General features: G+C 38.6%; 4 protein-coding genes across 12 annotated transcripts in view; 2 read left to right on the forward strand and 2 right to left on the reverse strand.

Annotated features, from left to right (window-relative positions):
• Positions 1-4,417: 4,417 nt before the first annotated feature.
• On the forward strand, positions 4,418-13,879 carry trim35-28 (tripartite motif containing 35-28). The gene is made up of 6 exons (XM_017703989.2): positions 4,418-5,389; positions 6,159-6,254; positions 6,421-6,651; positions 6,761-6,783; positions 9,129-9,247; positions 11,857-13,879. The coding sequence occupies exons 1-6, from the start codon at positions 4,964-4,966 to the stop codon at positions 12,390-12,392; spliced, it is 1,431 nt and encodes a 476-aa protein (XP_017559478.1). The 5' UTR covers positions 4,418-4,963; the 3' UTR covers positions 12,393-13,879.
• Positions 13,880-15,619: 1,740 nt separating this feature from the next.
• Positions 15,620-40,053, forward strand: epb41b (erythrocyte membrane protein band 4.1b). Of its 4 annotated transcripts, none has more exons than XM_017703990.2 (26): positions 15,620-15,687; positions 17,957-18,101; positions 18,189-18,293; positions 18,796-18,838; positions 18,942-19,017; positions 19,961-20,179; positions 22,593-22,680; positions 24,485-24,637; positions 24,901-24,995; positions 28,003-28,151; positions 28,244-28,348; positions 28,713-28,904; positions 29,153-29,272; positions 29,420-29,959; positions 30,547-30,705; positions 31,292-31,492; positions 32,023-32,235; positions 32,860-33,021; positions 33,901-34,116; positions 34,239-34,406; positions 35,521-35,777; positions 36,001-36,030; positions 36,150-36,212; positions 36,335-36,517; positions 37,538-37,567; positions 37,934-40,053. In XM_017703990.2, the coding sequence occupies exons 2-26, from the start codon at positions 18,045-18,047 to the stop codon at positions 37,961-37,963; spliced, it is 3,654 nt and encodes a 1,217-aa protein (XP_017559479.2). In that variant the 5' UTR covers positions 15,620-15,687; positions 17,957-18,044; the 3' UTR covers positions 37,964-40,053. The 4 variants fall into 4 exon arrangements, with proteins under 4 accessions (XP_017559479.2, XP_017559482.2, XP_017559481.2 ...); XM_017703993.2 differs by having other exon boundaries at positions 32,878-33,021; XM_017703992.2 differs by having other exon boundaries at positions 32,023-32,217.
• Positions 40,054-45,505: 5,452 nt separating this feature from the next.
• On the reverse strand, positions 45,506-51,444 carry LOC108431016 (transmembrane protein 200A). Of its 2 annotated transcripts, none has more exons than XM_017703879.2 (2): positions 51,294-51,444; positions 45,506-46,921 (listed from the first exon to the last, which is right to left on the reverse strand). In XM_017703879.2, the coding sequence occupies exon 2, from the start codon at positions 46,918-46,920 to the stop codon at positions 46,111-46,113; it is 810 nt and encodes a 269-aa protein (XP_017559368.2). In that variant the 5' UTR covers position 46,921; positions 51,294-51,444; the 3' UTR covers positions 45,506-46,110. The 2 variants fall into 2 exon arrangements, with proteins under 2 accessions (XP_017559368.2, XP_017559367.2); XM_017703878.2 differs by having other exon boundaries at positions 51,248-51,444.
• A 5,120-nt stretch (positions 51,445-56,564) lies between these two features.
• The window catches only part of l3mbtl1b (L3MBTL histone methyl-lysine binding protein 1b), a 15,420-nt gene continuing 286 nt past the window's right edge, over positions 56,565-71,698 (reverse strand). Inside the window, exons 1-21 of one of the 5 annotated variants that reach the window (XM_017703997.2) lie at positions 71,674-71,698; positions 69,693-69,809; positions 67,865-68,054; positions 66,262-66,427; positions 65,932-66,046; positions 65,802-65,853; positions 65,510-65,604; positions 65,299-65,403; positions 64,898-65,033; positions 64,551-64,642; positions 64,189-64,340; positions 63,359-63,435; positions 62,655-62,740; positions 61,979-62,089; positions 61,513-61,627; positions 61,285-61,384; positions 60,138-60,338; positions 59,988-60,049; positions 59,740-59,885; positions 58,532-58,594; positions 56,565-57,760 (exon numbers count right to left, since the gene is read on the reverse strand). The exon at positions 71,674-71,698 is cut by the window's right edge and continues 45 nt beyond it. In XM_017703997.2, the coding sequence (XP_017559486.2) occupies positions 57,632-57,760; positions 58,532-58,594; positions 59,740-59,885; positions 59,988-60,049; positions 60,138-60,338; positions 61,285-61,384; positions 61,513-61,627; positions 61,979-62,089; positions 62,655-62,740; positions 63,359-63,435; positions 64,189-64,340; positions 64,551-64,642; positions 64,898-65,033; positions 65,299-65,403; positions 65,510-65,604; positions 65,802-65,853; positions 65,932-66,046; positions 66,262-66,427; positions 67,865-68,054; positions 69,693-69,803 (2,304 nt within the window). In that variant the 5' untranslated portion in view covers positions 69,804-69,809; positions 71,674-71,698 and the 3' untranslated portion in view covers positions 56,565-57,631. Of the gene's footprint in view, positions 57,761-58,531; positions 58,595-59,739; positions 59,886-59,987; positions 60,050-60,137; positions 60,339-61,284; positions 61,385-61,512; positions 61,628-61,978; positions 62,090-62,654; positions 62,741-63,358; positions 63,436-64,188; positions 64,341-64,550; positions 64,643-64,897; positions 65,034-65,298; positions 65,404-65,509; positions 65,605-65,801; positions 65,854-65,931; positions 66,047-66,261; positions 66,428-67,864; positions 68,055-69,692; positions 69,810-70,236; positions 70,507-70,967; positions 71,088-71,191; positions 71,347-71,673 lie in introns of those variants that run through there. The other 4 variants (XM_017703998.2, XM_017703999.2, XM_017703996.2 and 1 more) reach the window with 4 other exon arrangements.

The raw sequence follows: 71,698 nt of genomic DNA on the forward strand, positions 1-71,698 counted from the left end.
TCCGCAAGGCCGGTGATGTTGTGGGTGTGGAGCTGGACTCGCTGACAGCAGTGTCGGAGAGGAGGATGCTGTCTAAGCTGCGGGCCATTATGAACAATGGCTCCCACCCACTCTACGATACGGTGATGAGACACAAGAGCTCATTCAGCTCAAGACTCATCGTACCAAAATGCACCACAGAGCGCCACAGGAAGTCATTCTTACCTGTGGCCATCAAAGTCCATAACTCCTCCCTCAGTGTGTGATTCAAAAAACTGTTCATATGTGCAATAACAACAATTGTGTGTGTAGAGTACTTAAATCTGGTGTACATACTGTAAATTCTATATATTGTCTTAAATTATTAGTAAAGTGTTTATTTTTACATAAATGGCTGCAACTGTAACAACTGCAATTTCCCCCTGGGATCAATAAAGGAATCTGAATCTGAATCTGAATTTCAGAACACCTGTAAAAACATAAGAGTCCTTTGTACTATGATACCAACCCATCAGGGAACCACAATGAACTATTGTTATGAACTATTATTGTTATTATTATTGTTAATGAACTATTATTATATTGTGATGAACATGGCTATTGGAAACCACCAGAAAGAAAATACAAACCTTTAATGGTTTTGAGACCATTAATGGGAATTTCTTAATTTGCTGAGATTAATGCTCTCTGACACCCTAAAACAATGTTTACTGAATTAACAGAAAATATTACATAAAATTAACTATAACATTCATCAAATAATGATGATATTCAGGATTGAGGAGAAATTCTTAAGCTTATTTTACATAATACATACATGCATACATACATACATGTGTTTCTGAATATATGAATGAATGAATAATGAGCACCTGTTACAGTTATAGTTATTTTGGCATCCAGCTCCAAGTCGTCTTCCTTGGTCCTCATGTCTCTTTGGGAAACTCCACACAGTTCAGTGGACTTTAGATCAGGGGACTGAGATATGATATTTTTGGATGGGTATGAAGTGTTGAATAGTCTTAAGTGGAGATCCAGTCACAGCACCCAGCAGAAGCAAACAGGTAATACTCTAAAACATATAAATATATTACAGGCTTTCAGAAGCAAAACGACTGCAGAATATTGAATATTCACCTGCATTTAACAGGACAGGTTTTTCTAGGTTTGTTTGAATCCAAACATTACATTACATTCAAAAAGTGTTCAAGATGCACAGGTAAACATCAAAACAGACACAGTAAAAGCAGATATCAAACTCAGTCTAATGCTGTGCTTTACAAAGAGTGGGTCACAACCCACTAATGACTCAGTGCGGAGATATACTGTACAAAGTCATGCAAACTTATTGCTTTAAAAATGTAAGTAAAGTTACTTAACTTATTCAAGATAAACAGCTTTATTTTTGGGTTATAGTTACATTTTCAGTGATCAACACTTCTGCTGCAAGTAGGGTTAACTCACAGCTATTTCAAAATGGTTTCAGCTGAGCTGGCAGTACTCTACTTTTTCAAGTTTTGCTTTCTCTTGAATTAGTTAGGGTGATTTGAATCAAATACTCATCCTTGTGAAATGCATTAGTAGCAACTGAAACAATACCAGTGGCATGCAAAACATTGGGCATTCCTGATCAAAAGTTCTGTTACAGTGAATGGTTAAGTGAGTAGAAGATGAACTGATCTCCAAGAGCAAATAGTATAAGATGATATTAGTGTATTATTCTTGTTTTGTACAGTTTTAGAGTGAAAAAAGGAAAGGAGCACCATGCAAAAGCTTGGCCACTCCCAGAGATTTTAGCTCTCAGATAACTTTAACCAAGACCTTTAATTAGCTTGTTAGGGCTATGGTTTGTTCACGGTCATCAATATAGGAAAGGCCAAGTGATGCAAATTTCAAAGCTTTAGAAACACTCTTACTCCTCAAACCCTGTCCCAGCAATCAGCAGCCATGGGCTCCACTAAGTGGCTGTTTAGCACTGATGCCCACAAAGCAGAAGTAAGCTATAAGAATATAGTAGTGTTCTCAAGTAGCTGTTTCTTCAGTTTGTAATGTGATTAAGAAATGGCAGTTGACAGGAAGAGGAGAGGTCCAGTTGAGGTCAGAAGACCAAGAAAAAGAGAACTGCTCATAGGATTGTTAGAAAGGCAAATTAAAACTCTCGTTTGACTCTGGAGTGGTGGTGCGCTGTTGTACTGTGCAGCAACACCTGAACAAATATGACCTTCATGGAGATGTCATCAGACGAAAACTTTTCCTATGATTTGGCATCAGGTGTTTGCAAAAGAACATTTAAACAAGCCTGATGTTGGAAAGAACATGAGGACAAAGTGGGCAAAAAGTTCTCTTTTAACTTTATCAAGTCCTCAGGACTTGATCAAAGGCATGTTTGGAGAAAAAAGAGTGAAGAATTTCATGAAAAGGACACCTCTTCAACTGTTAAGAACAGCGGATGGATTGATCATGATTTAGATGTGGCACACATGATATTTCACTGGTAGAGGGAAGAATGGATTCAATTAAACACCAGCCAATTCTGCAAGAAACATTACAACGTCTGTAAAAAAAGCTTAAGATGAAAAGAGGATGGCTTCTACAACAGGGTAGTGACCCTAAATACCCACAGCGGATTAAATATTAGTAACAATCTAAAAATGCAGACAAGACACTTTTTTGCCTTTGTGTTCAGAAAGTATTTGAAAATATTTTTTCAAACAGGCCAAACCACTGAACCTGAACACAAAACATAAAGAACAAAACAAAACATATAAAATGCAACCGAATGTAACATTTAACACAAGTATGTGCTATGATTCAAAATATCATTTTGCAAATCGAACTAATGAAAATTCATGAAAAATAAGAGTTAATTAACATAAATCAGCAAAAAGAATGTTGGGATGTTTTTTGTCCAACAAACTATTTAGTCAGCAAGACTTGTCTAATGTTACCAGATTTGCATTAGTACAGTTAGTAAGATTGAGTAAGATTGCATGTTTTGTTTATTTTTAGTAATTTGCCGTGGGTTGGGCCAGCTGATGTGCTTAAAGATTAGAGTAGGTTTTTGAGTGCACAATACTCAAAATATCTTCAACTTTTCCACAAACTTGTTTTACCTTAATTAAACAGTGGTTATAAGAGTACGGTGTTGGGTAATATCCAATGACATGTTAATGATGTGTTTATAAATGTGAAGGTAAGAGCTGATTGGATTACATGTAAATACAGAACAAATAAGTGTCATTGCTTCATTTCTTTACTACTCCACCATCTCTTTAAGAATCTAATAATGCAGAATCATGCAGGTTTAATTGCTTTATCATGTTTATCATGTTGGCTATCGCTTTTGTTGACTGAAAGAACAGCATATTGACTCAAGACATTGAGATTTATGATGAGCTGTTATTTATAATTGTCCTTAAAAGAATGGTTGCTTTGTTAACTTCTCCCTTCTCTATCGATGGAGAAAGTAGTCCCCCGTAGTGACGGCCATACCCCCTCACAGTAACATTTAAATCAGCTCACTGTTGAAGCATCTGGGAGATTTGGATCATGGATCTGCAGCGAATGCTAAAATTAATGTCGAGGCAAAAATGGTTTACTTCTGCCTTTTAATCTATTCTTCTCATTTGTGTGGTTTTACAACGCTGCTATTCTGTTTATTCTGACATTTAAATGACATAAAGGTAATGAGAAGGCCGTGAGCCAGAAGGATGGACAGCACAGGTCTGTTATGACAACAGTTAAAAAGACACAAATAAAATAAAAGAGGCAATTTTGTCCTTTGTCTTATCTACATTTACTCCCAATTTGCTAAACAAATCTTGTTTTGGCTTACAGTAATGCAGCTACCAATGCAGTGCGTTTCACTGACTGATATTTGAGGGTGGTAGGAGGGGAGGTGAAACATTATATCATTGGATTATACTTGTTGTCTCTGCTTACTGGTGCACTGTGATATGACAAACACAGAGGGTGCTTTTGAGGCAGGGAAAAAACACTACACAAAAGATAACAGGAAAACAAGAACTTTGTCATTAGAAAGTTATGGTATGAGCAAGGCTTTATAAGTAATGTGGATATTGTTACAAAAAGTGGTTCGGGTACTAGTTTGCCTTACTTTGCTCTGTGTGCATGTACCTACTTGCTACAAATGATGGAAAAATAACATATTAATCCAAAATCCTCTCAAAACTGTTGTGAAACGTCATCTTCGGCATCAGGCAGTGTATTAATAAAGGATATAATAACTGTGATAGCTTTCAGAGGTGTTAAACACTTCAGACGTCTGGTTACCATCACCACCACTGTGAATGATGAAGACTGAGCACTCTCTAGAACAGAGCATTTCACATCAAGCATTTCTGAATGAATTTGCTCACATTAACAGCCATTAAACTCGGCAGAAAATCTTTTTTAAAACTGGTGGACTTTCTCTTTAAGATCGAGCTTTGATATCTACTCCTCCTTCCTTCTTTCTCCCAAACAACACATGTGAAGGGTCATACTGACAAAGTTGTTCTGCAGTTAGGCACACTGAGCAAGTTAAGAATGAATTAAATGGTTTATGGGCTTGACTGATCAAAATGTAATTTTTAATAACAGCTATCCTTAAAAAGTAATGAAGTATCCCGATTTGGTTAAAAGTAGGCCTACTATATTTTTGTAAGACTATGTAATCCAAGACTGTTCAAAACGGAATGGAACAAACGCCCCTCCCACTAGAGAGCAGCCTGGAGCAACTCAAGTGAACTTTGACAGCAAGGGAGGCTTTCAGGAAGAAGGCCGAACCAGAAAAACGGGTCCTTGGCGAAACTAGCGAGGAAGTCGGTTCCCAGTGAAACGTCGTACTCAAAACTCTTAGTTTTTTAACGTAAATGTCAGTCACACAAGAGCGAACCTGAATCAAAGAAAGCGACCACGCGAGCGGTTACAACCGCCAGGAAGAGAGGAAAGTGAAAGTAAAAAACGTCCCTCTGCTAGCAACATGGCTGGGAATATGTCGGACGAGGAAATTTCGGAAAGACCGTCTCTTCTGGAGTCAGACCTGACCTGTCCGGTCTGCAAGGAGCTTTTCCGAGACCCCGTGCTTCTGTCGTGTAGTCACAGTTTTTGCCGTGCCTGTTTGGAGGCTAGTTGGAAGCACAAATCGACGAAGGATTGTCCCGTGTGCAGGAAGTGCTGTGACGGAGAGCAGCCGATACCGAACCGGGCTCTGAAGAACACCTGCGAGTCGTTTCAGAAAGAGAAAGGCTGGAGAATCCCTGTAGCAGCCGAGGCGCTCTGCGGTCTACACCAGCGAGACCTACAGCTCTTCTGCATTAAAGACGAGGTGCCCATTTGCGTCGACTGCGTGACGCTGCACAGCGGCCATGATTTTTTGCCTATGGCGGACGGGGTCCCGTTCTGTAAGGTAAACTGCGTCATTACTTGGTCAGCCTAACTTTTATTTAATTCACCTGGCGTTGGAGTTCAGCTCTTGTAACGCTCAAAGCTCAGCTAGGGGTGAGCGATATAGCTTAACTAAATAATATGTATTACGATACTTCAATATTTTCAGGTTACACATCACAATGTTTCGTTTTTTTGAGGTATATACAAAATATAACCTGTGGTGCCAAGTATTAATTACAATGATTACAGTGATACAGTTAGTATTCTTTATGTACTGATGATATGCTCAGAAAAGCCTAAAATGTTGTCATATTACCCACCCCTACTTCTGCCCTAGAATCTGTATTACATATTTTCATTTGCTGTGCAGTAGCCAGTGCAGTTCAGTGGTTCCCTGCTCAAACACACCCACTAAACCTGGCAGTTAACAGATGAGTGCAATCAGGTGTACTTGAGCAGGAAAGTTACCAAAACATGCTGTACACCAGCCCCCAAGGACCGGAGATTTGCACCCCTGGTGTATCCATTGTTAGTAAGTTTCAAAATATATGTAAAGAACGCTCACATGGTTGTCATGTCACAACCATGCACATGTTTACAAGTCTCGTATTTTCAGCCAAGAGTTTAGCTGTCATTTCAGGTTGCAGATAAGTCTAAAAGGTACAGTAACAAACTCTGTCTTGTGGGTATAAAGGTGTGTTTATAAATGGACTTCAAGAAAATATTCAGCTACAGAAATATCAGTGCAGAATGTGCCCCCCCTTTGAGCTCATGCTTTTTTGTTGTAGGAGGAACTCGATATGAAAATCAACATCCTAACTCAAAAGCTGGAATATTTTAAGAGAATGAAGAAACGATATGGTGACACAGTTACATTTATTCAGGTAATTGATGTTCTGTCAACTTTAATCTACTGTGGATTCCAGAAAAAACCTTGTTATTGTTAGTGCTGTTCCTGCTAACGAAGAAAACAAAGTAACACTACAGTTATTAAGTATAAATTATTATAATTGAGTGTAAATCTCTTGTCTCATTGCCTCGGTTGCCCAGAACCAGTCTGATGAAGCAGAGAAGCAAATTAGGCAGGAGTTTGAGAGACTTCATCAGATCCTAAAGGATGAAGAGGACAGCAGAATTAAAGCCCTGAAGAAAGAAGAAGAGCAGAAGAAACAGACAATTAAGGAGAAGATTGATAGCATAGCTCGTGAAATCACTTCACTCAGTGAGTTGATTCAGTCAGTGAAGAGGGAGATGGGAGCAGAGGATTTGACTTTCCTACAGGTATGAAAAGTACTAGTAGTGAAAACCACTGTATCTCATGTTAAATGACCTTTCTAAACTGGAGGTACAGCTCATTCCTTACTAATTTAAAAAATTCGTCTCTTTACAGAACTTTCAGACTCTTAAACGAAGGTAAGCAGTGTGAATTAATTCAGTTTAGTTAATCAGTTCTTTCAAATTGTCCATTCATTTAGTCTAATGTCCAATTTGACAATTGATGTTTTGGTCCTGAGGACACAATGACAAGTCCAAGTCTACTTTTGCCATCCCTCTCAATAGTCATCAATAATTAAGTTATAGTACTGTGCAAAAGTGGGAGATCATGATTAAGTTTTTTAAGAAAAAAAGTAGGAAACATACACTATATTGCCAAAAGTATTCAGTTGTCTGCCTTCACACGCATATGAGTGACATCCCATTCGTAATCCATAGAGTTTAATATGATGTCAGCCCACCCTTTGCAGCTATAACAGCTTCAACTCTTCTGGGAAGGCTTTCCACAAGGTTTAGGAGTGTGTTTATGGGAATTTTTGACCACTCTTTCAGAAGTGCATTTGTGAGGTCAGACATGTTGGATGAGTAGGCCTGGCTAACAGTCTCCGCTCTAATTCATCCCAAAGGTGTTCTGTCGGGTTGAGGCCAGTCAAGTTCTTCCAAACCAAACTCGCTCATCCATGTCTTTGACTGGAACAAGGGGCCAAGCCTAACGCCTGAAATCCAGCCCCACACTATAATCCCCACTCCACCAAACATTACACTTGGCGCAGTATAGTCAGACAAGTACTCTTTTCTTGCCAACCGCCAAACCTAGACTCGTACATCAGATTGCCAGACAGCGCTCTGGCGCTTTAGACCACTGCATTGACGCTTTGCATTGCGCTTGGTGATGTTAGGCTTGGATGCAGCTGCTCGGCCATGGAAACCCATTCCATGTAGCTCTCTACGCACTGTTCTTGAGCTAATCTGAAGGCCACGTGAAGTTTGGAGGTCTGTAGTTATTGATGCTGCAGAATTGACCTCTGCGCTCTATGTGCCTCTGCATCCCCATGTCCCTGTTCTGTCATTTTACGTGGCCTTCCACTTCGTGGCTGAGTTGCTGTCGTTCCCAATCACTTCCACTTTGTTATAGTACCACTGACAGTTGACTGTGGAATATTTACTAGCAAGAAAATTTCATGACTGGACATGTTGCACAGGTGGCATCCTATCACAGTACCGTGCTGGAATTCATAGGGCTCCTGAGAGCGACCCATTCTTTCACAAATGTTTGTAGAAGCAGGCTGCAAGCCTATGGGCTTGGTTTTATACACCTGTGGCCATGGAAGTGATTGGAACATCTGAATTCAATTATTTGGATGGGTGACTGAATACTTTTGGCAATGTAGTGTATATTTATACAGAAAAATACTCTGAAACCTCAACAACTAAATGAAATATTAATTTTCCATACTTATCATATCTGCCCTTTTGTCCTTTTCAAGCTTCCATTTTTGCTTTCATTTTTTTCAAAGACATCTGGCATAATTACCCACACCTCCAAAGTTCAGTCTTTAAAGACAATTTCATTTCCTGCTTCTCACGATCCTAGTAAACCAAAACCCATTCAGTGTTGTTGAGCTCTGGGCTGTGGCGTGGACAATCCATGCCAGGCCAGCAACTTCTTTGTTTGATTTGTACATTTTCTTTTTCCTTTTTTTTTCTTCTTGAGAACTACACATCCTTTCACGCTCATAGCTTCTCATGAGAAAGGATGAAGAGAAATACCTGTAAACTTTTCAAGATTTGAAGCAAGAGTGTAGCTCGATTTCCTATCAGTTCCTTCTTGTTGAACTCTCAAAGATAAAAGCTTTGAGTACTGTTTATCTGATAATGATAGAGGTGTCTACCAACTGTTGTTTAAAGTTGTTGGCTTAATTGTCAAGAGTCTCAATTTCCAGTTTGGGAAACCTCAGTTTTTTTCACTTATTTCCCTTTTACTCTTCCTTATCTAAGTAGATTAATTTAAATCCAGTATCTTTGGAAATATGTCCTAACAAATGAATAACTTGTATCTAATAGCTGTTTTGGCTGGAAATGAAATAAACCAAAAAAATTGAATAAACTTTTGGAAAGTGCTGTTTTTTGATGTTCTCTACTTTTGCTCAATAATGGAATAAGATTAAGGGCATTCACATAACAAGAACACATTATGGTAAGAAGCGAACTACAGTCTACAACAAGAAACTTTGTTGTTCTGCAGTGATTTCTGCTGTGACTTTGTTAAATAAATTTTGAAAGATTTTAATTTTATTAGAAATACTCTGCCTGTACCACACACACATATAGTGTTCTTTGGATGTTGCAGAACATAAGGTTCAGAAGAATATCTTTCATAATGTTGCGTGTGAATCAATTCAACCAATTTATTGAAAATAACAATCAGAAAACATGCATCATAGCAATTCCTGTTCACATGGTCTGAATCCAATTTATTCCAGGGCTCAGTGGACTGCTGAAGACCCTCCAAAGGTTCATGGAGCTCTCATCAATATGGCCTTGCATGTTGGAGCACTGGGTTACAAAGTCTGGGAGAGCATCCAGTCTCATGTCAAATGCTGTAAGTAGCAGTTTCTGTATCAGGAAGTGTGCTTTCAACAAAAAAAGCCAGAACTGTTGATGGCCTTCCTACATTTACCATATAAAAGCGTTGGTGTTTAACATTTTAATGGAGAAAACTGAGAGTTTTACGTAATAATGATACTTAAAGGTCTTGAACAATATGGTTGTAGGATTATTAGGTAATGGTCTGAAAAACCTGCTTGCAGACTCTGTTCCTTGGAACATAGGCATAAATATCTACCCTTATTTGGTAGTTTTATGGTAATCCTACTTTCTAATGCTGTTTTGCTCACTAGGTTGTGTATAATGTACACAGGCAGAGATTAGTGAGTGCTCTGACAGTGGCAAATGTGTGTGCCATTTGTAGTCTGTATAGTGAAGTCTGACACTGTTTGAAATGGCACTCTGCTCATTATTTCCTACAACTGGGAATCAGGACTACTAGTACTCAGGGTACTAGTACTCAGAATTTATAATTGTAAATAGTTCCATACTCTGTGTTTTGCTTATCACATTCTGGTGTATAAGCACCAAAATCAATGCCTTGTCATCAGTCCTCTGAGTGTAGCAGGATGTCTACCTACCTGCTAACATTTAAAATGTGTACATATAATGTGTACATACAATAATGAGCAGAGTGCCATTTCAAACACAGTGTCAGACTTCACTAAAGGGGAATTCCACCATTTAAAAAAAAAAATCTGCATAATAAGAGAGCTAAGAAGTAAGCACAGTCATTCAACAATGTTTGATGTGAAATGCTCCATTTTAGAGAAACATTTCAAATTAGAAAATGCTTAAAATGCCTTAAAAAAGCTACGTTACCTTTCTCTATGATGAACCATTTCCTATCAAACCACTATGAACATCTACGTTTAGATTTCAAACACCGAATCATGTAGAATTTTAAAGATATCTGTTTCAAATGTTACTCATTTTTACTGCGAATAAATTGAAAATTAGGAAAAATTTGGAAAGAAGAGGCTGTTAGGTGTTGCCTTTGTATATTAATGTTCACAACCTGTTAGCTAGACTATATACAATAATTAGCGTATTAGTTTCCCGCATGTTATATAACGCTTTATTATATAACACCTTTAATGTGTCTCAGAGTCTGTTCTCTCTCCTTCAGTGCTTTATACAGGATCAGGTGTGTTTAATATGCTCTGTTAATGCTCAGAGTATAAACATTAATGCAAGCATAATAACTTGGCTAATGAGAAGAGATAGCAAGAGGTAATTATTTTTACCAGATGTAAGGTGTTCTCAGCACTTGGGACATACATTCATGTACCTATTTGGAGTTTTTATTGGCTGCTTTTTGTCCATGCAGACCTGCATCGCATCCATGGACTAAAGATAGGCTGTTGTTTATTGGACAATATTAACGAGTATACCATTACTCTTTACTTTGAGCTCTGCATCATTTCATGAAGCAATGGATTGGTTTCATGCTCAGTGTCTTTCTATGTTCATATGTCTACAATCTCACTCACATTTGCCCCAGATATTTTTATTATGGTCCCCACACATTCTCGTTATGAGATCACACTGTTTTTTAATGGCCACAAAATGTCTGTTCAACTTCTAGACTAGCAATTAACACAAAATGGATCAAGAAATATGAAGCATTTGGTGAAGCTGGCATACAGGTGATCTGTCACTTCATAGATTGTTTTAAGCATGGATCTAATAGGACTTAAATGCTCCCCATCCACTTACAACAGAAACAAATCAGGTAGTGTTATTGAAGCTATCTCTCTTAGATAAGCTGCAGATCCTAAATATGTCATTTAAATACACAGACTATAGATTACTACCTGAACAGACATGGTCCTTCAGCTTCTTTCCCTTTCTTTGCCCGTGTTTTATAACATGTTTGAACAGACAAAATTCTTACATGACTGGCCCTCGACAGCTGCCACCTCTCAGTTTCCATCTACAGGTTGAGGAATTGAGGGATATAAAATTGCATTACGATCAACGCTATGTGACCTTGAACTCACTGTATACTACAATCTACTACTAATACTGGTGCAATTGTTTTGAAATACTGAAGAGAAATATGAAAAAAATATGATGAGCTTTCAGAAAAGGTGCCTCACTCAATGATAGTACTTAAATCTGGTGTACATACTGTAAATTCTATATATTGTCTTAAATTATTAGTAAAGTGTTTATTTTTACATAAATGGCTGCAACTGTAACAACTGCAATTTCCCCCTGGGATCAATAAAGGAATCTGAATCTGATACTCTAAATGTCTGTGAGGTTTCTTAAAATTCAAGCTTAGAATAAAGTAAGTGGCTCTTCGGCTAGCAAAAGATTTGTGTTATGTAGCCTATCCCCTTTTCTTTACCTCACATGAATCTAAACTTTGGAACAAATTGTAAAAACCCAGTAGCCAGCAATATTGACCATCATTTGTCCAAGGCCGAATAAGTCCTAAAGGTTTTTTAGTCAGCTTTCAGCCAAACTGAAGTGAATTTGGAGAGCAAGTAGAGGTTAGAGTATCTAAGATATAAAGAAATATACAGATACTCTTTAAAACATGATTCAGTGCTTCATGACTCTGTACAGATCTTCTAATCTTCATCTTCTCCGCAGTTCCTGTGATCATGGATCCAAACACTGTTTCCCCCTGGCTCTCCATGTCTCCTGACTATGCAAGTGTGAGGGACAGCGCTGAAAGGCAATCCTTCCCAGATAACCCAGAGCGCTTCGATCCCTGCGTGTTTGTCCTAGGTTCTGAAGGGTTCACCTCTGGGCGTCACCGGTGGGAGGTCCAAGTAGGGGATAACCCCAAGTGGATCGTCGGGGTGTGCAAGGAATCTGTGGCCCGCAAGAGGAAGTTCACAGTGACCACGACTGGAGGGGTGTGGAGCATTGGGCTGAGTAAAGGAGTGTACAATGCCTTGACCACACCACGTACGGTGCTGACCGTGGAGAGGAGACCAGAGACGATCAGGGTGAAGCTTAATATGGAAAAGGGGGAGGTGTCCTTCTGGGACGCAGTCAGTGGAAAACATCTTTGCACCTATACCGACAAATTCCCTTCCAAACTCTTTCCTCTGTTCGGACCCGGGCTTCACCATACACCCATGGCTGTCCTGCCTGCCAAACTAACTATTCATAAACAGTAGTGCTGTTTGCTGTTTAACCGAAGAGCTGCTCTGCCAAACCTGTATAGATCTCACTAATTTGGCCTATGGGGTTTATGTTTCTTATACTTACAAGAATCCTTAAAAACACAGCAGCTTTTAAAGGACAATATCTGCTTCTTTTAGCAGAGCTGAGTGCCTTTGCAATCTTTCACTACAATCCTGGCAATCTGTTATCCTGCACTGTTTAATGTATTCGCTGTAAAGCACTTCGTTGTTAAAAGAATACTCCAGTGTTTTTCAACCTAATCTGCTGCTTATGTATCATACAGTTGATTTAACATACATAATTTTGATGAGTTTACCTGCATTTAGTGAAAAACATGATTGTAACAGAAGCCAAAGGGCATGGATAAGTTTGAAAGCAACACAGTCGTTTTAAACTTCTAGTCCTGCCGGATTCCTATTCAAGTTTCCACTGAATAGGAATCCTGCAGAACTACTACAGGAACAGAGCAAGATTAGTAATATGCAAGGGTGGGTAGAAAAGAAATGAGAACTTAGCAGATAGAAACGGGAAAGACCTGATTTTTAGTTTTTGTTGTAACAGGTTTTTAATTCTACTTTATGCAGTCCTTTATGATGAGACTTCATAAAAGGTCATGTGCATATAATTGCATAACAAGCTAATGACATCTTTTAAGATCTGAAACATGCTGTTTCTTTAGTGTCATTGATTTCATGCTCACAGTTGCTCTTTTTTGTACATCTGCATGTTACCAACAGATGAATTCACCTTCTAATTTGTGTGGAAAATGACCAGAAACAGCAAAAAACAGCACAGGAGAAAAAAAATACCGCATGTGCTATTAGAAATGCATTTTCTCCATTGCAAACGGGAAGACAGCAAAACAGGAATGTGGTACTGGGATTCAGAAAAAGGAAACAAAAAATATAAAGGGCAATTGTACTAAGTATTAAAATGTCTACATAATTCAGTTGCTAATAAAGTCATTCTGTGTTGTGTTTTGGTATGAAATGCACCAATATAAAGAAACCCACTAATTAAAACGTGCTCACAAAGGCAAAATAGACCACATAGAAATAGGGTTTTTTTTTATTATTATGAGCATTATTTGTTACTATAGTACTGTTGTCAGTATTGCATACAAAAAAAAGAAGAAATGTATATATTTGTGCAGCAGACACCATGACCCCCAGATTGTGACAAAGTCAATTTCTCTACAATTCACAATTTCACATCGGTACACATTGAATGTCTTTGTCTACATCTCAGCAATTGAATTATGTAGATATTTTGGAGACATGTGCCCTAATTACTGTTACAAATGAATGACTTAAATTGGTTAGCTAATCCATTTTTACCTAAATTGCCTTTTTTAAATTAAATTTAGATAATGATGTTTTGGGTTAAATTATCCTGCTAATTACCTTTAGCTGCCTAACTACATATAATAATCCATATGTGTTCTGCTTTGTGTGTCTAAAATAAATGTAATGATTGTGGATGTATTGAGTGCTCTTTCTTTTTTTTAGGTATTAAAAATACGCTTTTGGAGACTTCATTAAATAAGTGTATATGTTATAAGGTTTTAAGAAAACTATTGTGTTATTGTTTCTGATACACTATATTTCCAAAAGTATTCACTCAGGTGTTCCAATCACTTCCATGGCCACAGGTGTATAAAATCAAGCACCTAGGCATGCAGACTGCTTCTACAAACATTTATGAAAGAATTGGTCGCTTTCAGGAGCTCAGATGCCACCTGTGCAACAAGTCCAGTTGTGAAATTTCCTCGCTGTAAAATATTCCACAGTCAACTGTCAATGATATTATAACAAACTGAAAGCAATTCACAGCAACTCAATCACGAAGTGGTAGGCCACGTAAATGACAGACCTGGGTCAGCGATTGCTGAGGCGCAAAGTGTGCAGAGGTCGCCAACTTTCTGCATAGTCAATTGCTACAGACCTCCAAACTTCATGTGGCCTTTAGATTAGTTTAAGAACAGTGCATAGAGAGCTTCATGTGCATAGAGAGTTTCCAAGGACAAGCAGCTGCATCCAAGCCTTACATCACCAAGTGCAATGCAAAGCACTGAATGCAGTGGTGTAAAGCGTCAGAAATGGACTCTAGAGCAGTGAAGACGTGTTCTCTGGAGTGACGAATCACGCTTCTTTGGCAATCTGATGAACGAATCTGGGTTTGGCGGTTGCTAGGAGAACGGTACTTGTCTGACTGCTTTGTGCCAAATGTAAAGTTTGGTGGAGGGGGGATTATGGTGTGGGGTTGTTTTTCAGAAGTTGGGCTCAGCCCCTTAGTTCCAGTAAAAAGAACTCTTAATGCTTCAGCAGACCAAGAGATTTTGGACTATTTCCTGCTCTCAGCTTTGCAGGAAGAGTTTGGAGATGGCCCCTCCCTGTTCCAACATGACTATGCACCAGTGCACAAAACAAGGTCCATAAAGACATGGATGAGCGAGTTTGGTGTAGAAGAACTTGACTGGCATGCACAGAGTCCTGACCTCAACCTAATAGAACACCTTTGGAATGAAATAGAGCGGAGACTGTGAGCCAGGCCTTCTTGTCCAACACGAGTGTCTGACCTCACAAATGCGCTTCTGGAAGAATGGTCAAAAATAGAGCTGAAGCTGTTATAGCTGACATCATATGAATCCCTACGGATTAAGAATGCGATTGCACGTTCATACGCGTGTGAAGGCAGATAACCAAATACTTTTGGCAATATAGTGTCTTCAAACTGGATTTACTTGATGATTCCTGTTTTGTCTGTAATGAGGATCATGTAAGCTACAGACAAATATAAGAGTAAGGGCAGCCCTGGGGATTCCTTTGTATGTCATTTCAGCATGCCTGTAAATTTTTTATTAATCCAGTGCTCCGTCCAATTTTAAGTTAGCTAGTTTTAAATTTCCAGGTTTGTTTGCACATTGTCTAATTCCAGCATATATGTATGGTGTTTCACAAGGTACAATTGCCCACTGAGTTTGATAACTTTGGCCAAAAGTAGAAATCATCCAGTGAACTTGCCTGACATCTTTTTCTTTTGGACACCCTTAACCTAATAATGCTGCTGTACTGTGAATGTTAAGGAGAAATAAAGTAGCTATATAAATCTGCATAGAAGTCTTTGGTTGTTGTTCATGTAAGTTCAAAGATCCATTTTCTTTGGAGGCTCTCTTCTCACTTATCTCAGTTTTAACGTCATGGGAGCTTCAGTTGAGTCACCGCCCACATCTCTGGGACCTACAGTAGACAAATCAAGTGAATACGAGCGAACACGTAACATGATCAGGTAAGGTGATTGTTTTGCACTAAAACTGCCTGTTTTTTTATTTTCCAGTTTGTTGTATACTGCTGATGAAATATTGGTAAGAAAGAGCTTTTGATGTTAATGACTAAATTGGAAATTCAATGAAGCTGGAGCTTCACTGGATAATGCAGAGCACTGCATAGTTGCCTTAACTGCAGTTTAGTCAGTTCAGTGAAAAACGTGACACATAGAATTGACCAGATTTGACATGCAGAATTTCTATAAGAGTAAAATATATTACATATGTACTTTTGGCAATATATTTGCAAATTCAATACAGATTGCAGCAACCTTTTCAGAGAGAAAAGGGATGTTTAAAAATCCAGCAAACTGATAAACACATCTAGTTTATAAATACTGACATATATGTCAATGTATATAAATATATTTGTGCATTGTACATCACTTTAGCAAAGTTTCTGGATACTCTATGTAAACGATCTACAGAAGCTCAAATGCTTAGCAAACTTTAAGATGAATCCAACATTGATAGGACAAGATGAATCCGAGTTACCATGTGATGTACAATTACTGTTTATTTGGAGTGGATCAGTGGTTATAGGTTATAGCACAGTTTATATTTGATAGTTTAATATTTCAGCAATTAAATAGACATTTGTGTGCTAAGATGTAGAGAAAAAAGATGTTTGCTCCCTGTAGATGGTATCTTATTATTTAGAAAATGAACAAATCATGTCATTGAACCACAGGTGTACAAACTTTTGCACATGACTTTTTTATAAATCTAATATTTCTTCACATATATTGCAAGCAGAGCGGAGGACCTGTAAAGTGTGTTGTTTTTTCAGCCGCGCCTATTCTTATCTACTGCTGGTTAAAGAAAGAGTGGGGAACCCTTTATGAAAGGACCATAAGTATAGCTTTAGATCTAATCTGAATGTATTTTAGTCCCTGAAGTAATGATATTAATGAATGGCGCAATTATCAATTTTGATTGCGCAGTGAGCATTTAGCTCACTTGTGTCAGTGTGTGTATTTGTGCGTGCATGTGAGTGAGGCACTTGTTTATCTTCTTAAAACACCCATCGCCCTATCTCACAACAGGGCGGTCCTGGGTGGGCACCCTACTGTCCCTCACACATGCAAATACACATGCTCACATTCACTCTTTAGTGCAAATAATCAGTCAGCTTGGAAATAAATGCAATAAATAACTGAAGTCAGGTAGTAATCTACCAGTTATGTTAAGGATTTATTGAGTTAAAATTTAAAGTGTATTGAGTCAAAAAATAAAACTGACCTTATCTGAAAATAAACTATATGGCCAAAAGTATGCAGACACCTGACTTTCACACCTATATAAGCTTATTGAACATCCCATTACAAAAAAAGGCTTGAAAAGGCTTTCTGCAAGATTTTGTTTGTGGGAATTTGTGCCTATTCAGTCAAAAGGACATTTGAGAAGGCCTGGTTGAGGTCAGGATTCTGTGCAGACCAGTTTCTCTGCACCAAACTCCTTTAACCATGTCTTTATGGACCTCACTTTGTGCACAGAGGCATAGTAATGCTGAAACAGGTATCGTCCTTCCCCAAAGTGTTGCTGCAAATTATAAAACCTAAATCTAAAATGTCTTTGAAAGCTGAATTTGGGATGGAGTTCAATCCCTGAAAAACAGCCCCAGACCGATATCCCTCCTCCACCAAACTTTACTGTCGGCACTTTGTATTCTGGTAGATAGCATTCTCATGGCATCTCCTAAAGCTAGCTTCATCCCTCAGACTGTCAGTGAAGCATGATTCATAATTCCATGTTCCAGAGTCCAGTGGTGATATGCTTTACATTACTCCAACCGACGCTTGTCACTGTGCATAGAGATCTTAGGCTTGTGCGCAGCTGCTCAGCTGTGGAAACTCATTTCATGAAGCTCCTGACGAACAGTTCTTGTAGAAGAAATGACGCACAGTTCTTGTAGGAGGATTTAAAGTTTCACAGAAAAATTGAATGTACACAATTTTCCCCTTATCCCAAAGGTAATAGATCCATACTGATTCTTTAGTTTTGTAGCAAAGCTGCAAGATGACTTCAAAACATGTTTTGGGATAACTGGCTACATATTGGTATAATCATGTAATTAGATTGTTTTAGCGAACTATTCCTTTAAAATATGCAAATATGCATGATCATCAAGGATACTGGAAACTAATCACTTTTCAATCACTTTCAAAATCGTGTTTAATTGATTAATTGTGACAAAGCTAAAATATTTGTGTATTTTTTTCAATGTTGCAGTTTTGTCTGATACAACCAAGGCATCTGCTTGTGAGTGAGGTGGAGGCCGGCGTGAGACGTCCAGGCAGAGGCAGAGAACGAAGCAAAAATGTTCCGTTGCCGAGTGATTCTTTTGGATGACACCCACATTGAGCGGGACCTGGAGGTCAGTCTTAGTTATTTCCCCCAAATCTCAGTTAGCACCCAGTGTCTCCCAAATATCACAAATGTGATGGTTTGTGTGCGTTTATAGAAAAATGCAGTGGGCCAGGTGCTGTTTGATTATGTTTGTGATCATCTCAACCTGCTGGAGAGGGGTTACTTTGGCCTGGCAGCATGGGACTCCTCCAACAACAGGGTAATCATTTAACACTGTTTAGTAGCATACATATATGTTACTGTTAAAACATGTACAATTGCTTGTCTATTACTTAACAATGTTTTATTTTAAATGCAACAACAACTTAATGAATAAATATTTCAATAATAAATATTTAATAATACAATAATTATTAACTATTACAATTAAGATGTTTTAGATCTGTTTTTTTTGTACATTTCATAAAGTACCTGTTCCAAAACTCATTACAGACAACTTTCAATTTTTTCATGATATATGTTGTTGTGAGAGGTTGACATACAAGATGCTGTTTTCCTATATGCATCATCTCATTCTTTTCAAAACTGACTATAAATGAAAAATTGTTACATGGGAAAATCAACAAAACACTTAGTTTGTCTGTGGGCTTTCAAACTTTTTCCAACAACTGTATAACTAAACTATACACAAAACTAGGTAAGATGATTGTAAGTTCTTTGAATGTGTGAAATCCATTACAGTTTTCATTCTCTATTTTCAGGTGTGGCTTGACTTTTCTAGAGAAGTTCACAAGCAGATCATAAGTATGTAAAATCTTTTTTCAATCCGTGGTGTTTGGAGCTTCTTTGGAGCAAAATATTTGCATGCAGTTCTGCTAATGTTCTTCTCTGCTTGATCTGGCTTTAGATCATGATGCTACGTTCACTTTCAACATCAAGTTCTACCCACCTGATCCCTCTTTACTGGCTGAGGACCTCACCAGGTAATATATATAGTAATATATAATGTGCATATATATATATATATATATGTGTGTGTGTGTGTGTATGTATGTATGTATGTATGTATGTATGTATATGTGTGTGTGTGTGTGTGTGTGTATGTGTGTGTGTGTGTGTGTGTGAGACATCTCCAAAATGTAATGATAACTTTACAGGAGAAGGAAAAATTCTACTTTAAGTCAATCGAACTAGACTTTCCAAGTCATTTTAGATAATTTCTTTCAGTCCATTCATCATGAAATACACACATGGTATATATATCGCTGCTGTTGGAATAAAACCTCATATCTCAATTTTTTTCAGTTTTTGGCCTAATTTGAAAGTGCCTGTTACCCTTTACATGGTGTGTAAATTTCATGAAGAACAAACTAAAAGAAATGGCCCAAAATGTCTGGTTCCATTTACTTACGCTGAAATTGAAGTATTTTGATAGGTTTTGATCCAACAACTATATATATATATATATATATATATATATATATATATATATATATATATATTGTTGTTGTTGTCAGAGGAAAACCTCACATCTCCAAAATGTAATGGTAACTTTACAGGAGAAGGAAAAATCCTACTTTAAGTCAATCGAACTAGACTTTCCAAGTCATTTTAGATCATTTCTTTTAGTCCATTCATCATGAAATGCACACAATGTAAAGGGTAACAGGCACTTTCAAATTAGGCCAAAAACTGAAAAACAACAAAAATGGAGACAAGTTTTTCAGTTTTCTTCCCACAACAGCAATATATATATATATTATATTGCTGATATACAAATTATCAGAATCCTTTTGTTTCTGATCATTGTTAGGACATTTGGCCCCTATACAGAAAGTAAAACAATACACACATCACACATGAACAATGATTATAAAACATATTCTCAACATATTATTATATTGTTTTTTGTTTTTTTTTGTGCAGATATTTACTCTGTCTGCAGGTGAGGACGGACATCATGACCAATCGTCTGCCCTGTCCACTAGATATGCTGACAGTGTTGGGGTCATACATTGTCCAGTCGGAGTTTGGAGATTATGACCCTGATGTGCATGGGCCGGGGTACCTCAGTACTATTGCCCTTGCACCCAATCAGACACCAGAGCTGGAGGAGAGTGTGACTGAGCTGCATCGCACATACAAGTACATATCCACACACATACACTGCCAATTAAAAATGGCCTCCTTTAGATTTTTATTATTACAGGTGTTTATTATGTGTATTCTCTAACATATTTAACAATTTTCATCTGAATGATGGCATTACTGGGATCACCGCCTCTGGAATTTTTGGGATAGCTTCATTTTAGGATGGCATTCGTAAGGGTACAACTATGTAAGCCTTATATGACAAATGACATAAAGATACTATATAGTCTTTTATAAGGTTTTATTCCATTAAGCATGTCATAAAGGCTACTTTTGTCCAGTTTGATTTCAGTTCACCTGAAACAGTGTTGGAACCAATAATGCTTGTTGGAATAAGCCTTTATAAAAGTCTATAACTCTGTCAGTTATCAAGAGGCTTATGTAGGTGTCATGTAGAATTATGAACACTGCCCTTCAAAAAGTGTTACTCTGTCACTGGATAATTGTGATTTAAACATTTATATTTTGTTTTTAAAAAATTAAAATTTTTTAATTTATTTTCTTTTATTTTTTTAAATTACTTATAATATATTTTTAGACCACATGATTATTGGAAGTTATTGGGAGTGAGCAATACATTTGCTTTTGAAGTGATTTTTTTACAACCCCAATTTCAATGAAGATGGGACATTGTGTAAAACATAAATAAAAACAGAAATGATTTGCAAATCCTTTTCAACCTATATTCAATTGAATACACTACAAAAATAAGATATTTAATGTTCAAACAGATAAACTTTATTGTTTTTTGCAAATATTCACTCATTTTGAATTTGATGCCTGCAACATGTTCCAAAGAAGTTGGGACAGGGGCATGTTTACCACTGTGTTACATCACCTTTCCTTTTAACAACACTCAATAAGCGTTTGGGGACTGAGGACAGTAATTGTTGAAGCTTTGTATGTGGAATTCTTTCCCATTCTTGCTTGATGTACAACTTCATTTACTCAACAGTCTAGGGTCTCCGTTGTATTTTGCACTTCATAATGCACCACACATTTTCAATGAGAGACAGGTCTGGACTGCAGGCAGGCCAGTCTAGTACCCGCACTCTTTTACTACGAAGCCACGCTGTTGTAACACGTGCAGAATGTGACTTGGCATTGTCTTGGTGAAATAAGCAGGGACGTCCCTGAAAAAGATGTTGCTTGGATGGCAGCATATGTTGCTCCAAAACCTGTATGTACCTTTCAGAATGATGTCGGTTTTTAATGCAGTGCCACCAGAGGGATCAAAGGTCACGGGCATTCAATGTTGCTTTTCTGCCTTGCTGCATACATGCAGAGATTTCTCCAGATTCTCTGAGTCTTTTGATGATATTATGGTATGGAAGTTCCTTCCAATTGCACATTAAGAAATGTTGTTCTTAAACTGTAGGACTATTTGCTCACGCAGTTGTTCACAAAGTGGATGCTCCCTTTCAGGGATGCTCACTTTATACCCAATCATGACACTCACCTGTTTCTAATTAACCTGTTCAACTGTGGAATGTTCCAAACAGGTGTTTTTTTGAGCATTCCTCAACTTTTCCAGTCTTTTGTCGCTAGTGTCCCAACTTCATTGGAACGTGTTGCAGGCATCAAATTCAAAATGAGTGAATATTTGCAAAAAACAATAGTTTATCCGTTTGAACATTAAATATCTTGTCTTTGTACTGTATTCAGTTGAATATAGGTTGAAAAGCATTTGCAAATCATCGTATTCTGTTTTTATTTATGTTTTACACAACGTCCCAACTTCTTTGGAATTGGGGTTGTATGATTATGTAAAATTAGTATAAATGTAAATGTATGTTTGTGGTGCAAGTACTCCACGAAAAATGAGGGGCAAAAGGCTCCCTTTTGCATACTGGCCCCCAAGTATTTGGGCTCAAAATAAGCCAATGGGAAGGTGATGAAGCATTTTGGCTTCTACTTATGTTTTGATTCAATCAATTTTAAGTACGAGGAAACCAGTCTTTATTTATCTAAATTATTGCCGGTGGTTATATATTTTATAGCAGATGCAGATTATGAGCACATTTGTCCCTTTAGGTATTTTTTGCAATACTTGTCCTTCATCAATGTATCTTCCTTGGTATGAGGAGTATTGGTATTAAAGATATTGCAAATTTAACAGTTTTCTGTTCAAAACTATTGTTGAAAGCACAGGCTTAAAATATTTTGCTGCAGTGGAAGAAAACATCTTTGCAGTTTTTGCAAAACAAAAATGGCAAGATTTAAATTCTGCTATTGAATATGTTATGTAAATATGTAAAATTATTGAAAATTGGCAAAGATGTTCAAAGACCATGCATTTTTATAGTAAAATTTTTTTTAAGTCTAAGTGTTCCCAAACATGCAAATGCATACACACACAGTAATACTTACACAAACAGTTTCATTCTCTGTATGTGTGTCGCTACAGTTCGATGACTCCTGCTCAGGCTGATGAGAATTTTCTGCAGAATGCCATGATGCTCCCCTTCTACGGAGTGGACCAGCATCCTGCTAAGGTAAAATATGAGACGACACTTGTATATTGTATATTAAATCTTGTTCCATTAACAACGTAAGTTAATGGAACAAGATTTAATCTTAATTAATTTTGGAAATGTAAAGTACAATTGGCCTTTTCAAATCATATGTAAACATGAAAATTGGAGATTTTTTTTTTCCAACAGCAATGGTGATATGATGATGCATATTATTAGGAATTTTCTTTGGCTATCTTTTTCTTTGTGTCAGTGTTACAATAAATTCTAGACTTATTATAATCTTAAAGTTTATTACTAGCAACTACTGTAAATTATTTGCCAACAGCAATGAAACCTATGTGCATTTTGTGTATAGGTGGGTGGCAAATTAAAGGAAAAACCAACATAAAGTGTCTTAATAAGGTGTTGGGCCCCCACAAACGCTGCTAGGGCAGTTTCAGTGCACCTTGGTATTGATTCTACAAGTCTTTGCAACTATAATGGAGGGATAGTACTATATTCTTCCAAATGATATCCCCTCAGTCTGTCTCCCTCACTGTACCCTTACACACTATTAGGCCCAATCCCATTTCTTCTTTTTACCCCTTCCCCTTGTTTTCGACTGTTACCCTAATTCCTTGGAACGTAGTTGCCCTGCGAAATGGGACAAACCTCAAATACTACTACTACTACTACTACTAATAATAATAATAATAATAATAATAATAATTTTTAAAAAGCATCGCGTCATTAACAGCTATTAGCGGCGCTCTGTAGGCGCCCCAGCCCGACTTCAGTGATAGCGGAGAAGGGAAAAGATCAGTAACCTCACTGCTGCGCTTTAGTTACAGTTAGGGCATCATATGCTTTCAAAGAGATGATATAAGACCATTATTTATATCGACCACCGCTAAGTCTTTGGTGATACGAAGCTGAAGTCAGATATTCAACAGGTTATTGTTCGAATTTTCCCGTTCCACCTTAAATGGTGCAGCAGTTACATTCTGGCGCTTCAGGCGTCAGAGCTCCTTGGGCTACTTACGGTGGATGAGAAAATTAGCTAACGCTAGCTAGCTACCGAGACATTAGCATACTTTTAGCGATTTTTATGCTTATTACGAAGAAAACGACCATAATGCATTGAAACGGCATTAAACAAAGGTAATACAAATGGTTATCATATTTTTATCGGAGAACATACATTTGTGGGTGTAGTCGCTCACGCAGGCATCTTGTCGGTTTTTTTTCTCATAACACCGTTTGCAGTGAGCCTCTGAAAAGTCTCCGTCTGGAGGACCATGTAGCTCTAACACTTCGCTCTACCCCTCCATCTCGACAAAAATTGGGACACCCTTACCCTAGACGTTTTGGCTAGGGAATGGGCTTTACTTTACACCACACACGCACTTGCCCAGTTGTCAATAAAATGGTGAAGGATGGCTTATTGTGACCATATCACCTCTTTCCACAGTGCCTATGGTTTTTGCACCACTGAACTCTCGTATACAATAGAACATTCTGTCACCTAATAAACAGTTCCTCTTCTGTTTTCCATTACATGTGCTCTTTCCACAACGTCCAACCCTGTTTTTACTGATGTCTTTCCTGTAGATCTAAAGGCAGATGTTACTTTAGCCAATGTTCCATTTGTGTAAGAAATATGTGAGTGTGAAGAATCCTTCAAACGTTCATAAAGGGCATAAAGGTTCTGCATCAGTTAAACTTTCTTTTCTTTGAACCATACATCCAAGCAAAGAACCATTTAAGAAGCTTTCCTTTTTACAGTATAGGATTAAAGGGGTCAATGGTAGATATTTTCTGCTTGTTGTTTTTCTTTGTATAGGACGTCAATGGAGCAGATGTGATGCTGGGTGTGTCCGCTGATGGAATTGTGGTGTATGAGGGCAAGACACAGACACAGAGTTTCCCGTGGCCCAGAGTGCTGAAGATTTCTTACATCCGCAACAAATTCCAACTCAGGATCCGCCACACACAGGTAGCCAATCCTGATGAAATATGAATGTTCAATTATGCACTGCAGAGAAACCAGCATATTCACAGAAGAACCTTTTTATGCATTAACTCATTTAGAATATAATGAATTTATACTTTAACACATCATTATTTATAAATATTTATAAAATATGTCTATACCTGTCAAGAGTGTTTAAAGCAGAAACAGACTCCCCAATAAAGAGTTTTAAATACATTAGATTGTGGATTTTGAAATAATAAATTACCTGTTTGGTTCTTAAATAGGACGCTACTGAAAGTACCTTCAACTACATCCTGTCCAGCTACCGAGCTTCTAAACGCCTGTGGAAGGTTGCTGTGGAGAACCATGCTTTCTTCAGGTAATTTACAAATGAGTGTAGTAAGATTTTAAAACGTTGATATGGTATTCTAACATAATTGAATGCATTGTTATGTAAAGTTACAATTATTAAAGTCATCTCAGAGATCTTAAAAAAAATTTACCTTACATGGTCTCTCATGGCGTATATGTCCTGAACCGCCTCTGCTGTTAATCTTTGATCTTGCCCCAAAGGAGAGAATCAGGAAACCAGGATACTGGAAGATGGTTATGTTGTAGAGTTCTCCAAACATTTGGTTAAAACCAGGTTTCAGCCTTTGACCAGACAAACAAATTAGATATAAGATTGTACATGTTGATGTTAAAGAACCTATTCTAATACAACTGTGTATATACCACAAAAAAAAATATATATATAGGCGGCACGGTGGCGTGGTGGGTAGCGCTGTCGCCTCACAGCAAGGAGGGCCTGGGTTCGATTCCCCGGCCGGGTGACCAGGGTCCTCTCTGTGTGGAGTTTGCATGTTCTCCCCGTGTCTGCGTGGGTTTCCTCCGGGTTCTCCGGTTTCCTCCCACAGTCCAAAGACATGCAGTCAGGCCAATTGGGCATGCTAAACTGCCCCTGTGTGTGAGTGACTGTCTGTGTCTGTGTGTCTGCCCTGCGATGGACTGGCGACCTGTCCGGGGTGTATCCTGCCTTCCGCCCGAAGACTGCTGGGATAGGCTCCAGCTCCCCCCCGCGACCCTGACGGAGAAGCGGCTTAGAAAATGGATGGATGGATGGATGGATGGATGGATGGATGGATGGATGGATGGATGGATGGATGGATGGATGGATGGATGGATGGATATATATATATATACACTGCTCAAAAAATTACAGGGAACACTCAAATAACACATCCTAGATCTGAATGAATGAAATGAATTCTCATTGAATACTTTGTTCTGTACAAAGTTGAATGTGCTGACAACAAAATCACACAAAAATCATCAATGGAAATCAAATTTATTAACCAACGGAGGCCTGGATTTGGAGTCACATATAAAAGTAAAGTGGAAAAACACACTACAGGCTGATCCAACTTTGATGTAATGTCCTTAAAACAAGTCAAAATGAGGATCAGTATTGTGTGTGGCCTCCACATGCCTGTATGACCTCCCTACAACGCCTGGGCATGCCCCTGATGAGGTGGCGGATGGTCTCCTGAGGGATCACCTCCCAGACCTGAACTAAAGCATCCACCAACTCCTGGACAGTCTGTAGTGTAACGTGGCGTTGGTGGATGGAGCGAGACATGATGTCCCAGATGTGCTCAATCGCATTCAGGTCTGAGGAACGGGCGGGCCAGTCCATAGCTTCAATGCCTTCATCTTGCACGAACTGCTGACACACTCCAGCCACATGAGGTCTAGCATTGTCCTGCATTAGGAGGAACCCAGGGCCAACAGCACCAGCATATGGTCTCACAAGGGGTCTGAGGATCTCATCTCGGTACCTAATGTCAGTCAGGCTACCTCTGGCGAGCACATGGAAGGCTGTGCGGCCCTCCAAAGAAATGCAACCCCACACCATTACTGACCCACTGCCAAACCGGTCATGCTGAAGGATGTTGCAGGCAGCAACGGCGTCTCCAGACTCTGTCACGTCTGTCACATGTGCTCATTGTGAACCTGCTTTCATCTGTGAAGAGCACAGGGCCCCAGTGGCGAATTTGCCAATCCTGGTGTTCTCTGGCAAATGCCAAGCGTTGGCCTGTGAGCACAACCCCCATCTGTGGACGTCGGGCCCTCATACCATCGTCATGGAGTCAGTTTCTAACCGTTTGTGCAGACACATGCACATTTGTGGCCTGCTGGAGGTCATTTTGCAGGGCTCTGGCAGGTGCTCCTCCTGTTCCTCCTTGCACAAAGGTGGAGGTAGCGGTCCTGCTGCTGGGTTGTTGCCCTCCTACGGCCTCCTCCACGTCTCCTGGTGTACTGGCCTGTCTCCTGGTAACGCCTCCAGCCTCTGGACACTACGCTGACAGACACAGCAAACCTTCTTGCCACAGCTTGCATTGATGTGCCATCCTGGATGAGCTGCAGTACCTGAGCCACTTGTGTGGGTTGTAGAGTCCGTCTCATGCTACCACGAGTGTGAAAGCACCACCAACATTCAAAAGTGACCAAAACATCAGCCAGAAAGCATAGGTACTGAGAAGTGGTCTGTGGTCCCCACCTGCAGAACCACTCCTTTATTGAGTGTGTCTTGCTAATTGCCAATAAGTTCCACCTGTTGTCTATTCCATTTGCACAACAGCTGTGAAATTGATTGTCAATCAGTGTTGCTTCCTAAGTGGACAGTTTGATTTCACAGAAGTTTGATTTACTTGCAGTTATATTGTGTTGTTTAAGTGTTCCCTTTATTGTTTTGAGCTATATTTTGTTTGTTGGTTATTTAATATATGTGATTGTTACTTTTTACTTCCTGGAAAAAGTAACCTCATGCATTATTTCTACATCTCAGTCTACCACTAGATAATTTTGCTTGTTTCAAGCATATTTCTTAAAACAAGCACAAAAATTTGCCAGTGTAGTAGACAGTTTCACTGAATACATCTGTTAATAATAGGATCTCTTAAAATAAATAATCTTATAATAATCTTACTGTAATCTCAAAAACAGAAGTATTTTAAGAGTTTTAAGTGATTTCACTTGCCAAGATTAGCATTCTGTGATGTAGACCATTGCGTCACTAATTTAAAAAATGTGCACCCAGAGGGCCCCATAAATCCACCACTGATTGAAACAAGCACAGAAGGTTTACTGAAAGTCCATACTCAGAAGTTCCCATCAGTACCACATTTGTGTATGCAAGTGCAAAATAATTTGGGTTTGTGATTGTTTGACAAACAGAAGAATGTGCAATCTCAAACCTGTCCCTACAAAATTTAACCTGAATATAAATGTAAAGTGTTGTGTAATGAATTATGTAAATAGTATAGCAAAACAATAGACCTCTTAGGATTAAAGACACATTAACATGTAATTCATTTGTTTCCTAGAAACCACCGGCAAGACAAGTATGAGGGACTTGTGCAACTAGGCTCCAGGTTCCGTTTCCGTAGGAACACTCATACCGAAACTCTAGAGACCAGCTCCAACATCAAGCGGCCAGGTCCACCCATCGCACACTGTGCCATCAAGAAAAAAGGTGTGGGCATATATCTGTGCATACATTGATCTTTCATAATGTGTGCGCATGAGTATGTATTTCATAACACTACCTACAATGATACTTTCCAGCAAAGGAAAGCATGCTTCAGGGTTTGAGGAGTCCAACCCGAATGGAAGTTGATGATTGGTTCCACGTGTTCAAATTTGACCGCTCAAGACCCACTTCTGTCCCAGGTAAAAGTCCAGTGTAAAATGACCTGCTCAAGTTCAACTGTTAAGCATTGGTGCTTTACCATGCTTTGGTGTTGTGAGGCAGGCAGTGGCACATGAAATATGTTGTTGCTGTCCAAACAAAACCTTGTATCTCCAAAAAGTTAACTTTACAGGAGAAGGAAAAAAGCATCCTTACAACAGTTACCGGAACAAGATGCTATTCGTTATGACACAATGTAAAGGCCAAAGGGAGTTCACAGATAAATCAAAAATGACCAAAACTGATTTGCAGGTTTTCGTTCCAACAACTGTGATGTGTATGAATGTATGTATGAGTGTACAAAAGCACTTGTACGATCTAGTAATCCCTGCTTTGTGTCTACAGATACCACCTATACTTACCAAGAGAATCTGGTATCCACAGAAGTAGATAGGAAGACTCGCAGACACAGACATAGGGACATAAAGACAGGGACCCTTGAGGAAGAGGAGGAGGATGAGGTGCCAGAGGAAGAACAAGAGTGGTTTCAGCTGCTTGGTTCACGTTCATTTCCCAAACAAGTCTCCCTGACTTCAGGCAAATTCACACTTTTCCTTACCTCTTCATTCTTAATTAATCTTAGTTGTGTCATAAGCTTTGTAATGACGTAGTTCTGAAGTGAGACATACTCTTAGAGGTTCCTTAATAGCTTAGATGTACAGTCCTTAGAAAAAACTTTTACATTATGTATGTGTTCTTTAAACATGCATATTTTTGCCTTATTATAAGAATTTTGTTGAGTTAGACCAAAGCATATTGCCTAACAGAATGTAAACATTCTGCAGATACTGAAAAATTAGAAAGGGCACTGCCCAAGTATTGGAAGCACAATTCTGAAGACTGGATGGACCTCCTCTACCCCAAAATATCTGAAACCTCACTTTGGGAACAGGAGGCAGCACCATGTAAGTTACCAACCATATTCTTTGTTCCATTGAAATATTAACACAACATAGAGGTAATATACAAGAGACCTGTTGGACTAATCTAAAAGAGCAGGTGATGGAGACAGTTGAGATTAGTGCACTGATATTTCTTTTCTTTCACCCCAGTGTTTCCTCAAGCTGGAGAGCAGGAAGAGGAATATGAAAAGCAACAATGGGAGGAGAGAACTTCAGAGGAGAGCATTAAGATTGTCAAAATAAGAAAAGATGTTCAGTTTGTGAATGAAGGACGTGAAGGATTGCAGACATTTATAGAAGAAAAGCTAGTGGAAGAGGGTGATGGAGACAGATTGCAGAAAGTTGTAATTACCAAACAGAGAACACAGGATGAAGACATGTTTGAGGAGCATACTGAAGGGGATTTTGTTGAAAAAATGATAAGGAGGGTGAAAATAGTAGAGGAAATACAGGAAGTTGTGATAGAAGAAGGTCAGAAGTCTTCTAAGGAAAACATTAAGGGATTAGAGAAAAGACTGCTAGAAGTGGAGAGTATTGAACAAAGACTGCAAGATGTGGAAGACCTGAAAGTCAGATTACAGGAAGTAGAAATGTTGGAGCAGAAACTGCAGGAACAGGAGGAGCAACTACGAGATGAATATGACGTCTGGTACATTCTGTTGGATCGCAGGAGTTTAGTCTCCGCTGCAGGTATGCCATCTTAACAGCTCTAGAATGGTCATCATAGATGAAGGACATGTTCTAAAACATAAAGACAGTACATTTGGAAGATGAGATTTACGCGGGTGTCCCTTAGCCCAAATGTACTCAGTCGGCCAAGACACGTTTGGTGTCTTGCTCCTTTTGCACAGGAGTTGAGGCTAATAATGGAGTTAGCTAGCATTGTACAAATTTGTACAATATTTGTACAATGTATAAGCAACCATAAACATGTCTTGGCTGATTGACTTTGTTGGAATAAAGGAAAAATGATGATGGAAGCATCAGTAGCGAAATTCAAATAAAAATGTATTATGTAAAATGGCAATGCAGTCTTATGTTTGAATTGAAATTTTCCATTCAATATGTACAATTTTGGGCTGAAATGAAAATGAAATTTCAAATTCAGTTTTACCACTTTAAATTGCCATTTGTAGCAGTAGTGTTGACATTTCGTTTACTCAAAGATTTAGATGCTTTATAAGCAACTTTATGTAAATTAAAATGTTTTGCCAGAATTGCATATTCGTACCTTATGTGATTATACAATAATGTTGTAATGCATTTGAAACTGAAAGATCTCATTGAGATGGCAAAGCGGAAAGAGACAATTAAACTGCTGGAAGAGGAGCCACTGCAAAAGGTCTCGCCAATTCATGTCAGAGATGTCTGGCATATTCTACTGGAACTGCTTCCACGATCACAGTGGGCCACACATCTTCCACGGGCTCCTTCAGGTACAACTATAACTGCACCAGATCTTATACTTGTTGCTTCTTCACGTAATGGATTATATTGTAAATATTAAGAAGGATCACTAGGTCATTCTGATATGTACATTTAGTGGGTTCAAATCAAAGAAATTAGTAAAAGTGGGTCCAATGGGTCTAGGTACAGGAATTGCGCACCGTTATACACCCTTATAAAAGGCCAAACTTTACATAAAGCAAAGGAGGTTTCATTTGGTGTGTATAAGTGATCAGGAAAGAAGAAGAAACAGTTTACTACAGATCACTTCAGTATAAATTGTGGAAACTGGAGAATGTAAGCACTTCTGTGCTTAAACTAGACCCTGACACGATTCTCAATAAATGAAAACACACTAGTTGATATATCACACGAATCATACTGTAAAAGCAAATGTCAAAATTAGACTGTGATTTTTTGACAAAATTTTTAGCAATATTAAGTCATTGGATGCAGGTTTTGTGTTATTTATTGTGTAGGCTCAGCCTCAGGTGCTCGGCCTGCACTAATTTAAAAACTGAGAAGTCCTGCAAAAGGCATGCACATTAATATATTTTTGTTCTTTGGCTTCATTAGTGGAGGAAATCGTCAAGGCACCTGTAGCAGCAGAGGAGAGAAGATGGGAGGAGGAGATGAGACTGCAAGAGGAGAAGAGGCGATCAAGTCAGATGAGGATAACCACACAATATTCCTTCCCAGAAGGGAGAGAAGAGCAGCCAGAGACAGACGAGAGGGATGACTGGTTTTACCTGCTGGATGCTTCTCCTAAAGAATCAAGTAAACACTCACAAAACTCAAGAAGCTGATCTGCTTTGCATCGGGCTTCATTACCTGAAGCTTTAACAAAAATAAACAAAAGACATTATGATTAAATATGCTAATGCTAAAAAAATAGCTTACCAATAACAATAATAACAATAAAGAAGGCTTCTCTCAAGAAGTGTAGTTCATTATCTATATACCATGGTTGCTAAGCAACATATTAGTGCTGGGCTATATATTGGTATGCATATTGGTATTAACTTTCACTATCACATCAAATACTGTGATTATTTATTTGGAGAGTATTGTGATATTGAATTTTATTGATGCCACCCACTGTCAAAGATTATTCCTTGAACAGCACAGTGGTTTTTAGTAATATCTTGGCACATTAATACAGAATTCATCTGATGTGTGCTTCTTTATCTTTGAAAATGGAGTATTTATAAGTGTATTTAAACATAGCTGAGCCAGTAAAATTTTAAAATCAATATGTATGCTTACCACAGCCTCACATGTGTACTTGTACATCTTGTTTGTTCCAGTGTTTGGCAGAACCTTGGAAGTTTATGAAGAGACCACAAAAGAGAAAGTGAGACTAGTTGAAGAGCAAAGGAGCTTCATAAAGATAGAAATGCCTTTTGAAATGGTGTCGAGGCTTCCAGACGAGCTGCAAGAAAGTGACCGCTGGTTTCTGCTTTTTGACCAAATACCTTTCGAGAAGAGAAGTATTCCTTCAGGTAAAGATATACATCAGAGTAAGTGCATCACCCCTTGCTTACATATACTTTACAATGTTACTTTACAAATTTATTACAATGGCAGTAATGAAAACCATAGGTCATGATGTCTACAGCAAAAATGTAGCCTTTTTATTTATGACCTAAACAACCAGTGAACCTCCTGAGTTTCTCTGTACAATGATAATAGTAAAAGAGTAGAAATCCAAAAAAGTTTTCTTCAACTATGGCTTTACCTTACAGTGCCGTGCACCTCTATACACAGTAATACTCCAACCAAATTATTTATATTGACTCTTGTTCAGTTAACTGGCTAATGGAACTATTATACCTTCTACTGTTTTGATCACTCAATCGATGTTTGGTCTCTGCAAATGATTTCTTGTTTTATAGTGTAAGAAAACAATTAACTCACATCACCCCCTGCACTTTCTTTCTTCTATTGCAATTTCCCAGAATGGCCATGAGTATCATAGGAACATTACATACAGCATAATAGAGGGTATTTTTAAGTAAACAATCCACCAACTAATCATTGCAGCTATAGACAGCACAAGGTTGATTCTGCTCTTTTCTAGATGGTTCTTGGTCATTCCTTCATCCTGTTTTTGTTGTCTGTTTCTTCTATCTCTGCAACCACAGATACTCTCTTCTCCACAGATAGGAGAATGAAAATAGAAGAAGTGTGGAGAGTAAAAGAGGAAGAGAAGAAAAGACAGCAAGAACAGAAAATGTTGCTGGATGAAACTGTGCCTCCAAGAGAGGTGAAGGCCATGCTGCCAGAGCATTCTGCTGAAGAATTAGGTATCTAATTCTGTCTGCAACTTGCTAATAAGTTGTTTACTAAAATTACTTATTCAGATAGCATCATAATTACCAAAATAAACCACAATCAGGATCCAAAGCTTGAAGTGTCTAAAGATATGGCTCACCAAGGTTTCATTTGCATGTGAGGTGCACGACTCCATGCTGAAGCAGAAGAATGTCCAATGTCTAGAAACTTCCAGCCTCAAAGACCTTCTAACCACACAAACCTCAACTAAACACACATGTAAACACTATGGAGGACAGAGTGCTAAAATGAAAAATAAATAGAATAATAAAAAGTGAAATAGCTTCAATCTTAAAATAAATGTCAATACATGGGAAATCAAGGGCACACATTGGGGGCAAAACATCTTTGGGCTTGCCCAGCAATGTACTGCCCTCTCAGTTCCATTAAGGGGTCACAGTGGGCAAAATGTCTTGGGACCAGTGTGGAGTGACCCACAGTGGGCCTGTGTCAGGTTATCTGTGGGCAAGTCCAGTGGTGTACTTCCCTCCCAAATCCATTAAGGGCCCACAGTGAGCTCACATTGGACTGTGCACTGACTTACAGTGGGCCAAAACAGGGTACATGAGCATGTTTGCAGGGTAGGAAGCAATTAAAAGGCAATACCACCAAATATTAATGAAGTAAACATTTAAACCACTAATAAGCCAATATAGTAAATAAAACCTTAGTTATTATTTTGAAATGACCTCTTATGAAAATAAAGCACATACCCTAAGGAACACAGAAAATGTATGGTAACATGAAATAAGCCTAACACAGTGCTAAATACAAGTGGCCAAGGAGGTAAAAGCACCAGATTTTTAGTTCATTTTTGTTCATTGCTTTTTTCATTGACTACTCTGCTGCAGAGGTGTCAGAGTCATGGTTTGCAGAGGAGAGGAGATTAAAAGAGCTGCAAGAGAAAAGGATCCGAGAGGAGGAAAGGAGAAAATGCGAGGCAGAGGAAAAGAGAAAACGCGAGGCAGAGGAGAAAAGAGTTCGTATAACCATGCAGAGAGAAGTGCCTGAGATAGAGGAGGGCGAAGACTGGTTTATCCTGTTTCAGACTCCTTTTATAATGAAAGGTAAACGGAGATATAGTTAATTTTGCTTTCAAATAATCGTTTAGGTCTCTAATGCCCTGAGTTCTACTAATAACCTCCCCATTTTATCTCTCTATCCACCTCTCCTCTGGATGTAAACACAGTGGCCGAGAAAGCCGACGAGGAGCAGCTCAGGAAACTGGAGGAGTGGAAGAAACGGGTAAAGGTCGAGAACAGGAGAAAAGGAGCAGTCATACAAGAGAAAAGAGCAGCTTCCAGGGATATAATGGATGACTGGTTTATACTTCTGGACACTTCTCTTAAAGACCTAGGTGAACACACACACACACACCTCTACATATACAGATGCAGTGCCAGTTTATTAGGTATTATCTGCAGTTACATGCAGATTTTTTTTTTATTTTCTAAGTGAAAATAAGTGAACACTTCCTCTACAGGGAACAAACTTTAATATGACAGTTTTCTGTAAATTCTGAAAATTTGAGAATTTGAAAAATGCTGAGTTTAACATTTTGGGGGGAAAAAAATAAAATATAAAATAACATAACATTTGCACAGGCCATATTTTATATTTTTTCAACATGTTAAATTCAGCAAATAAACAGTAATTGTGCACACAGATGTGTGTTTTCTGTAGAGGACATACTTATATTCACTTAAAACATGTAGAACTGCACTTTCTAGTTACTGACTGCAGACCTCAGCTTGCAAATGTTTTAGTTAATATTGGTTATTTTTTAGATAATATTTAGATTTCTCCTAGGCTTTTTATCTGAATTTGATTTTATTTTTTACTTCATAATTTGGTTGATCATGAAGATTTGATCTTTTTATGTTGCTTGAATTCCATTTTTGTTAGTTCTTCTTTAGTAATTTTAATTAATAATTAAAAATTTTGTTTATAGATTTTATGTTAATAGATCTTAATAGATTTTCATATATGATTTCATTACTTTACAATTTCAGTTGATCACTAGTTTTCCTGCAACACTGCTAGTGGAAGGACAAACTGTAACCCAGATAAGTTATTGTCTCTAACTGTTACAAGGTGTACCAACAAGGTGCCATGAAAGGCCCAAATAATATCTGGTTAGCGGTGGTCTTTTGGTCATCTCTTTAAATTGATAAATAAAGGTAAATGGTGAGTGATAAACTGTGCAGCAACAGATAACACAGTGAATAATTATAATCCTACAGTGTCTTTATGTGATGGCCAGTGAGTACTCATACAAGATAGACATACTAAACCTAATAAACAGGCAACTATTTGGTATATTTGTAATATTTGAAGAAATATTGTTAAAACTCAATCTCACCTCTGGTGGCCATATGCACCACAGACTTTGTGTAGTTTTCTCTGCTTTGCATTGTATTAAGAAATAAAATCTTTATACCTCTCTTGGTCCTTTTTTTCTCTCTCTGTAGATCTCAGGCCTCCTCCCTCCCTCCCTTCTCCAGTCATTTCCCCAGTTGTTGTGCCCAAGTCCCGCCCAGTGCCCAAGCCACTTTTAGAGCCCAAGATCCGCCCAGAGCCTAAGCCCCGCCCAGAGCCTAGGCCCCGCCCAGTGCTTCCAGCTGACCAACCACTGACCTCCACTCCCACTGCACAACCTGTCCCCATTCCCAGACCCACCTATCTGGACAAGTCACTAAACAGACTGGACATCACGCAAGAATCAGAGGTCTGAAACACACTCACACACAGCAGTACTAATGTAAGACATCAGTACAAGTTTTAATTTGTATTACAAATTTAAAATGATACATCCTAAGATTACGATAAATAGTACACGATAAGAACGTAAGTCCAGTTCACACAGCTGTTAATTTCATTGAAAATTATTTTCCGTGTAAAACTAGCTTTAATCTGTTCCAGTTAGTTTTAACTCTTTTTTTCCTTTACAGGATGAATCAGTATCAGTCCTTATCAGAAAGGTTAGGCACTCAGTCTCATCCATACTTAATATACCAACGGTCTATTTAGTGTACATTCTAAAACACTTGTTATTTACCAATGCTTCACCGTTTGCCTTCTTGTTTTTACTTTATGACAGAGAATGATGAAGAGAATGGAGGGTGAAAGCATTTATGTCCGTCACAGCCTGCTAATGTTGGAGGTTTGTGGACATTTAAACGGGAGATTCGTTTGGCTTGTGATAGGTCATGATTTTAGCTTCATGAATCCGCAGAAAAGATGAAAAAAGCTTATATGTTCACATACACCCATTCTCTTTCTCAGGACTTAGATGTGACTCAGGAAGTGGTACTGAAGCATCATGCTAGTGTCAGGGAGTTGAAGCGGATCTTTATGGAGGACGTGCCTGTGTCTGGCCCCACCGAGTGGGACAAACGCCTCTCCACACACAGCACTGGCCACATCCCCCAGGTAACCGATGGCCAGTACATCATCACCATGGACACGGTGAGTCTCACGCACTTGATCTCCTGTTTCATGCTTCTTCACAATGCTTACAGCGCTTACAATGCTTACAATGCAGTTGCATTGACTCCATACACCATTTCTTGGCTCATTTAGTATTCTTTTTCTATTTTAAAACATGAAAAGGTTTCAGATATTATAAAAAAGGTACAGAGTGCCCCTTTGCCCTGTCAAAGTGAAGGCAGTGTACATTTAAAAATCAAGGCACATAATTGGACCTTAAGACCATTGTTTACATTTAAGAGTACATTTATATTGTCTGTAGCTTGATGGAAAAATATATCTGCAAGATTTTTTTTTCTGACAGTGTACTATGTGAAGACAGTAGTTGATTTCTGTGATTTGTTGAAGGGGAATTGCACTAATTTCTATATAATTAAATATTCCAAATGTAAACAAAGCCATTCAGAGTGATTTTATGTCAAATGCTACATTCTAAAGAAACTTACAGAGTCAGAAACGTTCACAGCATTCATGATAACAACCCAACATCTGAAGAGCTTAATGCCTCTAAAAGTTCTCATACACAAAGTTATTAAATGAAACACGTACAAATAAGCTGCCTGCAGGCTGACACATTATTTTACAATGATTTTGAGAAGACATTTGCCTAAAACGTACATTTTAAAGTAAACTAATGGCAGAGATATAAGATAAAGTAGTCCGAAAAAAACTTCACAGGTAGTTTTGTATAGTAAATTAAATGGCTATATTTGTGTTGTAGCTGTGAAAGAAATCAGAGTAAAATCTGATCCATTTTGCATCAAAGCACTCTGAATGACAAAATTAAAAATTACTCTTATTTTTAGTTCCCTTTTAAATGATCTAGAGATAGATTTGCTTATGTGTTTTCTGACATTGTACAACATACTGTTGGCTATTAAAATGTACAAAATAAATTGCATTGCTAAAAACAGTAGAAGCAGCCTTAAATATTTTTGTATTTTTGTCCATTCCTTTAATCTGTGAGAATCCTTTTAACCCCTTTATTTTCTTCTGCAGGTGGGAACGGAATCAATCATTATCAGAAAGGTTAGGCACTTTCTCTCTACTGTAATATATTATGGTCTGCATCAATGCAATATTTGTAAAGATTTACATTTTAATCTCTTTACTGCTAATACATCTATTTATGTGTTTTTCTGTATACTTTGTATACAAATCCCCAACGTGAAAGACTGTCAAGGTATCTCAAATTGACTGATTTATGTTGTTTCTAACACTGTTTAACACACTGTTGGACAAAGGTACAGAGTTTAGGCTTCAGTATGGTTCCTACTACTGTTTTTAGCTATGCAATGTACTTTTGTCCACTTTTATAGAGTACATGATGTCAGTGTGAAAGAGAGAGAAGGAAAAGAGTCTCTCAACCATCTCTGAAATGGTTGTATTTTTCAGGTGGAAGAAGACGAAATATCAGCCATGTGATGTAGCTTCAAAACCATCCAACCGTCTACTTATTAAGCTAGCACTCAAAACTCTTTTTCTACTGAAACATTGGCACAGATGCTTTGCAATTATCAGTTTAATTATTAGTGTTTTTGCTTCAGTTACTCTGCATTTTTAAGAATTTTTGAGAATTGTACTTTGTATTTAAATAGCAGTCTATATATTGTTTGTGGTATAATACTTGACATGCTTTGATTTCTATAGCCTGTGTGAGAAGCTTCATAGTGAGTAAATAATGTGGGTTTGTAGCAGAATAGATGCAAGTTGCTGAAGCTGTATTCCTGTCAGTATTCAGAGACCCGTACTCCTTTGTGTTGAAAACGTCATGTGTTTATTCAATTCAAATGTTTGAACTGAATCATTCACACATTCCACACAATGAAATATATTACTTATATATTACATATGTATGTACACTCACTGGCCACTTTATTAGGTGCACCTATCTAGAGCTTTAGCTGGGTCTGAAATTTTGATCTAAATGCAAATACAGCACCAAGAATTATCTGGCTGAGCCTGAACCGATGAACATCACATTTTGAGTCCGAACTTGACCCAAGCCTGACAAACTTCTCTTGGAACCAGAGCGGACTCAACGTGTCCCAAATATTCTCATCACCCAAAATGCTGGATAAAGCATGACAGGATAGCACTGGTGTTGACACGTTAGTGTGTATTGTGTTGAAATCAGTGGATCCGACACAGCAGTGTTGCTGGAGTTTTTGAACACTTTGTCCACTTACTGTCTGCTCTTTTAGACCCTTACCTTCTTGGTCCACCTTGTAGATGTAAAGTTAAGAGATAGAGTGCATCTGTTGCTGCACAGTTTGTGTTGGTCAACCTCTAGGCCTTCATCAGTGGTCATTTTCTGGCCACATGACCCTATTGACTGGATATTTGTGGTAAGCTGACTATTCACAGCCCAGCAGTGACACTGGTTTGCAATAAAGGAAACTTCAGCAGCATTGATGCCACTACCATGTCCACATCACTGTAGCATTAAGAATGATCTACTACCCAAATAATACCTACTCTGTGGTGGTCTTGTGGGGGTCCTGACATTTGAATATGGTAAAATGGGTTCAAACTATGCAGAAAAACAGATGGACTGCAATCTATAATTATAGAACTACAAACCTATTTGATAAGTGGAGCTGATGAAATAGTGAGTGCAGATAAAAGCTGGGTGTACCTCTTAAAGTGGTCAATGACTATAGCTATACAATTATATTAAATGTCTCACAGCATTAACAGTAATTAGCAATAATTGTGTTAATGTCACCTTTTTTAGACTTATATAGCCAATATTTTTCATGTACATATTTACTGAGACTGATGCCAATATATAGATATTTATAAAATGGAAAAAATGGAACTAGATCAATCTGGATTAGCATCACAGAGAAATAAAACATTTATTTCTGTAGAGTATAAACAGGGCTCGATTTGAGGAGGGATGTGAGAGGATGCCACCCCCTCTGTCAAAGAAATGTAAAAAGACCACACTCCCTCCTTTAGACTAATATGATGTAAGGTCTTTATTATCGGTAATTTTCACTCCACACGTATGTATGATTTACACACAATGGGAGATCCTAAGTAATAATCAGGCAGAACACATGCACACTTACAGAAGGGTTGGTTATTCAGAATAAAATGCTTTTTCTTTTGTTTAGTGCAACGTGTGCACCAGTTGTCAGGGTTGCCAGGTTCACAGTGTTCCTGTCAAATTGGACTAGTGTGAAAATGTACCTGTGGGACAAAAAAGATAAAAGTTTCAGCTTCTGGTGGGCAGCTTTTTAACCAACTTAACACTGGAGATTTTTTGCTAGACCTGGCAAACCTATCCCATTATATAGCGAATGCTACAAAATACAGCAAGAGCAAAAAAAAAGTAAAACTTGTTAACCAGCATTAGGAGGTGTTGTCAATAAAACTGAACTCAGTCTTAGTTTAGGGATTAAGCTGAAGACTGATATTCTAAATGCTATTCTTAATTGCTTTGGAGATTTTTGTTACTGCTTGAAGAACATCAAGAGGCGCCAATAAATTACCATTCAAGAGTGGAAGATGACTGTGTTGGTTATAGTTGTGCACATTTGAATCAAATTAATTCAATGCATTATTTTTTTAGTGTGTTTTTTTGGGTAATTTTTCGATCCTGCCATGAGTTAAATAATAAAATGATAATGTGAAATCACAAAATACTGCCTCAAATTTTATTTTGGATTTTACAGTAGTTTTTCATCCATTCTTTCAGCCACGCTTCAGGACTTTAAACTGAATGCCATTCTAGTGTTTACTAACACCTGTGCGCAGTGGTCCAGCTAGGAAATCTGCCACTGTTCTGTTCATAACCACAATCAAGTGGCCATCTGTCATTGGAGCAAACTCACACTGAAAACACAAATGATTTGGTATGAAGACTGCAGGGCTTAAGAAAGAAACACTAAGCCGTTGTACTGATTGGTGAGTCGCTGGTCACCAGACTGCTTGACTGGGTTTGGAGTCGTGCCACTGACTGCAGCTCAGGATTATTTCTGAATAATGAGACACAGGATTAATCGGCACCTTTTGACCTTATAAATTGGACTGTCATAAAGCACTGACTTACACGGTGAGTACAAATGGCCATGTCTCAGAAAAAGAGCACTGATCTAGGACCAATATGAATAAACTGTATTTATCTCCAAGGGGCAATACATTACTGAGCATGTCACCAATCAATACAGCAACAATAGACAGATCACAAAGCATAAAGCAGATCACTTGAGAATAAGCTAAGCTTGAGCTGATCCTGCTCTGTGAAGTCTGATAAACATGGGCTGGTGTGTGTTGGGGGGTGGTGACTCATGGGTTAGTCTCTTTTATGCACCATCTGACATTTCTGTGAAGTTCAAAGTCTTCTCTTTGAACAAAAGTGTATGCGCACACATAAATTCAGTAGCCTACTTATAGCTTGTAGAAGGAGACAGTATGAGACCCCTGACAAATATGTGAAAAGATTCAATATATAGGGTACAGTGGCACAGAGAGACAAATCATAACAGCATTTAGGAAGCAAAGAAAATACAAAAACACCATAACAATAGTGGAGAACACATTGAACACATAAAACAATAACGTCAGTGGAAAACACGAAAACATTCAAACAGATCAAAACATTGAGAAAACACAACAACATTAAGAGAACACAAAAGTATTGTTAGAACAGCAATATTCAAAGAAAACAGAAATCATTAAGGCAGGAAACAATAACATTAGTGGAAAACAACAACATTCAGGCAGAAGACAACAGCATCAAGGGAGGACACAAAACATTAAGAGAACACAACAACAGCTTTAAGAAAGAACACAGCATTCGGGCAGTGACTGGACCTCACATAAGGAGCATTGAATGTGTTAAATAATAAAGTAAAAATAATTTAAGCAAATAGTTTCAAAAACAGTATTTGCAGGATGGTTTTATTTAGAAGAACATCAGGCTACTGAAGTGAAGGGTACTGAAGTGCAGTGAAGTGCCCTTTGAACCTTAAAGCAACACTGTGTGGGATTTGGGGATTTGGAAATCTCTCTTCTGGTAATATGTATTTGCACACAATGTGCAGAAGAACATGCTGGTTGTGCTTTGGACCACCACAAGGAGATGAATCTGACTTTTGCGAATGCATTGAAAGAGCATTCAAAGAGAACTTGGTGAAGGATGTGTCTTCTGAGGATGTATTATGTGAGAATAGACACAGTGTATTCATTACCACTTTTAACAGTTTTCTGTGTGGTAGCTTCAACAGACATTAAACTCCTTGGACATCTGGTTCTTGGACATCACCACTGTGAACAATCTGACTTTGTATGTTTCTCCAGAACGGAACATGTTACATCAAGCAGGGCTGTCAGATCCTGTTTTGTGAAAAGAAATAATTGGTGGGGCCAAAGTGGGAAAGAACTTCTAGGCACTTCAGTTAACAGTGGAGGGTGCATACATTGCTTAGTAGTTAAAGTTTCACATTTTTAAAAAATTCTCAATTTTAGATTGACTGTTTCAATTTTTTTCAATTTTTTATATACATACATTACCATTCAAAAGTCAATAATAATACCTTTAGGGGTCCTGATGTTACTAAGTATGCAGAGAAACAGATGGACTACAGTCTGTAATTGTAGAACTACAAAGTGCACCTATGTAGTAAGTGGAGCTGATAAAATTGACAATGAGTGTAGATATGAAGAGATGTCCTTAATGAAGTGGCTGGTTGGTGTATATGTGTATAATGTGACTAATATATAAAAATGTGTATGCAAATACAAATTTACAGATATTATGAGATAATCTTTTGAACTTGACATTCAATTGGCCCCTGAAAAGGAATTGTGACCCCACTATATCCTAAAATCACCACTGTGTAGAGCATCAGTAACAAAGTTCTAATAAATGTCCAGAATTCATGATACCTTAAAACTGAAGATATAATTTATCTATTAGTAATAGTATTTTACTTCACTCCACATTTATAGAATTCTTGAAACATGAGTAAAACATCTAAAAATATGATATAAAAGGTTGTAATATTTAAATCCAAATGGTACATTATTACTGTATATAAAATAACAAATATTGCTAACATATTAAGTCATTTTCAATTTTTGAGCAGTGGATACAAACAAAACAAAAGCGCATTGACACTTTGGTTCTTAAATGTCGTATTTATTTAATACAAAAGTGCACTTACATGACTCATAACGTCTTGAGAATTCTCTTCTCTCTTCACTCGAACACACAAATATAGTGACCACTGTCTTCTTCTACAGATTCAATCTAGCAGTCTACAAACAATCTAATGAACACTCTCATATCAGTCACCAAGAAGGCAGTGTTAGCGTTGGCTGGTCCAAGACGATAGACAGCTCTGCAATGAATGTGGAGCAAATGTTATTTCTGCGCAGTTACGCTAAGCTGTAATCTTTTTGCCCAGAATGCTCTCTGTTAGCAAAATGAAAGAAGCTGGGGTCCAACATTTAGCCCTTTTATGATACACTAGTTGGCCAAAAGTATGCGGACACCTGGATATCACACCTGTATGAGCTTGCTGGACCATCCCATTCCAAAATCACAGACTTTAAAACCAGCCCCGGACCCTTATCCCTCCTCCACTAAAATGTACTGTTGGCACAATGCATTCCACTACGTAGCATTTTCCTGGCATAGACTCATTTATGAGACTGCCTGATAGTGATGTGTAAATCATTACTCCAGTGAACAGCTTATGAGTGCCCCAGAATACAGGGGCATCGTGCTCTACTGCTCCAGCTGATGCTTGTTATTGTTATTACTGTGCAACCATGGAAACTCACTTCATGAAGGTCTGGACAAATTGTACTTGTGCTAGTGTTGCTTCCAGAGGCAGTTTGAAACTCTGTAGTGAGTGATGCAATGGAGCTTCAGCACTCGGCAGCAGTCTTCTGTTTCAGGGCTGAACTGTTGTTACTCCTAGATGCTTTCATTTCACAAAAATAACACTACAGACCACTGACCAGAGCAGATCTCGCAAGATAGAAATTTCACAAACTGACTTGTGGCAAAGAGGACATACACCTGTTAATGACTGTAGCTGAAACTGCTGAACTTAATACTTTTGGCCACATAGTGGATATCATTAGCTATAATGGCAATTTATATTGTGTAGCAATCATACAGCAAATGTAGTGCAGACCACACCTGCAACACTCCTAAAAGGTTTGCTTCCCTATATAACCTTTTACTGAATGTTTCTTTAAAGAATCATTGCTGTAAACAAGATGGAACCTCTGCATAATGTAAAAAGCCCTAGTAAAGGCTTTTACTAGAACTGTATGTCCAAGCCAAGAACCATTTAGAAGTCTTTTCTCTTTAAGAATATATGGTTAAAGTGTGAGATGTGACTGTAAACCATACATTAAAACTTTTTCAGGAAACAAAAGTGGTTCTTTTCCCACGTCTTAAAACCTTTTTTTGGGACCTTTCATTTAAAGGAATAAAGAAGGACAGATATATTCTTTTGATTGCAATTGCAAGAAGGCATAAACATCATGAGCAATAGTGAGGAAAGGAGATGGTGGTGGAAATTTTGTAACAGGAAACAGAAGGTAGAGAGAAGAATGTACAATTGTTTACAAAAGTTTTGCTGCTCCTTGTCAAGTTAAGTTTTTGTTGATTTTCTAAGCGAAAATAAGTACATATCCTCTACAGAGAACACGCTTCTGCAAATTTTAATGCACAGTGACTGTTCATTTGCTGAAGTTAAATTGGGGGGGAAGCAAAAATGTGGCATGTTTTATATTTTATGGTTTTGTTTTTTCAATATGGTAAGCTCATTATATGTTAAATAAATAAAATCTTAGATTAAATGTGTCAGCAGACCAGAGTGATTTATAAATGGAAATAAGTCCATTCATCTCCAAATTATCGATGATTTTTCTCTTTACTGTTTCATTATCTGTGTCCAACAGTCTGTGTGTCTTCAGCTTTAAAGGTTGGTGAATTAGCAGTTATACACTCCAGCGTTTAAGACCATTTATTGTGAAAACTGTGTTAGAACTGTGTGTTATAACGATTTTACAGCAAAGGAGGATTATTATGTTATTTTACCTAGAAGTCTAGTTCTGCTGTGGAGCCGCAGCAGCAGCAGTGCAGAGATTATTCAGGCCTGATTCTCACCCCAGAGTCACAGTCAGTGATGAGGATTTTGAGGCTAAAGTGTTGCTGAATGTCTGTACGCATAGCAATCAGGCATAACATTATGACCACCTCGTTGTTTCTACGCTCACTGTCCATTTTATCAGCTCCACTTACTATACAGGTGCACTTTGCAGTTCTACAATTACAGACTGTAGTCCATCTGTTTCTCTGCGTACTTTGTTAACCCCCTTTTACCCTGTTCTTCAGTGGTCAGGACCCCCATGGACCCTCACAGAGCAGATGCTCTTTGGGTGGTGGATCATTATCAGCACAGCAGTAACACTGACGTGATGGTGGTGTGTTAGTGTGTGTTGTGCTGGTATGAGTGGATCAGACACAGCAGTGCTGCTGGAGTCTTTAAACACTCTGTCCACTCACTGTCCACATTTTTAGATACACCTGCGTTGTCGGTTCACCCTGTAGATGCAAAGCCAGAGACGACAGCTCATCTCTTGCTGTACAGTATGAGCTAATCATCGTCTAGTGGTCACAGGATGCTGCCCACAGGACACTGTTGGCTGGATAGTTTTGGTTGGTGGACTATTCTCAGTCCAGCAGTGACACTGAGGTGTTTAAAAACTCCAGCTGCACTGCTGTATCTGATCCACTCAGACCAGCTCAACACACACTAGCACACCACCACCACATCAGTGTTACTGCAGTGCTGAGAATGATCCACCACCTAAATAATACTTGTTCTCCATGGTGGTCCTGATCACTGAAAAACAGGGTAAAAGGGGGCTAACAAATTATGCAGAGAAACAGATGGACTACAGTCTGTAACTGTAGACCTATAAAGTGCACCTATAGTGTAAGTGGAGCTGATAAAATGGACAATGAGCATCAAAACAGGGAGGTGCTCATAATGTTATAAAATGTTTAAATTGGAGCAGCTTTATTTCAACAGTTGACAACACGTTACACAAAATTCTTTGGATTGTATTCGGTTATTTTTGTTGATAGTTAGGAAAAACTTGGAAAGATTGACTTTGCATCCATCCATCCATCCATTTTCCAAGCCGCTTCTCCGTCAGGGTCGCGGGGGGGTGCTGGAGCCTATCCCAGCAGTCTTTGCATTTAGTCTTAATTAATTTAGTCTTTTAATTAGTTTAGTCAGTGTGTTGTTCTAACATCAGTTGGGCTTGCTTGGTGTGTCAGGTGGAGATTCACAAATATTCTGACAACCACGCTTTGAAAGTAGCTAAAAAATAGCATATTACTTTTCAAAAAGTAGCTTAAAAAGTAGCCACTACTCTTTCTGGAAAAGTAGCTAAATTGTAGCTAACTACAAATTTTGGGAAAGTAGCTGTCCCAACCCTGCAAGTGTATAGGAAGTAAGATAGGAAGGAGCTGGAGTGTTAGGTAAGGATCTTCTTCCCAACTTCAGTTATTTTCTAACTTTCTTTTCTGTCTACCGATCCTCAATCTCTGTGTACTTGCATTCTCTCATTAACACCAAACTGGGTGGCTCTATTTGTGTTGATCCTACATTTGTAACAGTAGCCACTGCCACCCTGGTCTGGTAAGTGCGCTCTGGAAGGGGTGGAGCTTCTGGGCAGCTTATAAGGCAGTTGTTCAACTTGATGACTGGAAGGGTCAATGTAACTACACCCCTGCCATCTGTAGGAGGAGATTGCTTGTCCAGATCAAAGTTCACCTGACTGGAGTTGCAGGAGTCAGAGGAGGGGGAAGAGCACTTCAAAGTAGGAATGGTCATCCCCTCTTGCAGGCAGTAGATGTTAAAATCTGACAACACCAGTGAATCTCTGTTAAGGCTTGTTTCTGGCTGCAGGTACCTTACTGAGCTGGTGTCCCCATACTTCTCTGATTGAGTTGGTAAAGAGTTTTCTTTGCTTCCTGTATTCCGTCTACGATGACGGTCCCAGTCCCGGTCTCGGTTCTCATACAGGAGTGTGTTAGCACAGATAAAGATGAACAGGCCTACCCCCATGATGATAGGACCGACCAATTTGAGTTTCTCAGCGGGTGTTCGGCCAGTTGGAGGGTGGTGTGACACTGGCCGCCGGGTGCGATGAGGCCAGTAGCCGCCCACAGCCACACCAATTCCTACAAGTAGCAGCACCCCAGCGAACAGCACACAAGCTCCAGGAGCTGAACGTAAACGCAGCCGGCCAACCACAGGTCCAGGATTCTCCTGAGGGACTGAAGTGTCGGACTCTAGACCAGACACACCTTTTACCGTCGACTCGTCCTCAGACATTCTGTGAGAAATAAAGGTGGTGAGAAAGAGGACAAGGTGTTTGCAAAGACGATCTGATGGTATGCTCGAGTTTACCACATAGAAGTTACACTTAAACTAATGACAGTCATTACAAGTTTTGTTGCATTCATTCTATGGTACCCTGTGAACAAAATAGAGAGAGCAAGCATTGGCCCCAATATATGCAATATATAAAACTCAATATATGCAAAGACTTGGGCAACTCTGTCAAAATAAACATTTTGTTAATTTTCTAAGTGAAAAGAAATTCAGTATGAAAACTGAATGATATATTTTTGCAAATTATATTATTTTTATTTTATGAATTGTACATGTTGAGAAAAAAACTTGAGAAAAAAAAATGACAGCCTCTAAATAATTCTTGTAGCCAGCTAACAGTCTTCTATTCTTGATTCAGGTTCAGACACATTCATAGAATGGCTAGCATGCATAAAATGTTTGAGAAATGCCCAGAGATTTTCAATATACTCAAGTGTATAGATGGTGAATGCCATTTCAAAGCCTTAATCTCCTTTCACTTAAAGTAGTTCAAGATTGATTTTGATGTTTTGGACCACTGTCTTGTACATGCTCAACTGTCTCTGATTTTTGGATCAAGATGGCAAGAGGAAATTATTTAAGTGACTCATTTTTGGGCATTGGATGGCAGGACCTGTAGTTACAAAGACTAACTGGCTAGTGATTAAATAGGAACCGTGACCAAAGTTCCCCTGGTGACAAGGAATGTTACTTCAGGACATGATCAGCCTGTCCATAACTATACAGAACAGAATATATAATTGGGCTGCAGTGCATGATATGCTATGGCCTTCACACGCAACATATCTCCACTCAACTGAACACCAATGGGGTAGTGTGTTAGTGCTCTCCATCACCATCATCAAAACACCAACTGAAGGAAAATTTTCCAAAGTATGGTGTTCCATCTTTCCATTACAGTTCCAGAGACTTGTAGCATCTGTACTAATGTGTTTTGAAGTTTTTTTGCAGCTTGTGCTGGCCCAGCACTCTACGAAGAACTAAAACACTGTATGGTGGTTTTTCCTTTAATTTGTCACCTCTCTGTACATACTACACAAGAAAAACAGCTAGAAGAAAAACATTGTATCAGTTACAACACATTCCCTGGAAACTCTTTGAATTCTGCTGCAAAAAGAAAACTAGGATCAGAATAAGAAATGTCCCCATTCCTTCCAGACCTCATGAACCGTCACTACCTCAATATAGACAAGACCTGTGGTTCCATGATGGGTCTTCGTACACTTGGGGTCCATATTACAAAACTAAACTAAACTCTGAGATTTTATGTTTTGTCACTGTGACAACTTCAGGTAGGACTGAATTTAGGACAGAGGACTTCTGTCTTAACTGTCCGTTTCTATTGTTTTAGGCAGCATAGTTCACTTTAACTGGCATAATGGCGTTGCCTTTAGCTACACTGAAAACAGTGCTTTGACTTGTGAGTTTCTTAAGTGTTTTAAAAGCCCCAGACACTGCAGACACGATCTCCACCGTCCCCTTTTATTACCGCCGTGTTTTAAAGTTGATGAAAAATATAATATGATAAAATATTACAGTGATGGTGGTGGAAAATGAGGAGATACACGAGGACATATATATAAACAGGATGACTATATTACTAACTTCAATTTTATCGCGCTTTGGTTTTGTTTGACCTTTTTTACATCAGTAACAGTAGCTATCAGTCTGGCTAACAGGCAACAGACGTGACAGTTGATTGTCGACGTCGATCGAGCAACCCTTAGATCGATTTAACCCTTAGAAACTGAACATTTCGGGGATTTTTGTTTTTTTGGGGGGAGGGGGGTATTTTTTGGTTCACTTATAATTACAATTAAAAATTATTTAGATGTGACAGTTACACATGCCACATGTTATTTTCAGGAGAACATGGGATACTCGGATATGGCATTCTTTGCTATGTCTGGTCTAAGATCACCTAATGCCTGCTAAATTTATTTTTTTAAATTATAGAGATCTTGAAAACAAGCGCAGTAGTGCTTACCTTTTCTGAAAAGCTCGATTACGGGGCAAGTCTGCTGAATGTCCTGATATGTGCATCATGTTTGTGTCTTAAACCTTTCTCAAGTTATGAAGGCTAAAAGTGACCTACCTTCTATGGGTCCACACACACACATACATATATATACATATATATATATATATATATATATATATATATATATATATATATATATATATATATATATATATATATATATATATATATATATGTATACAGACACACACACACTTTATATAGCAGGTTCACCACCTGTTATCATTAAGCAAACAATCCCAATGATAAATCTTGTAAGTTTGACTATAAAGTGGGTAGTTTATCACTTGTAGACAACTATTGAGGAGACTGTTCAGTTCAACCATCCTTTGAAAGAGCTTCATGCTAAGATAAACAACTGGCTCGTCATGGAGATTTAACAGCCTCATGCTTTAGCAGGAAACCATTTGTTGAGTCCATTTAATGAGTGTTTTCTAAAGGTATTCTCCTGATATCTAAAAAGTAACTGTATTCTAAATACTGCCTTTTCAGAATGTAATGTGAAACGAATACAGATACTGAATTTCTATACTCTAAAAATGCGTATTTGTTTTCCATTACATCCCAACCTGTATGCTGGGCAACTGCACAGAGTTAAAGCAATCTAATCAGTTTTGCTTTGAACACCCCTCAAACAGTGGTCACCAACATTCTTCCTAAAAATCCACTCTGTTACAAGTTTAGCTCAAACACTAATACTCAAATACAGGTAACATGCCACAAATGTGCTACAGATAATCAATCTTTTCCGAAGTACCTTGATCGGGTAGCTCAGGTGTGTTGGAGCTGAGCTCTGCAGGTAGGTGCATCTTCATAAAGATGATATATAACCACTGGAAAAAAGATCTAGACAACCCTAAGGCTTAGTTATCTGACCTTTACATCTCCACCCATGGAATCTGACCTTTCCATTTAGATTCAACCACAAGCCCTTATCTAAACACAGTCCAGGCAGGGAAAGGGGACAAGAAAAACACATTTAATCTGAGCATTCCAGGATAATAAACATGGTCAAGATATGAAAATGCCTTTGCTTTTTGAGAAAATAAGTGAGAATAAACTTCATTTTCCAATCCTCTCTTCTTTCTTTTGCTTAGCAATTTGTTGCTTTAATGAAATATCGCTAATTAGATTTTAATTTAATGTTTTAACTCAAAGCTGTTTCTGAGAGAATAACTAACTAAAGGCCAGCGTAATTCATGAGGCTGTGTATGAAGACGCATAAAATGATGGCATGACCATTTTCCTGTTTATGTTGGAAGACAACAACGTACACAACTTTCCAGACACAGATTAAAAGACTAGTCCTGGATAACATGACTACGTAATCCTTGCTTGCATCACACTTTTTATTATTATTTCTCAGTGGATTAGGGATTTTGAGAAAGCCTACAGCATGTAATGCATCTTTCCCTTTCTTTTTTAAATAGGGAATTATCCCAGTTCTTCAGAACGTCTGGATAATTCAGTCAGAGAGACGTAAGTAATGCCATTCAGAGTGGTGTGAAACAGTATTTTAGAGATATTTACAGACTTTTTTTTTTTACAGTGGTAGTGATAGGAACCAGCAGTCACAATGTCTGCAATGCAAATATATATTATTACTATATTTTATATCTAATGAACATGTATTCTGAGATTCATATAAAGTTGACAATGGTAAAATTGTGTTAAATCTTTGGTATTATTTTGCTTTTGTAGAATGCCCTGCTTGTGCCTCTCTGCCATGAATGGATGTCAAAAATATGTTTTAAACCAAAACCTTATTTTAAAACTATTGCTAACCAATGTCTCAGACAAAGTATTTGATTCTACTTCATGTAATAACTTTCTGTGAGCTAACTCTTTAGACATCTGGTTCCTATCACCACCACTGTGAAAAATTTTTGACCTTGTAAGTTTCTGTAGAACAGAGCAGAAAAACTATGGAGCTATTGACCTGTGCCTACATCTGAATGTTAATGTCACCTCTCCAGCAAAGAATTTACATTACATCAACTTTTTCTTATATGTATATACAGAATAGCCTGTATAAGATACATTGAAAAAAGGGTAATGCAATAATGAATCAAAACACCTAAACATTTTGTCTTCAAGATCTACTCTTCTATTTATTTAACTAGATGTGTTATGATAGGGCTCTTGCCTTTTAAATCACACATACTTGCAGATTTAATGTGGCTCTGAATGAGACTAAATTTACAAACATAAATGTAAAAAGCCTACCTAAAGATATTGAACCCTTCACAGCGTCAGTTCTCTGTGTCCTTACTTGGTCTGGTCCCCATAAAGTCAGGCCACACAGGAGGTCTCCATTTGGTCAGTCTGAGCTAGTTCACAGCCAGAAAGCCACTTTGTTCATTCTGGGGTTCAGCACTGTTGAAGGGCTTCCATCGTTCTTCTTTTCGAGCTGATGAGAGCGACAGATGTGCAGGAGTGAGTTTAACCCCAGTGACGTAGAGAAAAGAGAGGGAGAGGGAGAGAGAGAGAGAGAGAGAGAGAGAGAGAGAGAAAGAGATGGGTGGGGTGAGTGTGTGTGTGACAGAGACAGTTGGGTGGGGGTGAGTGTGTGTGTGACACAGAGAGAGAGAGAGAGAGAGAGAGAGAGAGAGAGAGAGAGAGAGAGAGAGAGAGACAGAGAGAGGGAGACAGAGAGGGAGAGAGAGGGAGAGAGAGACAGAGAGACAGAGAGAGAGAGAGAGAGAATGGTTAAGGGTCATGGGAAGATTTGTGCAGGCCTGCTTGTCCCACGATGGGCACAGTGACCTATTCTTAGAGTCACTTGGGTTTCCAGCTTATTTTACACACTGGCTCTTCATGGTCACTGTTTATTATTCATTCTAGGGAAGTCAAACTAATCTTTTTTCTTAGCAGGAAAGGTTCTTTTCATATCTGTTATCATGCTATTGAAATCCCAGCTGCAGTGTCGGGCTCAGTGAAATGTTGTAATCAGGGCATGTATTGATTTTGGGAGTTCATTAGAAAAGTGCTTGATTTAATGGTGTTTTGTTGAGTGTGGGCTCGGTTTTGCCTTAAATGTGACTATATCAGTACCAAAGATCGAAAATAGATTTGTGAGAGGTTGGAGGTGGAGAACTGACTGTATGTGGTGTAACATATTTTTCTTGTATTTTATTTTTCCCCTGAGCTCCACTTGCCCACCGACATTCCTAATTCATTTTAAATGAGCATTTTCCAACATTTCTTTATTCTTTAACATTAAACAGGCTGTTTTTACTGTGCCTTTAAGACTGATCTGTAAGACAAATCAACTCTGTTCTGATTAGCTGTTCTGTATTTTGCTTATTTCAAAAAGCACTCAGAGCTCCAACATTTCTTAGAATTTGAATATGAATGTGCAGGGCTAAACTGACATAGGCTGAATAGGTGGGTAAATTAGTTGGTTCTTGTGACATCACGGAAACGATGAATTCAGAATAGGCTGTTTTTGCAGTTTAGTTTCCATAGATGGGCTTGTATGGACTGATTATGTTCACATAATCATCACACTTTAAACTTAAAAATAATTTTTAAAAAAGCTAGGGCAATTCGGTTTTCCATGATTTGGACCCTTTAAAAGTAGGATTTTACACTGGAATGTTAAAATAGACAACTTGGCCTTGGAAAATTTTCATACTAAATTATTTGCTTTTCTTAGGGAAAGTAATGACAGTATGATATAACCATGTAATGAATATTGTCCATCATACAGTACTGTGTTCCTTGACTTAATTTCCCATCAAATGGCCATTATGTACATGTTTTTTTTTTCAGGAAAAGAAGCCACAACTCACAAACCTTAGTTCCAAAAACACTGAGACAGAAAGATCCAAATAATAAATAAGAAATCAGTGATGTGCTAAATCTACTTTAAACTGTCTTTAAGCAATAACCGTTCAAACACAAGATATTTAATGTTTTACTTTATCACCTTTGTTTTCGTAAATATGCATTAATTCTGAAATTGATGTTTGCAACATGATCCAAAATTTTCAATTTCAGACTAGGAAGGCTGTGAACGTTCAACAAACACCTTAAACAGGTGATGCAATCATGCATTTGTCCTACCGCACATGCACATATCATTAGTGTTGTATAGTTACATTACATTACATTACATTACATTTAGCATACGCTTTTATCCAAAGCGACTTACAAATAATGAGGTACATAGAACAAACATAGTCAGGCCTTAAAAGGAGGCCAGAGGGTAATCGCGGGGTAGAGAGGGGAAGGAGGGCAAGAAGGAGATGAGGTTGGTAGTAGTTAGATTGCAAGAGGCGATTAGAGTAAGTGCTCCCTGAAGAGCTCTGTCTTCAGGAGTTTCTTAAAAATAGCGAGGGACGCCCCCGCTCTGACAGTGGAAGGTAGCTTGCTCCACCATTGGGGAATCAAGTATGAGCTAAGCGACGTTCATTGGAGGATCGCAGCGGCCGGGCGGTGCTGTAAGCCTTTAGGAGCGAGTGCAGGTAGGAAGGAGCCTGCTCTCTTAACACCTTGTAGGCAATCGTAAGAGTTTTAAATTTGATACGAGCAGCAACCGGTAACCAGTGGAGCTCAATTAGCAGTGGGGTGACATGCGCCCATTTTGGTTGGTTAAAGACCAGACGCGCTGCAGCGTTCTGAACCATCTTCAGCGGTTTTACAACACAGGCCGGGAGGCCCGTTAGTATGGCATTGCAGTAGTCGAGGCGTGAGATGACCACTGCTTGTACCAAGAGTTGGGTGGCTTGTTGTGTTAGAAACGGCCGTATCTGTCTGATGTTGTACAGCGCAAAGCGGCAGGACCGAGCCACCGAGGCAACATGGTGCGTAAAGGAGAGGTGGTCATCTACCATAACCCCCAGGTTATTAGCAACCTTTGTCGGGGAGACAAAGTTTTATTTTATTTTGTTTTATTGTCAAAAGTTATTTTATTTTCTTAGTGTTTTTAATATTAATTCAGCCTTATTTGAAGCATATTATATAAACCAGCCATTAGGGGTGTGTTTTGTGTACTTCTGGTGCCGGTACCAAGCACGGATAAATGATGAGGGTTGCGTCAGGAAGGGCATCTTGCGTAAAACTTGTGCCAAAATTATCATGCAGATCACGAATATGATTGCCATACCGGATCGGTCGAGGACGGGGTTAACAACGACCGCCTCCGGTGCTGTTGACCAGCAGGGTGCCGGTGGAAATTGGACTACTGTAGGTCGAAGAGGAGAGGAGGAAGGCGGGTTAGAAGGCAGCGAGAGAGAAGGAAAGGCAGGAGTATGGAAGTTAGAGTAGGGACTCTGAACATAGGGACAATGACCCTATGAGCTTGCAGACATGATGGAGAGAAGCCTATGATGAGCTGTATGAGAGGCTGGACAGTAAAGAAGGAGTAAAGGACTTGTATCGTTTGGCTAAACAGAGAGATAGAGCTGGAAAGGATGTACAGCAGGTTAGGCTGATAAAGGATAGAGAGGGAAATGTACTAGTGAGTGAACAGAGAGTGTTGAGTAGATGGAAGGAGTACTTTGAAGAACTAATGAATGAGGAAAATGAGAGAGAGAGGAGGACAACGGGGGGAGAGATAGTGGATCAGGAAGTGCAGAGAATTAGTAAGGTGGAAGTGAGGGCAGCTCTAAAAAGGATGAAGAATGGAAAGGCAGTTGGTCCAGATGACATACCTGCGGACGTATGGAGATGTTTAGGAGAGAAGGCAGTGGGCTTTTTAACCAGGTTGTTTAACAAAATCCTGGAGAGTGAGAGGATGCCTGATGAGTGGAGAAGCAGTGTACTGGTCCCCATTTTTAAAAACAAGGGTGATGTGCAGAGCTTCAGTAACTACAGAGGTATAAAGTTGACGAGCCACACCATGAAGGTATGGGAAAGAGTTGCTGAAACAAGGCTAAGGCGTGAGGTTCAGATTAGTGAGCGGCAGTTTGGTTTCATGCCCAGAAAGAGTACCACAGATGCAATTTTTGCGTTGAGAGTGTTGGTAGAGAAGTACAGAGAAGGTCAGAAGGAGCTACATTGTGTCTTTGTGGATCTAGAGAAGGCATATGATAGGGTGCCAAGAGAGGAACTGTGGTACTGTATGAGGAAGTCAGGTGTAGCTGAAAAGTATGTTAGGGTGGTGCAGGACATGTATGAGGATAGTGAAACAGTGGTGAGGTGTGCAGTTGGAGTGACAAGTGGTTTCAAGCTGAACATAGGGTTACATCAGGGATCAGCTTTGAGCCCCTTCTTGTTTGCAATGGTGATGGAAAGGTTGTAATATGTGGTGAGCATAGAGAGCAGGTGGAAGAGCATCTGGAGAAGTGGAGGTTTGCACTGGAGAGGAATGAAGGTGAGTAGAGACAAGACGGAATACATGTGTGTGAATGAGAGGGAGGCAGGTGGAAAGGTGAAGATGCAAGGAGTTAGAGGTCGTAAAGGTGGATGACTTCAAATATCTTGGGTCAACCATCCAGAGCAATGGACAGTGTAGAAAAGAGGTGAAGAAGAGGGTGCAGGCAGGATGGACTGGGTGGAGACGGGTGACAGGGCTGATGTGTGAAAGAAGGATAGCAGCAAGAGTGAAAGGGAAGGTTTACAAGACAGTAGTGTGTCCTGCTATGATGTACGGTTTGGAGACTGTGGCTCTGTCTAAAAGACAGGAGGCTGAGCTGGAGGTGGCGGAGATGAAGATGCTGAGATTTTCATTGGGAGTGACAAGGATGGACAAGATCAGAAATGAGCAGATCAGAGGGAAGTGAAGGTAGAGCAGTTTGGAGATAAAGCCAGAGAGGCCAGATTGAGATGGTTTGGACATGTGTTGAGGAGGAATAGTGGATATATTGGTCAAAAAATGTTGGAGATGGAGCTGCCGGGTAGAAGGAGAACAGGTAGACCTCAGAGAAGGTTTATGGATGTAGTGAAGGTGGACATGGAGATGGTTGGTGTAAAAGTAGAAGAGGCAGTGGATAGGGCAAGATGGAGGCAGATGATCCACTGTGGCGAGCCCTAATGGGAGCAGCCGAAAGAAGAAGAAGATTTGAAGCATATTATATAGACTCAGATACATGTTATTACTTACCCTCTGGTAAGGCTTTTTAGGCTATCAGTACATCCTACCTATAGTTTTAATACTGGTAGCATTTCTGATCATTTCTGGTCATTTCTATTTTAATTTAGGTAATGTATCAAAATATCCCACCTACATTAGCTCAGCTCAATAAGAATCACCTCTTTTGTCTCCCATACAGCTTTTCGTTCAGTGGCACTGGATAAATCAATATAAGTCAACTTAAGAATATTTGTCTATTTATTTTTCAATTAAAACCATAGTCTCCTTTTTAATTAAAAAAGTGCATTCAGTTTCATAAAAAAACCCTGACCATTGAAGAACAGGGTGAAATTGGGCTAAAACACATGGAGAGAAACAGAGACTATGGTCTGTAATTGCAGAACTTCAAAATGCTCCTATATGGTAAGTAGACAATGAGGTGTTTTTAATAAAATGCTTGGTGAGTGCATGTATTCATGTACACCACACAAAACTAAATAAACAAAGCTGACACCAGACAGCTTATACCAGGCTGTATTTCAGAGCTTAATTTTATTCCATTAGTTCAGACTTTGGAGCACTATAGTTTACATTATGTCTTTTATGTCTGTTCATTTTCAATTTAATCTTTCAGCAACTTTTGTTCTGTACACACACATTCAACCAGGTCCTCCAAGGATCAAAATACACACACATCTGTAGGTCATTCCTAGCGTGTGGGGGAATTCACTGTACATCAATTTACAGTTTTTAAACACATTTCACAAAAGCACAATTTTCATAGTAATTTACACCAAGAGACATTCACCTTAAGATTTTCCCCAAATTAAGAGATTCCCTGACAAATAAAACAAATAAAGCTCACACTCTCTCCCTCTCCTTCTCTGATAGTTCTACATTACTCACGCTCTTATAGACACACGTGCACACACAAATACACAGACTCCGACACTTCACCTCAATGGTCTTCTGTACACTCATTCTGACCATTCCAGGTGCAATGTGTTCATTTACAAAGATCGGATTTTTGCATCATTTTAAAAATTACTTTGTACACTTCAAGTAAAAAGTCCACCGCTGTGGAATTTGTTCTCACTTCCAACACCACTTAAGCACACACTTAATAACCATAAAACCATAAATAATATTAATAATCAAGCAACAATATGGTGCCTTAGGACCATGCACTTTCCAATCCAAAAAGTTAATAAGAATCAATCGATCAAATATAAGAGGAAATAAATTAAGCAGGGGAGATGAAGTAAATTAGACAATACACGGATAAGGATACCGTTGGGTTTTGTCTGTGCAGCAGCATGGTCCTCTCTGTGTAAATTATCTGATTGCTCATTCTTCCCATTGGACAATGTGTAAACCAACATTTCAAGAGAAACTACCGTAAACAGTCTTTAATTTGTTGCTTTACCTTTCAAACAGAGGGCAGCCTCAATGACTGGCCATAACTTGCCAGTATCATTAATGTATGGACTGGACATAGTTGGAGCAAGAAGCAAGGTAAATGTTTTGACACCTGTCTGATTGGGTTGTAGTTGTGCGTGGCTATGCTGAGCCTGGTTACTGTGGGGGCAGAGTTACTCTTCATCCACACTCTTCAGCATAAGGATGCAGTTGTAGATTTTAAGTGCAGGGCCAAGCTTGATGCTTAAAATCTTTACAATGTCTGACTGAGTGAGAAGGAGGAAGGCCTCACCATCGATTTGCTACAAAAAAGGGCAAAAGAAAAAAAGTGTCAAATAATTTGAATCAGCGTTAAACAATATTCAGGTGCACTTTTCACACTTCATAGACACCATAGCAATTCTCAGTGTATTAAATACCAATGGCTGACATATTTGCGCATAAATTGATGTGTGATTATTATTGGTCTGATTAGGCCTGTAACCAATAATCACAAATAATAAAATTTGCCGCTGCATTCCTGCTGATGCTTACACTGAAGAACATTTAGTTCTTCTCCAAATCACTGAAAAGGCTAAATGCCTATTCACCCAAAGTATGACATTTTTTGGAAGAAAAAAAACAACAGTGATTTTTAATGTAGTGAAACTTTCATACCAAGTCCAAAGCATTTTTTCAAATCATTCTGAGAAAACAGGATTTTAATTTTATTTTTAATAGTCAGTGTGTTGCGTGCCGTATGAGCTTTTGTGCTCTGCCACAAACAAGAACTTTGCTGGCATCATGATGCGCATTTGTTTGGACTGCAACATGACAAGATAAGCTCTGATTGGTCAGCCTGATTTAATGCATTCGTACATGCAGAAAACCAACCCGGCTCTGAGAAAAAGAAAAGGAAAAAAAAAAAAAAAAAAAAAAACGGTTGCGGTTCCTCAGTTTCAGCTACAATGTACAGAATTGTACTTGATTACTGAATATGAAACCAAATTGTTTGCGTGCGTCAACATATTCTGCCAGTAAATCTAACTCTGAATAGATTCATTCTCTCTCTCTCTATTTTTTTTTTTTTTTACCTCACTCCTGAAAACAGTAGCATGCTCCCGGCAGCCTGGTAACTTCCGTACAAAACTTGCAACCTGACAAAATGCAGCACAAAAAAATAAAATTACTACACTTCATTTGTGCAAAATACCTGATCATATCATTATGCATATACTGAACACCACTAAACTCTAGTACTACTCTGTCTCAATGGAGGAATCACATTTGTTTTTAGCTAAGGCTTCTTAACTTAAGACTCTAAAAATGATAAAGCTACAAAATGAGGTGTAGCGTTCTACCTTATATGATGCAGCAAGTACAACCCTAGTACTGGTACAGATACCAGAATGTAACTGCTCTACCATTTAAGGTGTAACAGAAAATTTAAATAAGAATCTGTGTAGGCAGTGATCATTTTTCACTTAACCAGATATTCTAAAATCTGCAGTTGTTCAAAGTTAAAAAAATATGATGAGAAGTGGGTTTTAAAGGAAGCTTACATTTCTGTGTGTTCACTAAGCTAGTATTATCCTCATACCACAAGCCACTCACATACTTGAATGAATGCTGCTCATAGTTTGACTACAGAACTAAATAAAGACCTTTTTACAGTCTTCAATGCTGATTTGTTCAAGTGTTGGCATTAACAGCTCCCACTCCCCACAGCAGAGACATTTCTCCTTGGTTGGAATCACCAAGCCTTTTCCACTAGCAAACCCAATTCTTGTCATATGAAGAGTTACAGATGTCCAGCATCCAGCAGCCACGTTTCTATCTGTGAATACATCTCTTCATGTGGTTGTCAAAGTCATAATTTCTGATATTACAAGTACAATAGCTTAGCTTCTCTGAAAATTAATATGCCATCTGTTTGTTTCGAACCACCTTTGGTTGTCTTGTGCGCAATGATACCACATATTGTGCGGAGGCAAAAGTGGTCCTGGGTTACTTACAATAGCTGCCCCACCAGCAGTTTATTTCTGTATTTATGGACTAAAGTAAGTCATACCACAAACAAAGATCTGGAGACCTTTTTGAGCATGTATTGAGTTTCATGACGATCTAGGTCCAGTGTTTATTAGCAATCTCAGGCTAGCATCTTGTGTTGTGAACTAGAGAAACACATGAGAGATATCAAACATGTCTTGGCTGATCAATGGCATCTAAGGATAAGAAAGAGTTCATGTTAATTTGACTTTTTTCACGGAATTATCCCTTTAATGTTACATTTGCATTTTACCTCTTCTGTGCTCCATTTGGCCACTGTCTTGGCACTAAGGCCTAAGGCTTCAGGCAGCAGTTTGCCATGCTTCTCCCAACAGTGCCGAAACTTGGGCGGTTCCCAGCCACAGAACACAGAATCATGCAAGAACTGCTGCAGAGAGTCTACAAAATACAGCAGTTAGGGGCTCAGGAGAGGTACATAAGTACATTTTCATTACATTATGTAATAATAGCATCAGGTAAAAGAGGCATTCTGGAGACTACCTTTTCCATTTCCTTCATGCTTCACTTGATTGGGCTTCGAGCATTTGGAGGCAGTGGTAGTCCTACAACAGAGAGAGAAAAAAAAATAGAAATTAGACACATGCCCACATACCTTCTTTTGGTATCAGCATGATTTAAGGCTTCCCCAACCTGGCTGGTGGGGAGATATCTGTGTTGTCAGAGGGCTCCTGGATGTTGCCACTTGGTGTGTGAGCTGGCATTTGGGTGAGTGATTCTGTGCGCCGGTGTCTTGGAGGTCCACTAAGAGTGATCGGTCTCTCCCCACTTAGCCTGTCTGGTAGAAGACCCTCCTTATTCAGATTCAGTTCAGAGTACGGGCAGCTCACCGCCCTGAGAGAGAGAGAGAGAGAGAGAGAGAACATTATGACTCGAAGTTGTGTGTTATCGCTATAACAATATATGTGACCAAATCACAGCCATCATGTTATTTCGTGATAACACACTCTCTCAAGGTCAAATGTTTAAAAAAATACTGTGATTTCCTAATAATTAAGACAGTGACATTTGACATATATAAAATAATTACTTACTGTATTAATGATATTTGTTTTTGTTCTTATGTTTGTGTTTATAAGTATATACTTATTGCCCTGTTAAACAGATTTTTTAAACACAATTTCTCAGGTGCCTAAGACTTGTGTGCAGTGCTCTGTCTTTTACTGATCTTACTGTTATAATGTAAAACTATGAGTGATAAACGCTAGAAATATTAACATGGTACATATTTTAGTTGACAGAAAAACTTGTATGATGCTGTGAAACTACACTGTATATTTTAAGGCTTATTATTAGATTTGAAAAACATTCTACTAAATAAACACTTGAGGGCACCATTTCGCACTAGATAAGCAGTTCTGAGGAGTTGTGCAAGTTACCTGATATGATGTAACTGAAGCACGTTTGAAGAAATAAATCTATTTGTTATTACTTTAGAAGTAGTTCTGTTTGTTTAAATTATTGCAACTGAAATTTGGAAACTATCAGCTTGCATTGTACTGACTGTAATAACACTGGAAGCAGCCAATGAATTGCAAAATACCATGCTGTCTATTTTCGTATTAATTCTGAAAGAAATGTGAAGTTTGTAAGCAAACAGTATCAGATCTGGACCACTGTCAGGTGTATTATCTAACAATTATCAAAGTGATTAAAGAGTTCATATGAACTCTTGCCACATTGCCATTCACATTGCCAGCACAGAGTAAAACTAGTAGCCCTAGAGCGCAAAAAATGAAAGGAGCGTCCATTTCATTAAGTGCTTGCACTGGGTACTAACGTGTAATGTGTTCCATAGCGAGGTCCTTTGATGTGCCCTACACCGTTGCATCCTGGAGTAGGGCAGCCTTGTCCTGGAGGGGCTGGGGGTTCACTGGTACCTGAAAAGCAAATTTCAAAAAAACATTTGTTTCACAGAGGTATACAAAATTTGTGCGCAATTGACATGCAAGTAAGAGTAAGGGTATGTATGAACATATGTTGACGTATAATATTGCATGCATGTTACCATTGGAGTGCTGTAGAGGATGGCCAGTCTTCTGGCACCAGCCCACAGGATGCAGGTCAGCACTATCTGCATCTAGCCAGTAATCATACTCTTCACTCCAGCCATCAAAATGGACCTGCAATAAATACGAACACCCAAACAGTTACTCTGTTAGTCATTTTGTGTGTGTATTGGTTTGTGTGGGGAAGAGGGGCTGGAGGAGGGGTGGGATGATAAGGAGGGGGCTGTGAAATATTTGAACCCCCAATAAAGGATCGCAGTGTTAAAAAGGTTAAGAACCTCTGATCTATAGTAACACAATGCACAAAAGGTGACTGTAAATAGCTATACTATGAACAAAAAAACTTTTTGGGAACAAAAATATATTAGCTCATATTTGGCATTAAGGTCACTTTAGAGCCACAGAATCATAGCTCAGATACAGAGACAACCTGTTGAAGTGTACATAAGCAGCATAGTGGTGTACCTTGACTCTGTAATCTTCTGTGTTGGATATGGTGGCTACACGAATGAGCATGGGGTTGCGTTTGTCCACTGCCTCCAACTTCATCCCCCCTTGGAACCCATGTGGTGGTCTCTGGAAAAATTCAGTGAATATTTTGCTATGACAATCAAGAATCTCTTTATGGCTGCGACCAGAATGGATACATGCTCCCTCATTAGATTTGTGCTATGCAGGGGAGAACTATTTGGTTCACTACAAAGAATGAATCAACTAATTCCCACGCTTTTCCATCATCAGCCTACCTCAATACTCAAACAATTAGAAACATGCTGTAGAAAAGAAAAACTGATCAACTTTAATGCATGTATTAAATGCATGTAATGCTGTATGATGACCAACATGAGGGTCTTCATTTAATTGAATAGAACTGCTGTTGTTTTGTAGTGTTTCTGCATTGAGTGAAAAAAGTTTTGTTTTCAGTGATTCAGCAGCCACAATTAACATTCCTCTGTCCATTCCAACCGTCAGTGCCTGTAAGCTACAACAAAAATGGCCAATGTATACAATAGTGCCGTAAAATGCAAACAGGTATCCATTACAGTGACGGCCTTTAAGTTTTGTGAAAACACACATATGGTTCTGTTCGTCTTTTTAAAAACAATGGCTCAATGATGTGAGCATGCTCAGTCACACTCACCTGTTTAAATGCTCTAGCAGGTGCTGCCTGGGACCCAGTCTCCTCCAGGTATTTGTCCCATGAGAAACTTTTTGGGTGCTTATACTCTGGGTAGACAAAATCACAACCAAACATAAGATACATAAGATAGAGCATGTGACTGTCTGTTTCACTTGTACTTGTATAAAGATCATTTCTACCTGGTTCAAACTTCAGACGTTACTGACTTAAACTTCAGACTATGAATGACATATGTTGATTTTATGAAAACAAACAATTCAATTTGGCCATTGCGAATACTAAAAAATGCCTCTGAAATTTTACCACATATTTTAGTGACCGATTTAAGTAACTGTGAGCACAAAGTAAACCATTAAATCATGGTAAATCTAAGTCTTTCAATTTATAATTTAAAAGAATTTTTAAAAATCACTGGGAAAAAATAAATGTTATTAAAACAAGCTGAAATTTAGGGGTTTGGGACAGCCACTAAAGAAAGTACATTATAAACGATTTTGTATATATTTAGCTTATTACTATCTCAAATAATGGTTTGTGTTTAAATGGTTCATAACATATTTCATGTAAACATCAAAGGTCTAAATACATCTAACATTTTAATTTTTTTTAACCACAGTTTAAACTAAAATACAAAGGTCCATATTTATAGCATGACAGGGGATGCATGCATACATACATACATACATAAATAAACAAACCCTCACCAGCAGGTGTGGTCAAAGTTAACTCTGCCTCCTCACAGTACCCAACTGGATGAATATATGGACTGCTGGCATCACACCTGGTAACAAATTGTAAATATTAATCTACCATAAAATGTGAGGTCAGTAGTGTGAAAGACTCACTGAGCTTGAATTCTATGAAAATTTGAAAATTATAAAAATAAAGTCCTTTGAGCTTTAGACAGTCTAGGCTGCAAAAATAGTAATAAACATTTTAAAGTTAACTTTAAGGTAATAATGATTTTAAAAAGTCTTAATGACAGAACTATAAATGTATTGATAAATAAACATATTACAGTAAGCCTCTAAGCAATTGTGCAATACATTTGTCACTACTTTCTAAAAAGCAACAATTAAGGAATATGAATGTTGATGTGTTTAATTAATTTTGTTTACCCAAAAAATTATTTTAGGTGATAAAACACATTAGAGTTGGACATCTGTTTAGCCCAAGCAGAGAGAAAGAATCTTTGAAAGCAGCAAGCTGCAGCTGTCTGCACTTTTAATGAGCAAAAATAGAAATGAAACGATCAGTTATTATGTATTACTTATTTATTAAATGTAAAATATTTTATTATTTTACAAATAATTTAACACTTTCTGAAGGCTTGTATGCATAAACGGCATAAAGAAGCTCTGCTAGAGGCACACATTCTAAAATATTCAAATGCCTACAAACTTATTTGATGTTCAAAAACTTTATTTACAAGTTTAAATAAAAAATAAAAAAAATGATCAGATCTTCAGACCCCACTGTACATACATATGAGTGCATGCACACACACTGGCCACAAATACACAATCAGGCTTACCAGTAATCATATGTATCATCCCAGTTGTCAAAGTGCACGAGGAGGCGATTGTCCACGACAGCAGCAATGGTTGCTACACAAATGAGCGATGGATTTTTTCTGTCGACAGCTTCTAGCTTCATTCCAGCACGGAAGCCTGAGGGGGTGACTGACTGCAAGGTGGCATTGCAGACATTATTAAAAATAAACAAAACTTACAGTAAAACATTGTCTTGTTGTATACTGACAAGGTTTATCTTTCCAAACAGTTAAAGAGCAGTGGAGTGTACTCATAAAACGTATGTAAATATTAAATTGTTATTTAGTTTTTTTTTTTTGTTTTTTTTTTGTTTTTTTTTTAAGTATAACAAGGCATCACTTACCGTATTAAGACTTTTAAAGAGGTGTTTGGGTGCCAACTGGCCTCTACAATTCTTAACATACGTATTCCAGTTAAATTCTCCATCTCTGCAACCTACAAGCATAAACACACACACAAAGTAATAGTGAATAAATTCCACATATTGCCAGCTCATGCTTTAAATGCACACAAGTATCACAATGTGCATGGTACGATTGCATCACACAGCTTCTTATCAACATAGGTCTGTGTCTCTGCCTAAGGGATCCATTTTAATAAAAGAAAAAACTTAGCCTAATGGCAAGAGAGGAGCTCTCTATCTTTAGCTTGTCACTCCATTGTCACCAAGTAAATAGTTTCACTACACACCTTTGGGCAGTAGCAGCTTGAGGCCCATCTTTTCACACCAGCCTGGTGGCTTCACGTCCCACGAGTCTGCATTCACCCAAAAGTCATAGCACTCAGGGTAACCATCAAAATGAAGTCTTATTCTATAACCCTGGACCTGACAGAAGAAACATGACAGTCAAATTCCCTTCATGTAATCATTTCCCCTCTCCTCATTACAGTACATATAAAATTAGAACACTAAGGCAGGAAACACAACTAGTATTAAAAACTTTATTTGAAGTAATCCTTCATTTAGAAACGTTCTCAAAACCACTTTTACAACAACATACATGCTGCATAAAAATAAACAGCCACTTGAATCCTGCTAGTGCTAACACATACCATGCGGCAACAGCCAACAACCTTTGACCATGTGTTACCTCTGCCACAGTGAGCACACAGAAGAAAGCAGGATGACAAGGGTCCAGGCCCTCTAGCTTCATTCCAACTTTAAACCCGTTCCTGCTCTGTGGAAAAGACTGGTGCTGCAACACAAACATAAATGCATGTAAACATTCCATCCTAGCTAAGAGAGTCATCATATAAACACATTAAAATTATGCACTCAAATCTTCAATTTGAAGGTCTTACCTCTTTAAATAGTTTCAAGGGTGCAGCCACTGCTTTCTCCTCCTCTAAATAGGCCGGCCAGCTCCAAGCCTTCTTTTTCACTGGAGCTGCTGTTACTATGGCAACAGCATCACATCAGTGCTTTGGTAAAAAGCCTTTTTTTTGCATGCGTTTCAATGAAAAAGATGTTCATATCTCAAACTGTAATGAATATATTCTGTTCAAACTCCATGAAAAACTGTTTCATTCAGAGACATCAAGAGATGTTGTACTGCCTGAATTGTTCAGTGAATGTGTGTCTACAGACACTTACCCAGTCTGGCAAGTTTAGCTGCTTTTCTGCCCTTTGAGGTTTTAACCTTCTCCTAGAACACAAAGATAGCTTGCTAAGTGTGAAATAGGTTGTGGGTATGAACATGTGTAAACATGTGGATGCACATTACCTCCTCTTCTTCTATGTTGTCCTCCTCCTCATCTTCAGACTCCATGAACATCTTCTTCTTCTTCCGTACTCGTTTACCTAAACGCTCACCTTCTCCCACATCACCAGGAGTTGACCTGTACACACAAACACACACATAAAACATTCACTGAAAAGCACACACCTTCAGTGACTGATACAGGCATGTAAAAGAGTGACTGATTGCATCAGAGTGATCAGGCTGAAGGAATTAGGCTAAATAGTTAAATTGTAGCTTGAGTTACAGTCAACGTCATACATTTCAAGTCATACATAGTTATGCGTTTCTATGAGTATGTGGATGATTGTTTACCTGCCACTGCTTGGCTGCACACAGGCAGGACTGCAGAATTTCCCCTGGAGAAAAGATGACTGAGAACCAGAGTGTCCACAGGACTTACATCTGACCACTTCTGTACTGGGGCCCTCCTCAGAGCTGATGTTCACCGCAATGGAACTGTCTGCTGTGCCAGAGGGAGCTGTTCCAGCATCAAGAAAAGAGAGGAACTTTGACACTTTTTCCCACGCTCTCCTAAGCTCTCTAAACTTACAACACAAGTAGATGAGTAGGTGTCACCAAACTTCTGAATATACAACCGGTTTCCTTGAAACATTCCAAGTCCAACACTAAACTGTAAAGTCTGGAGACATTTTGGATGAATGAGACCAATCAGAATTTCAGCTTTTATTTATATGTTAAAAAGAATAAACCAACATGACGAGAGAGCGGCCTATGGGTGAAAAGCAAGCCATTTTGAAACTGTAAAGGAGTGAAAACTGATCAGAGCCATTGCATAAGCATTGGGTCAATAAAACAAATGTCCCAAAAATAAAGACAACACTGGTATACTAGCAACCAGGCATCAAACAGAGGTAAGGAAAACAGCAGCAGTTAATGATAGAAACATTATTGTAAGAGCTAAGCAGAAAAACCTAAAGACAACAGTCAGTGACATCGTTAACAACCTCCACAGGGCAGAGGTGATGGTACCACAATCCACTCTTGAAAAATCTGAGAGCAAAAATAAAGAGGCCATTCCACGAGATGCTGACCATTAACCAGCAGCAAGAATCGGATGACCAATTTGGGATTTGCAAAGAAATATACAGCCACAAAATTTCTGTACTGATGAGCCCAATATTAATCTCTACAGATGCGATCAAAAGGCCAAAGTGCAGAAAAAAAAAAGATCTGCTTAAGATCCAAAACATACAAACTCATAGGTCAAGCAACGTAGCGTCATAGCTTGGGTTTGTTTGACTGCTCCTGGAATGGGCTCACTAATCTTTATTGATGATCTAACTCATGATGGTAGCAGCAGAAAGAATTCAGAAGTCTACAGAAACATTCTGTCAACACAACAAAGGAATCATTAGACCAATCATAAGTCAATCACCAAAACTCGACTGAGCATTCATTTCACCTTCTGAAGAAGAACAAACAACAACTAAAAACAGTTGCAGTAAAAGCCTGCAAAGCATGACAAAGAACAACGCAACAGTTAAATGATGTCAGTGGTCGTCAGATTGATATAGTTATTTCAAGCAAGAAATATGCCAAATATTAAGTGTTACTTTAATTTACTTTATGACCTTCTGTTTCTATACTTTTGCTCAACAACCATCAAAAGAGCCACGCTCTAAGTTTAACATATCTAGATGTGAATAAAAGCTGAAATTAGTCTTCTCATAAATCTTCTGATATTCATCTTCTGAGCTCAAACCCAAATGTCTTCAGTATATAGCAAAAACAAAAGAACTGGCCTTGCTGTTCCAGGACAGTCCGCAACACTCTCACATCAAGGGTTCACCAGTGCTTTTTTAACATTTGTTTTTAATTTACTGCAAAGCAGTTACAATATGTAGCAATACAATAATGTAGAATTTTGTCTATATTGTGCCCACGTCTTACTTACCCACAGTTTCTGCAGGCGGATCTGTGGCTGTCTGGGGCTGCTGTGTCTGATTTGTAGGGTTGGGTGGTTCAGAAGGAGGAGAGCTGTTGGATGGCGCAGTCTCAGTCTGTGGGCATACAGGTTCTTCTTCTTTGTCTTTAGGCTCAGGCTCTGTTACAATCTCCAGCGTGCCAAATTCTGTCATCCGGAACTTAAAAACAAAAGGAATACTTATATACGCTAACTTTGTTGTTTTGAGAATTTAATGGTATATTTCATCCTCAGTTTTCAGTCATGTAGTGTCCATATGCAATAACCATGCCTTATCATTTTTTCCTGCATCATTGAAAACCAAAACTCTACTATCTCTGCCTGTTCACACATGCTAGACTTTCTATATTTATATATAAGAGGTACGATACTCTTGGTATTTCTGTTCCAATTGTACTGTCTGTCCAGTACAACACTATATGTACCACCACAACCAACACTGTCCAGCACTGCAGCATTTGTCTGTTGACAATAATTTCACATAGGCATGATGTATGCTGAGGATCTTCAACTTTGTATGCTATAACCTATGAATAACAGGTTTATATTTGCATATTCCATGTTGTAACAACCAGTAAGCCTTTGCATGTGCAACTACTGGCAATTCTCTAACAATATGCACAAAATATTAATTTATATTTTTTCAATCATTAATGCTTCCTCAATATTTACTGTAATAAAGTGGAATTAAACATTTCACTTCCAGTTGTGTAAAACTGTCTTTTAAACTAGGTCTGCTTGCTTACATCAGACAAGTTATGTATGCCATCATCTGCTACCCAGACTGTTTAATTGAGTTTTCTGACTTTAGCTGAGTTTTCTGACTGCCTGCCCTTATCAAAATACATAGCCTACCCATATAAATGTGCACTCATTTTTACACTTTACGCTGCGGGACAGAGTTTCAGACTCAACACAGACGTAGCTCACATTTAATATGCATGGTAGTTACCATGTTGCCTGGCTGCAAAAAAAGCATATAATCTTAACATATAAGCAGTGGCTGGGTAATATGGCAAAAAACAACAACACTTCCAAGAAAAACAATATACCTCCAAGACAATGTCATGATACACTATAAGCATCACAAAATTTAGTAAGTTAAAACAGATAAAACAGAACCTGTAGTGCCACGTATTAAACAAAACACTATAATAATAAATTTACGACTACACTAAAACTACACTGCATTAAATCTAATTAAACAGGCACAATTATTATTACTTTTGTAATAAAACATGTAGTTAGTCCGTATTCTGATGTTCCACAATATACTCAGAAAAGCTTGACACAATTCATCATGATAGCAATAAAAAAATGATATTGCCTACTTCTACTTAAGCATGTTTCAGTTGTTATTTTTTGTATTTGTATAGCCATATGCTAACTTGCACTCCATGACATGGTCTTCTACATGATGCATATGATTTCTACAACCTTGTGACCAAGGATGCCTCTGCATCCACTCTTGCAGCCTGGAACCCCACGTGTCACATATCTTTTAGATAAACTGCTATATTAACGTCACTGCACCACTATCAACACTGTGTCATTATTATTGTAATGCTGTTATTTTTGAGACCTGACACAATACTCTGCAAATTAAATGTTAATTAAAAGGATAAAAAATTAACATATGATTAATTGATAACCCATGACATCTAGGGCCAGTTTCCCAAATGCGGACAAAGTTTAGTTTCAGACTAAACTGTAGTACCACCAGTGAATATACAATGGAAATTCTATGTAGTCTAGTATTAGGCTTAATCTCAGTCTGTTAATATTTATGTCACTGTACCCTGATGTCACTGCCAGGCAATGTAGCTATGCCGTCCTTCCAGTCAAGGGCGGTCATCATGTCAAAATCTGCTCCTGGGGTAGAACCATCACTAGGAGGTGTGTCCGTCATCTTCCCCTGAGAGAGAAAGAGAGAGAGAGAGAGTCATCACTATCAAAGCACTTAGAACTTGGGGATGAAACATCACTTTCTTTTTGAAATCTGTATTTGAACAATAGAAAGAGACACAAACAAATCTAGACCAGGCTGTATCACACAAAACACCGTACAGCCCCCGGACTTCTGTGTGCATCACCAAATCTGTACACTTTACAAGATTCTTTAAAAATAACAAAAAACCGAACTTGTTCTTGAACTATTTTGCTGCGCAAGTATATCTTTAAAACTAAAGCAAAAAAAACTAAACTGGTTAAACCCTGGCCAACTTTGAGTGTTTGTGGCTTAAACGTCAGTCAAAAAAGGAGTACATATGCGATTAATATATAATGCCTCATACACTTACAATAATGTCTGCTATTGACTGAGCACTTGACAAGCATCCTACCTTGTGATCTATATGTGTTTATGAGTATTTTTAAACCACATGAGTGGACTCCACTGAAAACACGATCACACACGACCATCACTCTCCACAGCCGTAGTTATATCTTCTGGCGTGGCTTCTCAAAGCGGCAGATAACGTACTAGCAGCCTTTGTAAGGTCTCAATGCGTCCTAAAGTCTGCATAAGACCCGAAAACCTGCTCGCAATTCCGAGATGAACAGCTGGACCGAGCACTCGGAACATTTTTTGCACGGGTGCAGCCAGAGAAACGCCCGCAACTGCACTTACGAAAGAGCTGCGCGTGTCTGCATCGTTTCCTCGCATGGCCACCGGGGGGCGACTAGTGTAGTCGTTACGGATTGCACCAAGCACTTAAAAATACGGACAAAAACACGGATTTATAAATGTTTACGGTGGAATTCACCGAGGAACACGCCCAAAAATAAACTCTTGCCGTTCCAATGGTCGCACTCTGGGGGTCCAAAAGGGGGGTAAGCGCGTGAAATAAAAGTTAGACGAACAAGTTCAGCTTTCCGTTGTTTTAAAAGAATCTTGTGAAATGTACAGGTTCGGTGATGCACACAGACTTCTGGCGGTCCCTTAGTGGAAATGTCACACATAGTCATGTTTTCTGCTGGAAAACTACTCGTTTACGCGTGTTAACATGCGTACAGCGGTGGGAACGCTGTAATAACGTTCTTAAACCCATCGCTTGTTTTAAATCAAACACACCTCAAAACAGCAGCGTTTACAGTGACGAGGCGGCCATGCCCACCCCAATGAGGCACCAAACTTGTTCAAAGAGGTTTTGTTTCTCAGGTTGAAGTGTTCCAGGGAATTTTATTCCGACCATAAATAAAGTGTAAATGCCCGAGCGCCCATTATTAGCATTCGGCAGATACAAAATGGCGGAGGATAGCAAAGGGCCGCCGACACGTTTAAACTACATAAATTACCGGAGTTGTTCGCTCCAAGTCATTCAGCAAAGCCTTTACTCAGTACATGAAGGTCGAGTGTATAACTTGTTCTGTTGCAAGTGAGTGTTTTTCTCTCATCCGACAAACTCCTCACTTTCCCCTTGTCACGGAATGTCGTTAGCGCCTTGGCTAGCCTGGCTAGCCTCTGCTGCCTGCTTAAACCCGACTGTGGTCCAATTCAAACGGGCAGCCGGCTAGTGAGTGCAACTAGCTTCAGCTAGAAATGTTAGCAAGCGGACCACAATATGCGAAATATAACAGTTTCGTGTTGCTTCTCAAAAGGAGAAAAACATTCACAAAGAGGGTTTAAAGGACTTGCCGTTGACCGACAAGCAAGAGAACGAACTCCGGCGTGTCTAATGCAGGGGAAAAATAGCGAAACGCTCGCTTTTAATTTCTTCTCCACAAACTTGTCACTTCATTTTATCTTTATCGCTTTATACGTCGCTGTGAACACTTACGATAGCTGCAAACTGTTAAACAAGC

Source organism: Pygocentrus nattereri, chromosome 24 (assembly GCF_015220715.1).
Source record: "Pygocentrus nattereri isolate fPygNat1 chromosome 24, fPygNat1.pri, whole genome shotgun sequence".
NCBI lineage: Eukaryota > Metazoa > Chordata > Actinopteri > Characiformes > Serrasalmidae > Pygocentrus > Pygocentrus nattereri.

Coding starts and splice junctions, on each gene's coding strand:
- trim35-28 (XM_017703989.2), top strand. CDS start 4,964: ATGGCTGGGAATATGTCGGACGAGGAAATTTCGGAAAGACCGTCTCTT. Junction 6,784..9,128: donor TTTCAGACTCTTAAACGAAG/GTAAGCAGTGTG, acceptor AATTTATTCCAG/GGCTCAGTGGACTGCTGAAG. Junction 9,248..11,856: donor CCAGTCTCATGTCAAATGCT/GTAAGTAGCAGT, acceptor TCTTCTCCGCAG/TTCCTGTGATCATGGATCCA.
- LOC108431016 (XM_017703879.2), bottom strand. CDS start 46,920: ATGTCTGAGGACGAGTCGACGGTAAAAGGTGTGTCTGGTCTAGAGTCC.
- epb41b (XM_017703990.2), top strand. CDS start 18,045: ATGTTCCGTTGCCGAGTGATTCTTTTGGATGACACCCACATTGAGCGG. Junction 30,706..31,291: donor TCTTCCACGGGCTCCTTCAG/GTACAACTATAA, acceptor TGGCTTCATTAG/TGGAGGAAATCGTCAAGGCA. Junction 32,236..32,859: donor AGGTAAAGATATACATCAGA/GTAAGTGCATCA, acceptor CTGCAACCACAG/ATACTCTCTTCTCCACAGAT.